Source organism: Toxotes jaculatrix, chromosome 17, assembly GCF_017976425.1.
Source record: "Toxotes jaculatrix isolate fToxJac2 chromosome 17, fToxJac2.pri, whole genome shotgun sequence".
Lineage (NCBI taxonomy): Eukaryota > Metazoa > Chordata > Actinopteri > Toxotidae > Toxotes > Toxotes jaculatrix.
This window is the reverse complement of record NC_054410.1, coordinates 10,835,407-10,891,101: the sequence shown is the minus strand read 5'-3', so window position 1 is coordinate 10,891,101 and position 55,695 is coordinate 10,835,407. Positions and strand designations below refer to the sequence as shown.

The following is a 55,695-nucleotide window of genomic DNA, read 5'->3' as shown; positions in this document are numbered from 1 at the left end:
TTAACAATTTGCTGCAGTAAATAAGCCTACTCAAGAGCAACATAATCCATCCAGGCAGTTTTCTGACACAATAATCTGAACCTTGAACTAATGATTGTTGTTGCACCTTAAGGTGACACATTTTAAAGCAGTATTAATTTGTTTTTCACCTACTTGGGTGCGGAAATTGTCATGGCTAACATGTTGGCAAACCCTTTCCAATGCACCTGTCAAGCAATTAACATGTTTTTGTACCACATAGCTTCACTCCTCTTCTATGTGTTCCCTGCTTGGGAACTTATTTTATTAAGTTTACACTTAATTTCTTCTCATTAAAAGGAAAAAAAGTGTTAATCACTGAGGCATAAATATAGCTTACCTTCATCCTGCGGTTGGTCTGAGGTCAAGGTCACTGTCTTAATATAAAATATGACACCAGTACTCTACACTTGTGGTCAGAAACTCCAAACAGCATCTCTAACTTTCTCTAACCAAAATTTCCAAAACTGACATTTTAAGAAAGAAGTAAGGAACTTAACTGAACAACAGGAATGAACTCCTCACTCACAAAATGATCTCTGATCTTTTCTTCATTGGTACGGTCACTTAAACTGGGTAAAACCTCCTGAGAAAAAAGCCTCCTACAGCCTCCTGAGAAAAAAATTTAGCCATCATCATAAACATTGAAGCACTGAAAGAAACTACACTACATCAACACTGACTCTGTGTACAACACAAGACCTAATTTCCAACAGGTAAATTAAACTGAAAATGACATGTTTGTTGGTAGGGTCTGATTGCTTGGCCTGCGCAGTTTGCAGCTTTCTTTAGAGCATCATCCAAACAGCTTCACACTGGACACTGCACTTTCTCGGGTCATCAGCAAAACGTGTGCAAAATTTGAAGAGAAGAGAGGTTGTTAAAAAATAAATAAATAAATAAATAAATCAAACATCAATATTTAGATGAATCCACAGAATTTGGACTGCTGCGTCTTTTTTTTTTACGCTTTGCATATGCTGTATAATCAAACCTGACCATTCCTGTTTATGACCCTGACCCAAATCCTTCAGGATTACGGTCAGGGTCAGGTAGCGGTCAAGCTTAAGTTAAAGATTTTAGGTTCACAGTGAGGATTAAGAGGAAATTTGACAGTCAGCCCTCAGTGTTATTATTAAGTTAAAGTCTAAAATAAGTTGACACTAATGCAACATCACTGTAGAATTTCAGCATCATTTATGCATAAAAGCAGCCTAATCTTGTAGCTGAGTCTTGTATATTAATAATGTATTTTTAGCTTCACTATATATTCATGAGTCACTTTGATATTTTTCCCAAGATAAACAAATCCTTGTCCATCTCAGCCAAGCTTTCACTCAGACAAGCTTGACCTTCTCCCAGTGGCTGATGACTTGAATCATTGTCCAATTAGAGAGGTCAGTTTAAATTATGCAACAGAGGGAAAGTGGTACTTGCCATCTGTCAGAAGGGGTTATTTCATTAGGGACGGAGCCAGGGTGTCTCCGGCTGGCAGAGTCTGCCACAGCAAAAGACACCTCTGCTGTTACATCCATCATTTGTAACTATTACAGTAAGTTATGTATGTGTGAATATGAAGTATTGCTGCCTTTACACTGTCATTGTTTCACGTAATGTTTTAATCTAGAACACATTTTGCATAAATAATTGTCCAGTTTTATATAAAATACAATTAATGTAACATCTGCTTTCTCAGTCTCTAAATGTCAGTTACTAACACTATAAAAGAATTGTGTCCCAGAAGTTGAACCACACAAATTCGAGCTGCCCAACAAAAAAGGTAGCAAGTAGCAGTTGCTGCCGCCTCTGCTTTTGGCTCTTATGGAATTCCTTCAATTCATTGTGGTTAAGGCACAATTAAGTCACATATGTATTTGCATTCAGTTGTTTTTGGCATTTGGTTGGCATTTGGTTGCATTATTATTATTATTATTATTATTATTATCATTATGCAGAGTGCAAAATGAAGGCATTGCATCCCTATTTCTCTGTACAGTCCGCAGTCTGGATAACTCAGCAGTAACACTGAGAAACAATTTTTCTCAGTGTTACTGCTTCTGTAGTTACTGCCTTTGTTGAGGGATGAGGCACAGGAAAATCTCAAAAGGTATAAAATACAACACATAAAAACCTGTGTAATTCATTTCCAGTGAGGTCCAGTGAGGCTTTTAACCTTTGCTGTGGAGAGGGGAGAAATACGAGTGCCTGCGGGCTAAAAGTCTAATATTAGAGTCATGTTTGTCGTAACACTCCTCTTTGGGAAAATCCACTCTGGGCTGATTATCAGTGTGATCCACTCTACTAGACCTGCAGCAGTGAAAGTGCAATTGCCATTGTGGACTGTTAGAGCCTGTGCCAACATCAACTCTGTGACCTGACACTGGAGTTCATACGTGAGGGTGTTCTTAGTCCTCCATAATCTGTGATGAAGATGTGTTCATAAGTATAGCAGCCTTTAGATAAGTGCCACTTAAATTTTGAAGCCCTTGAGCCTGTTAACAACCATGTAGAGACATATTAACTTCTATGTGGACAGTGAATGCTAAAGGTCAGTTCTGTATCCATCAGGGTGTTCAGTATGTGCACTGGCAGTGACACAAATGAAGTGTAGAACTAGAAATATTATTCTTTATGCATTTGAAGGCTTATAAAAGCAGGAATGAAAAGAATGTTATGCTGTCTTCTTCAAGTTCTAAGGTCAAGGTCGAGCAGAGCAAGGTCAGTGCTTTGGTGAAGGACACTTGACATAAACACCATGTATGTTAAGTGTCATGTGTGAACAAGTGTTTGCTGACACATTAATCATGTGTTTAAATCCTCCTATTCAGGGCCATAGCTGCTATTAAGGCCACTACAGCCTGTATGATTTTGTTTTCTGGGAATCTTAGGGCTCTAACAACCTGGGGGCAGTTTGTAGTTTAATACTAAATCTTCATGTGGTGGGTTTTGTTTTTTTTTTTTTTTTTTTTTCTTTATTGGTCCATATTCGTATGTTCAGTTTACTTGAATCTGACTACTTTTAGGCCAACAAAAATACTGAAATAAGGAGTTTGGCATTTTTGAGAAGGCACTGAAACAGCATTTAGACCTTCATTTACAGATTATGTATGTACATTATTCATTACATGTAACTAAACAGTTAACTAAATAATATATAAAGCATCAGAATAAGGAAGGGGCGTGGAGGATGCATTGGGGGGGACTTGGACTCATGACCTCAGTATTTCTAACATCCTGTCTACGCCCCTGCTAATAATGAAAGTATAAACCTGACAAGTCTCTGCAGTACTTACCATTCATGATGCCATGCTCCAGTGTGTCCCAATTTATGAAACCTCCAACAGAGGGCAGCATGTTGAACTGTCCTGTCAGGAGGCAAAAACACAACTACTTGTCAGTCAGTGAGAAGAAGTCTGTTCCGGCTCTGCAGACACACAAATAATTCAATACAAATACAAATAAACCTCTTTTTTCCCCTAAACTACTTCTGCCTAAAACTCTTGTTGATTTTTTTAGAGAATAAATTAATTTTTTGAGTGGATGGATTAGGTGAAGTTAATAAAAAATCTGAATACTGAACTATACAGCTGATTTATTCTGGAATTATTCTGGTGATTAATGAACTAAACTTCTGAAAGTAAACCACGGTTTTCTTACTTTTTTTTACCTCAGGCCTCAGTTCTACACACACATACAGACTGATTTCAAACAGCGATTAAATATTGAAAGACGCTGCAGTTCTCAAAAGACGGTGATGATATTAACACATACACTAGGGGACCTCTTTCCTGAACAAGCAATGATTGAGTCATCTGCATATAATACACGTGACAAAATATCTGATTGAGAAGGCTTTAAGATCAGTGAAGAAAAGGATCTTAAAGATGTCATATGCAGAGCTGAAAAAAAGGCTCTTGGCTTTTGTTAGGGATTCTACACAATGTTCTCTATAGTTGACAGGTGAAAGTCTAGAGATTAATCACTCCTGTCTTTGTTCTGCACAAGAGGTGCCCGTGTAGATGCCCAAGAGGCTTTCCCCCAGCTGTCCGAGCTGAAGAGGAGTTAACAGGCCGCGTTCCCATGCTGACAGGAGGAAGATGGAACCATGACTCCCGGTATCCAATGAAATGGAGCCGGTTTATCATGTTCCCGGTGGGCAGAGTTCATTTTTATCTGGTAGGGAACAGTGTAAAGAAGCAGGAAAAGGCAGTGATAGAGGACGGGTGGGAGGGAGACATGACATAAGGAAAATGAAGGAAAAGTGGGGAATGGATGAGGGGAAGACACAGGAGAGAAAGACAGGACGAGGAGGAAAAGAGTAAGGCCCGATGGAGGGCAGGCAGGGTGAGAGGCAGACTTTGGAGGGAGGAGAAGATGGAAACATAGTGGGATGAAGCTGGAGGAACAGCGCAGTATGGCAGAGGAACAAAGAGGGGGAAAGAGTGAGAAGCGGAGAAGGAGGTCAGGTCAATTGACAGCCCATCAGGGATGCATTTCTGTCCTGACATATTAATCTGCACCTGCTTACAGCCCACTGCAGCACTACAGACACAGCACAGGAAGCATGAATCCACTGCAGAATATAAACCTGTCAAAAGTGCATCAGCCGCAGACCAACACATGTATCACTGAGGTGCTGCTGTGGTTTATGATAGGGTTAATTACTGCATAGTTAAGCATGAAAAGACTTGGAGAAAAAAAAAATGAAACAAATTTAGAGACTGATTTGAGGCTCTCACATTTTTACGCCACTCAGAGCAGACAATACAGCAGCGTATGACGGATCGAAGGTTGTCTTTGCTCTTGTTCGTGTGTGCTTTTGCTCATTTGCGTGCGTTTTTGTGTGTTTGCTTTGAGATTAAGTGGATCAGACATTTTTAATCATGTCAGCTTGGCTTTACTTAGAGTAGAGAGCTCTTGTTTTGTCTGAAAATGCTCAGCTTTCTCTATGCATTTGAGTTCTGAACAGTGAAATGGCCAAGATGGTGTTCCTCGTTTATGGAAATTTTCAGATTACTAAGAAAAAATGAGTATCTGTCAGGATGCAGAAATATAGATGCCCTAAATCTTTACCTCTCACTGAGCTTTTTCACTACACCACAGCATGCTGATTATACACAAAGAGACTCGAGCTTTGTGTCGACCTTTTGATCTTGTTTCTGTATATTTTTGGTTGTCGAAGCTGTTTCTTTACAGGTCAATTTTTGACCTCTTAGTCATGAAGTTTGGATAATGTCCAGAACCATTCACTCAGGTGTCACAGAGGAGGAAACATGTTCTATTCAAACTGTGAAGGCATGAACAACTTTGCCTCCAACACATTTTAAATCCCTTTTTCCATTTGCCTACATGTTCCTCCTTTAATCATGACAAATCAGTTACCTTCTTGCCAGTTATAGTCAGGAAATATATTTGGCCAGTGCCACCTCAAACACCACCTCTGCAGGTAAAAGGGGCTGAAATGAGTTTTCTCTGTATGATGGCTGGCCTCACTCTAATCAAGCAGCACATGCACCTCCAAACTGAGACACCCAATTTAGGATGGTTTGGCATCTGGAAAGGACAAACATGTGGACCTCGGGAATGGGAGGAAGTTGACCCGGATAAGCAGCTGCAGATGGATGGATGATAGGACTGATGCTAAATAGACCACATTGCATTCATCCACACCCTCCACCCGCTGTATGTTTGCTCTTGTGTGTGGTGTGGGTTGGCTGTGAAGTGTCTGGTCCAGGCACAGTCACCCCGGTTTGAATTCCATATTTAAAAGTGGTTTGAGTCCCTGCACTTTGCCTCAGTATATGCAGTTTGCCCATATGATCTCACACTGACAGATATAACATGCTTCATTTAATGATTTCCCAAGTGTTGATTCCATTTTTATGGCATTGCTGGAGGAAACCAGTGTAACTTAATTCATATAATTTGATTTGATAAGGAAACTGAATGTACCAGTCAGCAAAGTGTCAAAATTACAACTTCCTACTACCACTACTACTGCTGCTCCAATGTAAACATAACATTTTTTTCGTTACATTAATTTTATGTTATTGATGTTATTTTTATATCATATTTTTGTATCCATTAATCAGCTCCAATACATTATTAATTTGTATGTGACATGGAGTCAGGATTATGCCAGTGCATCAAAAGATGTGTGGTAGACTTCTAAAATTTCATATATTGATAACTGATTTACAGGCTGATTTTAGCAGGTTTGAAAAACTTTTATGAGCAGAGGTTTTCTCTGTCCCACTCTTGTCCTTTTAGGGGATTAAGTAATAAACTAAAAGATAAGTGGTAGATGTTTAAGGTTAATATAAGCTTTTTGAGGTAAATGACGATTAATGCAGAATTTAAAAACTAAACCTGTGTTAAACTGTCTGACATGAGCAGGAAGCTCATTTTAAAGCGAGGTTGGGGGCTGTGGGTGGGGAAGTGTGAGGAGAAAGTTGTTTGTTGGAGTGACAGGAAGCTTGGGGGTTTGTAGACGAGGAAAAGGGCTGAATTAGGTTGTGTCAGGCAAATTTCATGCTAATAGCTTCAGTGACATTTTGTGGTGTTATTGCTTGTGAAAATGGGAAATTACAAACATGCTAGTCAAGTTTCCATCTCAATGCACCTTCTCATGGTTAATATCAAAAGGTTAATAAACAATATGTAAATTATCCCCTAGGTGCGGGAAAACCCTCATTTATATTCTTCAAGGCTCTTCATGAAACAGAAATCCATCTGTGTGTTTTTATTCACTATTATATTGCTTTATTGTTCCACAAATTACACTTCTGATAATGTTGCATCCAAATAGTTATAAGACAAAAAAATGTATGTGTGTAGCTGTTTGCCAAATCCTGTAGTCAGGATTTTGAATGTTTTCAAGAATGATCATCACTTAGAAAACACCTTTCAAACCAAACCTAACTAAATCACCAGATCTAAATATATTTGAGACACAGTGCTGGAGGGAGAGAAGGAGAAAGATACATAGGAATAAATTGACCTCATGTCGAACTGCCATCTTTTCTGTTGTAGCGGTCTCTGCTCTCTGCCTTTTAACGAGGGCTGAATAAAGTTTAGTGTGTTTGACCTCAAGGGCATGGGCATCTCAAGTTCAACACAGATGTCAGCCAAGAACAAGACACCCACTCCCACCAGCTCCTTATTAGACAGCAGCTTAATCTACCGTCTCTAGACTTTTAATTTTGTGTGCCCTAAAAGTTACAGTAAGCAATGGAAACAGGTTAGTTGAAGGTAGTTAATGAAGCTCAGTAAACTGCTGATGTACAGTGGAAATCACACACATTAGACCTAATTATGGGATGCACTGTTTCTTTAAGGAATTAATTTGTCTTTGTTCATCCTCTGGGCTGTGAAAACATCAGATTTCCAAAGTCAGAGACACTAAAATTTGGTGTCATGTTCGCAGTGAGTGAGCTCACAAAATGCAAGAAAAACTCAACTCATTGACTTTTAGGAGACTAGACTAGCACTTCCCTCTTGTTTCCAGTATTTATGCTATGCTAAGCTAATCACCTTCAAGCACAGACATGAAACAATCTGCTCATCTAACTTTCTGAAAGAAATTGAGTAACCAAATATACACACTTAATCTGTGCCAGGTGAAAATACTGCATCTCCAAAATGAAAACTTTTTAGGAAATACTGGAAGAAACTCAGTTACCAGATCGGTTTTAGTGGGGTTTCACAAATTCAGCTGATCTAGGTTTCTCAGCCCTCAGAGGACTATTTAACCAATCAATTCAAAGAAACCATAACATATTGTATGAGGTTTTTGCATTACAAACATGCAGGTAAACAGAGGACACCCTTGTCTCTCACAATAGTAATTGAGTGCCCATTACCAGTGATGCACAAACAGTATGGATGGATGGATCATATCCTCAACAGCATGCACACCTCCTCTACCACCACTACATAACTGCCTAATTTGGTGACAGATTGCTTGCAAGGCCCGAGTGGATGTTAAATGTGATGGATTCACCGAGCCCCAGTGCTGACAGTCCCACAAGTGTAAACACAGCCAGTCAATCGGATCACCAGTGTCCTGACATTATTTTACTATATTACTATGATTTTCTAGCTAAAGGTGGCCAAACAGAGTGTGTCTTCTAATTTGTACTGCAGAGGAACCCCATTTAATGAAAGGCAGAGAAACATATTATTAGACACGCAGTATACGTGAGCTGGAGGAGGAACTATAATGCAAAGTGCTGCGAGCCCTTAAACTAACCCACTTTGTTGAAAGGCAGAGAAACTGTTTGTGGCAGTGGATCTGCTGCGAAGCATGGAGAGAACATGCATGACTGACGGCTGTGATTTAACGCACACATACTTTGCAGGGAAGCCTTCATCCATACATGGAGCTGAGGTGTGTTTGTGGACATAAATGAGGCAATGAATTGCTCTACCTTTGACTCCACTGTCTCATTTTATCTCCATATCACCAGGCACTGGTGAAAGTAGAACACAGATTTATAGTTATGCAAACAGGTACTGATAACAAATATTTTTATTGGATGAATTTCCGCATGTTGTAGGCTGTGGCTATTATGGGGTTAACCATCCTGAAAGAGCTAGAAAATACAACATTTAGTGACAACATTTGAAAAACACTCATAGTATGTGAAACTACTGTATATGCAAGCAGATGAATCTCAATAGGTACATTTTTACAAGTAAACTATTCTGGCACTAGTATGTCACCTTCTTAAGACCAGGTCCATATAAAATGGTTACCAGTGGCGTCAGAATGAGGATTGCGGAAAACTAATATCAGAACCCGCCTCTAATTGTTATCCACCCTCAATCTCTTTACCTTCCCGTGTATGACTTGCTGACTCGTTTTCCTTCCTGTCAAGGTCAATTGTTATCACCTTGGTGAGGTAATTTATTAATAGCAGATGGGCCCTCGTGCCTCCGTTTCTTAAGTGATGAATGCAGCGAACCTTCTTCGACCAGAGAGGGTGAAACAATTAAGCTGCTGACCAAAACTACATTCAGCGGAAGAATATTTTATAGGTTCATTATCCATGTGTTCAGCCTCACGAGCTGTTATATCGGTAACGTCCTTCATTTCACAGCAGACCTGTGGCAGAGCAGTAATGCAGCACATTCAGCTAATAATAATGAAAAAAAAAAAAAGAGGTTGCATAATGAATGTTTTTGCTTGCACGAGGCAACCATCCCGTGTCAACAATAAGATAATATACCTCTCTGCAGCTGAAGGTACAGTGGAGTCACCTATGTGAGTCATGCAATAATAGTTCGGCAACATAAAATGTTTGTGAAACATTAACTGTCTTCCTGCATGAAGGATTTTTCTGGTCCATTATGGATCAGCTCTGTTCTACACCATCCTCTCCCTGCACTCAGAGGGACTGTGTGACACTATGAGGCCCTGTGCTACACTACCCTGAATGTGTAATGACATAGAAAAAAATATTCAAGCTCTGGAATTTTTAAAGGGGAACTCCACCAATTTTACATATCAAATTCTGTTCAAGTTCTGGGAAGTACTACTGCGTTTATGCAAAACAAACAGAAGCATAAAAATAGCTACACTATAATGTAACTTTAGACAGTCATATATATAAGTATTTATTCATGTATTTGTCAACAATCACATATGTCCTCTATTGGCTACAGTCTTTTTCTTGGGGACATTATATGTTTTGGGTCCATGGGCCTGTATTCTTGTTCATATGGATGCCTGACGTAGACTCAGTATGTCAAAACACTGTTTTAAAATTTGGCTGACAAATTTCAGTGTGCAAACAACTTCTCATTTTCCTATTTTATGTTGTTTTTGTTCAACACCTAGACATACAATCTCTCACCTTCTTTGCATTAAAAAGATATTTCCTTTTTGTGAATAGTGCCAGCCTTGTTCAGAGACCCCCTCCCCACAGATGTCTCAGAGAGTTTTTGCATAGATATAACTTTATCTCTGCAAAAAATCTATATTTATATTTTCTATGTTGTTTAATGTTTTCCTATCACGGTTATGTGGTGTGGTTGAGGTAAAAAGAAAACTTTTTTTTTTTAACTGAGCCTTTTTGCTAAAGGTTTGTTTTGGCTGATGATAAAACCAAAATTCTTGTTTATATACGAGGGGTGATTGATAAGGTTGCTGCCTAAGGAAGGAGATGAGTTACACAGTTCTGGTTACATGCATGTGCAGTTCATCACTTTGTGTGTTTACGCTAAAGATTTATTTATTTGAAGTCAGCACTGTCACCTCTCTCTCAAGGAGGTCCTTGACCTGACTTGCCCCCCCCAGACTACCACCTCTTCCCCAATACGAAGAAGGAGCTCAGCGGTCGCCATTTTGACAGTGATGATGACAACATCATCGCTGCTGTGGACGACTTTCTGGAGTCCAAGACACCGACTTCTACAAAGAAGGGATCTCTGTGAGACATGACTGCTGGACTAAGTGTGCAAATGCAGGAAATTCACTCCTTCTACCTGTCCAAACCTACTCCTGAGGGAACATATGTGTGATAGAAACACCTAAATGAACATCAACTATATGTGTATAGTCTTTTTAGGTGTATATTATATATCATAAGATGCACATGCTGTCACATGTTGTCAATCCTTCGACATAGTGTGACACAGAAAACTCCTGGAAAATGCTTTGAACATCTGCCTGCTCAGGTGCACTCATCTTTCATGCATGATGAGCCATATGAAAATTCATAAACGGAAAGCCAAAGGGCGTACGTGTTTGTATGTGCACTGATGATATTGTAAGTGAAGTACACTAGAAAAGCGTCATCCACTGTCACTCGCGTGGCTTATTGAACTGTGACAGTCATTGACTGCACAGCTCATGTCCTCCTCTGCCTGCAGGAGGGCGGCAGAGGGAGGAAAGATCAAAGCTGCGGATGTGAAATGACGCACAGTCTTCTAAACCGATCCGTATCGTTTAATGCTCTGCCACGTCTGCAAGAGCCTCAAGAGATTGCTGGATTTCATTTTCACATCATCATGATCTGCTGGGGTCACTACTCTAATCTCTCATTAGATTTCAAGGTAAGACAAAAAGTGACAAAACTGCACATCATATGTCAGATGCTGTGTGCTGCATTAAACCCCATCCTCCCCCAAAACAGAAACAATTTCTATTTACTGCCAATCACAGATCACCTTGACTTAAACTTACATTAAAATGCTCACTCGTAGAACAGTTGTGCCAAACAAATATTTGAAAGCCTTTATTGCACAGCATTTCTGAATGTGAACAGATCAATTCCTGAAACCACATAGCTTTTATTTCACATAATGCTGACATTAAAAAAGAAGACAAAAAAAAAATCTGCATTAGTTCTGCAGCTCTGAAGGCCTGACTCAATAATTCAAAGCAGCAAATCAGTCTCTATAAGCCATGAGGTGACAAACCATTGCACACATGAACATACTGTAGATACAGATTTAATGTAGCAGCAAACAAACCCACACACACAGTAAAACAAGGTGATGTTTGTTCAGCAAAATTGAACTTATCATCAGTGTCCAGCTCTGCTGGGTAAATAGCAGCTACAGTTTCTTTGTTTGACACTGATATTGTATGAATCTTTTCTCTTTACCTGGTACAACAAGCAGACTTCTATGTGTTTTTTTTTCTTTTTTAAGCTGTGTGAGTGTGCCTTTCTAAATAAATAAGATAACCATACAGGGCAGCAGCGAGCAGTCCATCACCATAATCAAAATTTATGTTATCATTTCTCAGAATACACAGAAACAGTCTGAGTTTTAAAAATAAAACTACTTGTACACACAATGCAAAAATGGATTCTGGGTCATTTAGCCATGTCTTTTTATATATGACTAGTAAAATCACGTCAGATGTTTATGGTCTCTGCTGCTTACTCTCATTAATGGGTCAGTCCTCGCATGGGAACAACGCGCTGTACCATCCAAACGGGAATCCATACACAACACTAAGATCCCATCACTCAGTGTTCTCTCGCACAACAAAGCACGTACACCTATTAAAAGGAGCTTGTATGACATGTTCAAGTGTCACTGCAAAAAATGTCCGTCCTCACAAGCAAGTTTTTTTTTAAAGACTCAGGCCCATCAGAGGTATACGCTAATTTCATATCACTGACACCATCACTGGAGAAAATGTGTTGGTTTTAAGTCTTGAAAGCAGATTTAAATTCATGGAAATCATATGAAACAGTTTTACTCCACATTTTCTTTTTTGTTTGATGAAGTTATATTTTAAATTTCCACAAAAAAAGGAAAACATGACTGGTTGTTCCATTTCATGCACAACTTAGCCTATAATGGCTCACTGTGAGTCTCCAAAATGTTATTCATGGCTAATCTACTATTCTATATTCTCTGATATATATATATATTTTTTATAACTCTTATGCATCCAAAAATAGATCAATCTTATCGGCAACTGAAGGAACGTGTGCTCACGACCTGCAGCATTTGAAGCGCACAAGTTTGTGGAAAGCTTTCTTGAAGTCCTCATTGGACATGGTGTATATGATCGGGTTGATGAGGGAGTTCAGATATCCCAACCAGGTGAAAAAGTCGAATAACTTGGGATTTAAACATGTGTCACACGTGGCCGCCACGAGTGTGTAAATGAAAAACGGCAGCCAGCAAACAATGTAAGCGCCGAGGATTATCCCCAGAGTCTTCGTCGCTTTCCTCTCTCTGGCGGCTGAAATCCGCTTTTTCTCCAAAAGCGCGTCCGACACCGTCACTTTCACCTGGTTCTCGCTCGTCGAAGACCCGGTGTCGCTGGACGGGGTGTCGTGCCTCCCGCACTGCAGAGAGGTCGTGGACGCCACGGAACCGGGGGAGTTGGTGACCAGGTGCGCAGAGGTGAGTCTCTTCCCTACCTTCTTGGGGGACTGCTTCAGGATCCGTTTCCGAGCCTCGACGTAAATCCGTCCGTAGAGGACAATGAGCAGCAAGGTGGGGATATAAAAAGCACCAAATGTGGAGTAGATGGTGTAGAATATGTGATCCGTGTTGACGCTGCAGCTGGTCAGCTCCTCCGCCTTCACCTGCCTCCAGAAGAGAGGCGGCAGGGAGATGGAGATGGCGATGACCCAGGCTGTGGCCACCATCCCGGCTGCGCGTCCTGGCGTGCGCTTTTTGGAATACTCCACTGCGTCCGTGATGGCCCAGTACCTATCCAAAGCGATTACGCACAGGTGGAGGATAGACGCAGTGCAACACGTTATGTCCGACGAGAGCCAGATGTCACACACCACTTGCCCCAGCGTCCAGGTGTGGATGACCGTGTACAGGACGCAGATGGGCATCACCAGAATAGACACCAGGAGGTCGGTAATGGCCAGAGAGGCGATCAGAAAGTTGGCAGGAGTTTGCAGTTTCTTTGACTGGGAGATTGTTGCGATGACAAACGCGTTGGATAAAGTGGTGGCCAGTGTGATGACAGAGAGAACCACCGCCAGGGTGATCTGATAGGCGAGACTCTCCGTGCTCTCATCCACGGTGGATGAAGCTGTGATAAAACTGTCGTTTGTGGTGTTCACCGGCTGAGTGGTCTCGACTAGACCGGAGCGCTCCATAACTTTTAGTCACTTCTTGTCATATTTCATGTCACCCTCTGAGATGTCTGTCATTGAAGGTGCCCTATCTCTTGGTCAGTGTCGCCTTATTCGTGCCCATCCGGTTAGATTAAATGGCACAGTCAGTTTGAAAAATGAAAATGGATTTATTTCTTCCTCATTTTTTTTTTTTACCCCTGACACATCTGGTTTTTAATAAGCAGATGCCAAAATGTGGAAGCAAATATCCATTCCCAGCAGGAATTCACACTTTTCCGTTTTTTAGCCATAAAAGAAAAGTTCCTAACTGTAGCTGGACAAAACCAATGAGACAAAAAAGGTTTGTGTGTAAATGATGAGCGGTGCGTCCTGATGTCCCAACATCTGGGAAGATGTCACAGATAATCCGCATGTAGGGCACAAGTTCTCCAGAGGTGTGTCTCCTCAGGCCCCCTGTGGCTGAATGGAGAGCCAACCCCAAGTCTCGGTTTTATACAGACTCTGACATCAAACAAGCAGCACTAATCACAGCCTTGTTTTTCCTCTCTCTCTCTCTCTCTCTCTCTCTCTCTCTCTCTCTCTCTCTCTCTCTCTCTCTCTCTCTCTCTATGAAGAGTAGGCTATCTGCTGGGTCATAGTGCCCAGTGTTTCTCATTTGTCACATATTCATTTGTCACCTTTAGGTTATGATTTGATATGTGGGGGAAACCTGCCTTCTATTCCCGCACAGCCTAAAACATATGAATGAATTTAAAATGGAACATTCGATCACACAGATTCCTTGATGAAAGATGCTATTTGACCATGTACCCGTGCCAACCGACAGTTGATATCTATTGTATTTTGAAGGGTGATAAGTGTCTTGAGTTTTACCTTCTTACAGGAGGTCAGAGGTCAAGCCATCTCTCCAGGGGTCTGCGTGATGAACTAATGAGCTAAAGGAAAAGAAAAAAAAGACAAATCAGATCTGATGCCAGAGGAACATAAATGCCAGCAACAACCTGGCTACACAAAACTTGCTCTTATTAATGTTTTATAACTGGTCTAAAGAATTTGTAAATGATGAATTAATAAAGCCATTAGTTACAACTTTTAAACCCTGTATAAAGGGCGCCTTACACCCAAACACCAGAGCATCATTTTAAATAGAAATTATATAACACAATGTTTCTTTTGACATTTCATGGATGGAAGCTTTCGGATGAGGAGTTCACAGGCTCCCAATCCTGCCACTTTTGTCACTTCTGATGTGTGAAAACGTCTGTCATCGATATTGACATTGGGTCAGTGCCAGTTACATACAAGGCTGTGAACCTCTCACTCTCATTCAGTGCATGATGTATGCTCTCAGGGTCACTCACTGCCTTCTCTGAGGCTGCAGTGGACCAATCATCCACTCAAGATGACAATCTACTCAAGATGTTTTTTTTTTTTTTTTTGTGAAATGAATTTGTGAAAGTCTGGTCAGGAAATATATAAATTATGCAATCAGTCTCTGAGTCCCCTCCACACACACACACACACACAGATTTACACGTACACCGGGGCTACGTCCATTTTCCAAACTGAAGAACTGAAATTAATCTGCTGTTATATATTCTTCCCCCCACCCCCATCTCAAGCGGCTGTAGCAATCACATCTCCCCTTCTACTTTTATTCATTTCCTCATCAGAAACTTATAATTGAAATTGACTTGTCATTCACATTCTTCAGAATCACACTTGACTGTCTGCAGCTGCAGCGCTGAGCTGGATTTGTTAGGAGCTGAAATTTGTTATTTTTATATATTTATTTATTTTAAATATATTAATCCCATGCATTTTTTCCTATTAGTGGGCCTTGACATCTCAGTTGTAAAATCCTATTTAAGTTTCCTTAGGTTGAAAAGTTAAATATTGTTGGTTTTGTGTAGAATAACTTTTGTAAATCAGTGTAAGGATTCAAACAGTTTTAAACACAACACAAGTGACCACAGTTTAATGCAACAAAGCTAGTGAGTGAAGCTAGTCAGTCAGTCTGCAGCCGGGCCTAAGGTCAGTAGGTCATGATTTTGAGGTCTTCCACCCCACATGTCCAGGCCACATGTGTAGCTCTCTGACAGGACAACGCAAAAGGCTGGGGTCTTTGACGCTGACACTATGCTTCCTTAGCTATGGCTCTGCTTTCTAGTTGAAGGTATTCAGCAGTTATTTGGCTCAGTTTTATGTATATAGCTCCAAATTATTAACATACATTATCTCAAGGCACTTTACAGAGAAAAGTCAAGACCTTACAGTTTTACAGAGAAACTTAAAAGTTTACACCATTAACAAGCACTCTGTGACTGGAGAGGAAAAACTCCCTTTTAACAGGAAGAAACCTCAGACAGATCCAAACTCAGGGTGGGTGGCCGTCTGCCTAGACTGTCAAAGTCAAATCTGCCTTTGTCATGAAAAAAAAACCCAAACAAGCAAGAGCATTTGTGTCAGGCAATTGAGGGTCCTTTAGAGTTTGATGTAGCATGAAGGTATCTCACAGAGGTGCAAATTAATGACGCATTCATCTGATCTCACTGGAGGTTTAACAAATAATCAATGGCAGGAAACGGGGAACGGATCAACAAAGTCTCTCAGAGACATTTGCTGCTAGGCGGGGAGTTTCCACAGTGGGTAGATGTTGTGAACGTTGCTCCAGAGAAGCTAGATCAAACTTTTTTCTTTTCTTTTTTTTTTGACTGAATTCCAATGCTTATTTGGCTAATGTCTGTATCAGTGCATTCATGTGAGCTTGAGTTTCTGAAGTTCAAGTTTCCTGCATATAATCTTCAGTCTGGACCATCTTTCATCTGCATTTATGCATAAGAATTGACATTCACAAGGTTGAAAGCATTTCACATTTAAATCTGCGAGAGATGTCAGGTCAGTGATACTTTCCCAGGAAGAGTGAACATGGCCATATTTATTTTACCGACTAAGACCCCAAAATAATCCATAAAGGCGTACATGTCAATGACAGCTTTGAAAATTACATCCCAGATGATTGCTTTTGGTGTTAATGAATTCTGTCTGAGGAGACTGCATCTGTTGCAGAAGGTTTGCATTGATTTTGTTATAACACTTGATGATAACGAATATTTTTCACCAGTTGGGTATCTAATATTGTCAGCTTTTCAATGACGTCAACATATACAGTATATTGTGAAAGTCATTCTATGGTCTCACTCAACTTCCCTTGCAGGCAGAGACAAACAATAGTCATTCTTCTGTATCCAGGCTCAGCAGAGAGCATTGTCAATCAGGACTCTGTGAAACAGAGGAGGGTCTTTGTGGCACAGCGCAGCCACCGTTACCAGTATTTACACAAAAGAACTTGCTCTTTACTGTTTTCACATCCACTTTCTCACTCAGAAAATATGGGGACACACAACAACAGACAGAGATGAGGTTAAATCAACACACCATCCTCCATCCAACACACCATCCAACACACCATCCAACACACCATCCAACAAACCATGCACGGCCAAACTAGAAGAAAACACACAGTGTCTGAGTCTGAAAATGATGTTTTCTTTTGTTTCTGAGTTGTAGTTTTCTGTGTGAAAAAGCTTCAGTGTAAGTGACCCAGTTCAGCAGCAGCATGGGGCGATTTCTGTGATTCTGCTTCTGTTATCTCCCATCATCTCTAAACCCACTGCAGCACCGTGGACTAGCTGGCTACATCCAGTCTCACACTGGCCCTGAACGTCCTATTTTTTTGTCAGATAATAAGGTATCCAGCAAGCTTTAAAGTCAACATGCCACTGCGGCTAATATGCCACATGCAGGCACAGAGGAGATGTGGATTTTGAGATTTAAAAAAAAAAAATCCTTATGTGGGAAATGTTACGTGAATATTAAAACTTTTCCTTCATTATTTTTGTATTTTAATTCATTCATTTGGGATGATACAAAATTCTAACTCATAGTTGCTCTTTTTATCTGTACATTTTTTAATCTTGATGCCTAGCAGAAAAAAGTCAGCATGTAATCAGGTTGAGTTCATCATTGTTACAGTTTCCCTAGACACTTTGACAAATCCTCAGCAGGTTGTTTGGTAAATGAAGTTTTTGCTAGGAAGCTTTCACAGGCAACAAATTCCGACTGTGAGAGGCCTGCAGTAGAAGATGTCCGAGATTTGTATAGTACATTGTGTTAAAACACTTAAAGACTTTTTTTCAAACAGGAAAAAAAATCAAACTTGAACCTGCATTAATTTGAGATTAATCTTTTTAGCTCTTTTTGGTCTCCGCTAACTCCTGACAAAAATAACATATCCTGGCTCTTCGGCTTCTAAATGCTAAAAGCTGTCGGCCATTTGGTGCTGGACAGCTAGCATGCAGTGTTAAGGTGTGTTAAGATACACAGGCAAAGGTGGAACCAAACACGCACACACAGGCTGAAGTTACTTAAAATCAAAAGACTTACTGGCAGGGGAGATGGTAAAATGGCAGGTAGGTATCCAGGAAAAAAGCAGGCAACATGGAAATAAACACAGGTAGCAGGTACACAGGTAAACTCAGGAACTAATACAGAACCAAGCACCTGAGGAACATGAGGGATAATGAACAGGCAAACTGAACAAGAGCAAGGGGAAAACAGAGACTAAATAGACAAGGAGGGCAAGGGTAATAGGGCACAGGTGACACCAATTGGGCCGGGGCAGCCAATCAGAGGGCAGGAAGTAAAACAACCAACAGACACACAAGGTAGGCAATTTCAACATAAAACAGGAAATGAAATAGTAGTGTTTAGCGCTGTTTTTGGTGTCTACCAATCAGTCTGTGGGCTGTGAAACCAAAACCATGAGCTGAAATATGCTGAACACACATTCTTTGTGAGTTTGTCCCTTACTGAGAGATGCATTACACACAGTCATTTGACTCTTTCAGTTTAATCTAAGAAAAAGTCATTATTGCAGCTTTAAAGTGACAAAGATACTCGTAAAAATAAATAATTACAGTAGCCAGTAATTAAGAGTAGACTGTGTTTCTGAAAACACTGTTACACTTTCATAAAGTGCAGAGCACTTTTAATGTTTTTGTGCATTTTAGTTATTGTGGTTGTCTCTTTCTATCCTCGATAACTGACAGCTTTAGCAACTGAGACCAAATAGGGCAAACCCAAACCAGGGCAGATCCCTGGTTGTCATGAAATTCAACACCCCCCCACTCCACCTACCCAAAACCATCGCTGTAGGGAATGGCCCCCTCTTATCCAAATGTTTATGAGATGAGACATGGGAGAAATGACCAAGCTGAGCAGCTAGGTCAGTCATGTTTAGAATCTGGATCCTAAAAGTACCTCATATCTGTATACAGCTGTGTGACTGTAGGAGATCTGGATTCAGTGAGGTAGCATTGGGTTTGTATTTGCATCCCAAGCAGGATCTGTTTTATGTCTAGAATGGTAAAACACACTTTCACTTCATTGCCATCATGTCAAACATACATCCATGGGTCAATTCTACTTAGTTATGTTAATTATGTCTCAGTTCATTTGCAGTACAGTACAACTATTACCTGTAATTTCTTGTTGTAGGACAACCATGAATATTTCATTGCAAATGAGAAGCTTAACTGCTTGAGATTAAATGAAAAATGCTAATATATTGTGTGGTAACTTTACAGTATATGAATCATATAAATAATACAGTATATGATTAATGTGTGTGAAATGACTCGTCCTTGTGTATGTGTACGTATGGTCAGTAATAGAAAGTACATTTGCTCAAGTATTGTACTGTAAGTACAGTTTTAAGGGATTTGTGCATTTTTCATTTTATGCTACTTTGTAGATTTACTCCACAACATTACTGGAGGTAATGTTCTACGGGAGGTAACTTTCTGCTCTAAAAGTATTTTTATTTTTGATCGTTTATGTACATTTTCTGTAAACACTTTTACAGAGTAAAATTTTTACAGTGTAGCATGTTGTTGCTACTTTAACTTCAGTACAGGATGACCTTTCCACCACTGTGTATAATCTGAAAGCTTCACTGAAGTACAATGAGAGAATCAGAATGTAGGACACATGTTGAGCTGCAGAACCCGTCCCACTGCAGTGTGTCCCAGCCTGGTCGGATGGCATATGGTGCCTTCTGCTCCGCCAATCAGCTCTCGAAGGTCCCCTGCTAAAAATGTATTGGGGAGAGACAGGGGCTTCTATTTACAACTGGAAGCTGTTTGGGTTCAAACTTTCCAAAGCTGGTGACCATATGAAAGAGTTTGTGCCACCATGCAGGGGATTGTGCCACTTTTCGCCAGGCATGTGCCCCATTTTTGGGAGACCCTCACTGTGAATATTGAATAAGTTACTCAAGCAAAGGGCTGCTTGCGTAAAGAGCATGTCAGCACACAGCCATCAGGACAAAGAGGGGAGGAGATGCACATTAAATGTACTGTATAGGGCAGGTAAAATCATGTGACAGGAAATAAGCTAAGTGGCGGAGATGTCTGCTGACCAATAACAGGCTGGTGCTGCTGAGGTCAGGCTCATTTTGACTAGAGCAGAAGTGGCCGAGTCCATTTAGAGACTGAATGGTCAGATGGGAAACTGACTGCAGGCATTTATGAGGTTTATCAGCACTTTTAAGAGTGATTTATGCTGATGTGATAAGTCGATTCCACACAGTGATATCACTGTGTCAATCACTGAGGTTTTGTTGTGTAATGCACATTCCCGTCTAAACATTCACAGCATGCAACATCACAGATGGCCTTATTTAACAATTAAATTAAGATTACCCAGTGGTATATAGATTGCAAACATTGTAATTGACATGGTGCTTGGAGATATGAGGAGTTAGGACTCGATTATGTGAGCGTGTGAGAAGAGACTTGATTTACTGCCTCCTGGAGGTACAAGCTGCCTGGTTTTGTGTGTGTGTGTGTGTGTATGTTTGCTTACATACTGGATGTGCGAGGTTTGTGTGCTGAAAGAGACAAGGTGATAGTGAGAGGAGGCGACCAGCCTAATCCTCAGTGGCCAGACAAGTGCTAACAGCTCACATCAGGGCTGGTGTGGGTGATGGCTCGTGGAGTGTGAAGAGGAAAGGTTATTGAGCAAGACGGCCACAGAGTTGATGTTAGGAACAAGCACCACTTAAATTCATCACCTTGTCAGAAAATCAAGGCTTAGGTGTAATCCTGGAGAAATATTATATCATTATGAAATGTATTGTAAATTCAGTTCCTATGGCCACAGAAAGTCTCTTGCTGTAATATTCAAACTTACACACTTGTACTTACACTTTATATATTTTCAATATATTTTTATACTATTTTAATATTTGGATGCCTTTTAAAATAATCTTCTTTCTTTATTTTACTTAATATGAAATGAACAAATAGGTGACAGAAAATGTTATTTTCTGTCATCTTTTCTCATTGTTAGCAAGGAAATAATGATTAAACAACATTGTTGGGTTTTAAATCTGCAGAGTATCTCAAAAATGTCAAATAATAAAGTGTCTTCAAAGGCCAATGTCATTTTTTTCTTTTCAAAAATGTTGCTGAGTTTTTCAGTGACATTGCAATTCTTTTGTTTACAAGGCTTTCTCACTATTCACTATGATGTTGAGTTCACAGTGGTGGGACTGATGAGGACTTAACCATTACTGTATTAGCAGCCTTTTCTATTAGGTTAGATCTTCATTAAAAGCCTATTTAATTTATGAGGAAAAATAATTAGGAGGCCCAATGCTTCTCTTTGAGTAACATCTGATTAACTGTCTTAGTGTTTTTGTCCTTTTCTGTCCACTAAGGGGAGCTGCTGGGTGAAGGGCATTGTATTCACCAGAGCAGATAAATCAGTGCTGTCACTTTTCACTAACACAAACTGTAGGGTGCAGTGATCCATTTATTCGTGAAACAAAAGAGGATAGGAAACTAATAAGTGCTATAAACAGAAGCTATTCTTTGTTTATAGTTCCCTTGTTCTGGAAAAGAGAGGTCAGATGTGTGTGGATGCATATTCCTTTTAAAAAAAAACTCAAGATTCAAAGTGAATATTTCTGAGTGACTGAGTCAAAACTCTGAGATTTCATAGCCATAATTATAATAATTATTATTGTTATTATTAAATTTTATTTGTCAGGGACTAAGTACAAAAAACATTACTCTCAGCCAAAGACAAGAGACAGTGTTTACCAGATTTAGTTACCAGCTGCTCTCCATCTGAAGTCCCTGGTCTGGTGGAACCACAACACAATAAGTACTAAATGCAATTTACACACTGACTCCCACAATATAAAATACACTTTTCAACATCTCTGAATAAGTTACCAGATACTACTAAGCCAAATTGTGACTCAGATTGATCACTGGCCATTGAAAAGAATTATTTTTTTTTTAAATCTTTTCACTGGTGTTTATCTTTTGTCTTTAGTGTGAAAAGTACTCTAACTTCTCGTCTCTTTATCTAATTTTCCAATCCTAAATTTAAACTTGTTGTGACTCACACATCCCACTTCAGCCGAAAAGCTCACGCCTTTTGCTGTCCGCCATATATTCTTGGTCACTAGTGCGTTTTTACGCACAGCGGCACAATGAGTGTGTGGACGCCTCGGCGCGTTCTCTTGATCTCGCTCTGCCTCTTTCTGTTTTTAAATTGTTTGGGCACAGTGTTCACTTTCGAGCTGACACTGCTTCACACCAACGACAACCATGCACGGATCGAGGAGACCAGCGAGGACTCCGGGAAATGTTCACCCAGGGGTCCATGCTTCGGTGGGGTCGCCAGGCGGTTCACTAAAGTATCGGAGATCCGGAAAATGGAGAAGAACGTGTTGTTTCTGGATGCCGGAGACCAGTTTCAGGGAACTGTCTGGTTCAACTACTACAAAGGCAGGGAAGCAGCGCACTTCATGAACAAACTCGGTTATGATGTCATGGTAAATAACTCTCACTCCTCCATATAGTTAATTATTTAGCACTTTTCAGAAGTTACTGTAGCAGTAACATTGAAGAGTTAGTTTTTGATGAGATGAAATCTCTGGAGTCCACCATTTAACGAAAGCCACGGTGTTTTGTGTCATACAGGCGATTGGAAACCATGAGTTTGACAATGGAGTGGAAGGTTTGTTGAAGCCCTTCCTCCAGATGGTAAACTGCTCTGTGGTGAGTGCCAACATAAAACCTGACCAGACTCTGGCCGCAGAGCTCAGTGGCTACTACAAACCCTCCACAGTCATCACTGTGGGTTCAGAGAAAGTGGCTGTGGTTGGCTACACCACTGCAGAGACTCCCTTCTTATCCATGCCAGGTGAAAACCTTTTGTTGCATGCAGCACTACAGTAAGATAAAACGTTGTCATTCTAAGCTCAGCTGCAACACGATGGAGACACTTTTGTGTCCACGTGAAATAACCCTGTCTCTCTTCTTCTGTGTTCTGTGTGTTAGGCCAGCACCTAAAGTTTGAGGATGAGGTGGAAGCTCTTCAGGTTCAAGTCAATAAGCTCAAAAGCTTGGGCTGTAATAAAATCATTGCTCTGGGCCACTCTGGCTTTGATGTGGATCAAGACATTGCCAAGAAAGTGAGAGGAGTTGATGTTGTTATTGGAGGACACACCAACACATTCCTCTATACTGGTACTTTTATACTATTTTATTCCCCAGGCAGGTCTATTCTAGTGGATGAGGTTTATAGAAGGTTTGCTATCTTGTATCTTGTAATTGCTTGTTTCTTGTATTGTTTTTATTTCATTCAGCTGCTTAAATCTGCCCTTTCTTTTTGACTCAGCCACTTAAACTGTGTGCCACAGATGAAACAAAAGAGTTAGAAAGTGCAAGTGCAAATGCATCTTTTCCTTTAACTGTAACAGGAAGTGTGAAGTAGTGCACTGCACACCACGCAATTTATTTCTGTGTAGGAAAGCCCCCATCCACAGAGGTTCCAGCAGGCCTATACCCCTTTATGGTGAAGTCTGACGATGGGAGAAACGTGCCAGTGGTCCAGGCTTATGCCTTTGGGAAATACCTCGGATACCTGAAAGTTACTTTTGATGAGGCTGGGAATGTCATAAAAGCTGCTGGAAACCCTATCCTGATGGACAGCAGCATTCCTCAAGGTAGACTGCAGTAACAGCCAGTACTCCAGTAATTAGACGTTTTCTTCAGTCGTTTTCAGTTGGTGCTTCACTGGTTGAAAAGCTGAAACAGCTCATTGAACTAAATAAGATTTTATCGTGTTCAAATGGCTCGATATGACATCAAATGGCATGAATCTCCACGTCTCTGTTATTCACGCCCAAGTAAATAAATAATTAGTCTACATCTTGAAATACTTTTGGTAATAACAGTGCTATGTTTACACAGCCGTTGAAACAAATGATGCTAAAACAAAGGTTGGGACTACGTGGTTACATCTGATTTTTTTCAGAAACAGCTTAATGCATGGTCCATTTGTTAAAACAACATAACACAAATCCATTTTCCTTTCTTGAACATTCAGTGACACTACAATAAACTGGCATCATGTTTTCTTAAATCCCTCCTTTCCAAAAGCATGACTTTTTTTGTAACTCTCTCAGACCCAGGTGTCCTCGCTGACATAGAGGAGTGGAAGAAAGACTTGGCTCAGTACTCCTCACAGTATGTCGGACAGACATTGGTCTACCTCAATGGGACGTTTGAGGAGTGTCGATTTCGGGAGTGTAACCTCGGAAACCTGATCTGTGATGCCATGGTAAAAATGACAGACAACTTTCACTTCATTTATTAATTTACAGTTTATTCAGAAAGCCTTAGTTGCTCCTTCACACTGCCGTTGAGTTTATCAGCCACTGAGACAAAGGAGAAACACACACAAGGACATTTTCCTCCAAAAAGGACCCCAACTTCACACTGGTTGTAATATCAGTTCCTGCCTGTGCATGTTCAGTGTTTAGCACTAAGTGGGAATTTGTGGAATTGAAAGGGCTGCAGGGGTCTTGAGGAAGCTGACAAAAATACCACATAGCAGATCTTTTGAGACCGCTCTCATTGTCAAAAGGTCAGTCTCCACAACTGTAAACGAGCAGCTATTTCTGAGAAGAATTTAACTTCTTTATTTTTGTGTTTTGTGTTGCCAGATTTATCACAATATAAGGTACTCAGATGAGCTGCAGTGGAATCATGTTGGTATATGTATGCTGAATAGTGGGGCTATACGAACATCTATAGATGAGCGCTACAAAAACGGTAATGTTGCTGGTTTCTACTTGTTTTTCCACAGATTTTCTAAGTGTGTCATTACAGGCTGTGTGTGTGTGTGTGTATGTATGTATGTATGTATATATAAACACACTGGTATTTGCCCTTATACTTTTAGGTTCCATAACTATGGAGGACATCCTCACTGTATTACCATTTGGAGGAACCTTTGACTTGGTCCAGATAAAAGGATCAACAGTGAAAAAGGCTTTTGAACACTCGGTTCACAGATATGGAACAAAGTCTGGAGAATTTCTTCAAGTCTCAGGTCTGTCCTCAGGCACAAGTGTCCCTTAGAATAATATTAACCTTTCTTTCTTACTTTCTCTGGTCAGGTTTTGGGTTAAAGGAATAATTTGACATTTTACTCTTTTTTATTATCTCGCCGAGAGCAGAATAATAATTAGTTACTCCTTACAACAACAACCGACCCTATTATGGTTTATCAAGCAGCCAGTCAATTGTGTGTAGGGACTGACCATCAGGTCCATCAGGCTAGCCATTTCCCCTGTTTCCTGTATTCCTGCAAAGCTAACCATTTCCTGCTGTAGCTTTATACAGGCGGATAGTGATGCTGATCTTCTCGCCTCCATCTCTGCAAGAAATAGGCATATTTCCCAGAATGTCAAAGTATTCTTTTTGTGAACAAGTAATTCTCCAGCGGTCATGTCTTGATTATGCAGTCTTGTCAGCTGTGGATAATGACAACATAATCAAGAAACCATAACATTCCCTATGTTTTTTCACACCCATTTCCAGGCATTCAGGTAGAGTACGACCTCTCCAGGTCAGTGAACCAGCGTGTAGTGTCTCTGTCCATGCTCTGCACTGAGTGCCGCGTGCCCAAGTATGAACCGTTAGAACTTGGTAAGACATACACGGTGGTCATGCCTTCATACATGGTGAGCGGAGGTGACAGCTTTACCATGATCAAGGATGAGTTGCTAAAGCATAACACAGGTGAGCAGCAGAGGTATTTACCTAAAATGATTTTTTTTCTCTTGTCAGTATGATAAATTTGTTTATTTTGATGTGCAAAGAGCCAGAAAGAAGGGTTTGCTTGAAAGTTTCAGGACTTCACACTCACATAAAGGTACAACATTTACCTACCAGTGTTTCTGATTAAGATCATTCCTGAGAGTTTGCACGTTGTTAAAAAGCTTGCTCCAGGACTCTGATGTCTTTAAAGTGCCCGCCCCCCCACCCCACACACCCCACCACACACCTCCAGTTTTTCCTTCCTCCTGTTGGACTGTAACTAAAGAGAGCCCTGGGCTTTAATGTTTTTTAATGGTAAATCATTGAAGGACTGGACTGTGCTTTTCATTGATTACATTTACACAGTCATTCAGGGTGGTGCTCACCAGCAACCTTTTAAATCTCTCTGAATGGACTCCAGAAGACTGTTTGGAAGAGAAGGTCACATTCACACTTAGTGTGTGTTAGAGATTATGTTCAAACCTTTCCTTGTGAGTGGGAAATGTTTTAGGAGAAAGTGAGTTTCAGGTTTGGATCAAGAAATAATTCTTCACTTTCAGTTGCCCATGAAACATCAAAGGATTTGGGAGTGTTAGAGTAAGGAATGTAAGCCATATTTAACCCCTGAGCTCATAGTGTTTTACTAGAAACTGGCTCACATTTCTGTACTATTAGACTTGACACCACCCATCACATTCAAATGTTTATGTAAAAACTGAAAAAAGCTGGTGGTAGGAGCACGGGCAGGGTGGTGTAATGAAGGAACTTGAATAGATGAAGTGATGAGGACCAGGCTTACAGACAGACAGATGGACAGGCAGGCAGGTGCAGACAACAGCTACAATTGCACTCAAGAAGAAGGAACAGGCATCCACAGCATGAGCAGGACAAAGGGAAACACACAGAGACATTAGCTAACAATCTGGTAATCGACTAGGGTCGAACCTGGGTTGGCATAAATACAGGGAAGCAGATGAAGGAAATGAGGAACAGGTGTGTGGGTAGGCGGGAAAGTTCGATGATTGGAAATGGAAAACAGGTGAAGAGGTGGATCTGGAGACAGGAAATAAGTCCAGGGACATCTGGTGGGCGGGTGGAGTATAACACAGCTTACAGGACTGTAGAAATTAAGAACAGGGGGTTTAAAACATGTGCAACATGGAGACAGAATTTTTATTTGGCAAATTTCATAAAATACCAACCAAATCCTAACCAAGCTGTCAATTGTCCCACCTTTTGTAGGTGATATGGACATCTCTGTTTTTTCCAAATACATCTCGGACATAAAGCGTGTGTACCCTGCAGTGGAAGGCCGGATCAGATTCAGGAACTCAGCTGTCTTCACAACCTACAGCCTTGGATTGTTGCTGCTTTGTTTATTTCTGTCCCCAACCCTCTGATTGTCTTTGTGCACTCACGGAAACTGTGATTAACTTAAGGGCAAGTTTGATTGCTTGGAAATACCTACGGGACTTGGTTGGCTGCTTTTCCATCTCACTGCCTTCAAGGATAAATAGAAGACAACACAAATGCAGGCTCAGGGTAGATTCAATATCCGGGTAGGAACTTATTTTATCCCACAAATCAGCTGATATTACCCATACAGCAAGATGAACACATTAAATATGAAAAGAACAAAAATGTATCGGACATTAACAAATACTGTTGTAAAAAGTGCATGTAGTATAATTTTAGTAACATCTCTGCAAGTATGAATGGCATTTTCTTGCGTGTCTAAAGAAAATGGAAAAAGTGCCATATTATATCTAAAATCCAAGACAATGCTTGACTAGAGAGATCTGAAAGAGCCCAAAGACTGCAAGGCACTGTCCGTCCTCTGGGTGAAATAATGAACAAAGGGAAAGCTGTCTGGCAGCTATAACTCTCTCAGGAATGAACAGAGCACTGTGACAGCTCGTCAAACCTAACATTTTTAAAGAATTATATTTCCTTAGCTATTTGATTACATTCAAGTTATTGACATTATTATTAGTATTGCAACAGCAAAAGTGTTGTACATATGATTGGTAAATCTGTAAATTTCTGTTTTCTGTCCAGATTAGAGTTGTCACAGAGCAACTTGATGTTGATGTTGCCCCTCCCTTTACCTCCCCCCTCACCAAAATTCAAAAATGCAACACTGAATTAGCCATTAGAGTCCCCCAGTCCCCCACCTCAGGGGGACATGGGGCTTAGCAGAGTTTGGGAGACTCACTGTGGTGAATATGATTACAAAAAAAGAAAAAAAGCAAGACTTTATTGTGAGGTGGCATTGCTGTAGCAGATGAGGCATTCACATAGGGTGCTTAAGTAAAAATAGAAACACCACAGTGTGCTCTCAGTGTGAAACAGAAAGTGAAAGTCATTCAAGTTTCACTACAGCTATAACCACCTGCAGCTGTCAAACATATCTACACATTTTTTGCTTTATATTAAAAAAACAATCACAAGGAACACTGATCTATCATTTATTTATATAATTTAAAATACAAAGTAAATGAAATATACAGCAAGAGACGCCTTGTGTTTCCAGGTAATATATACACATGCTCTACATGTTAGTTTGGTTAGTCTTTGCAGTAGTGTGGGATGAGTTACGTTAGCTCATGTCCATTGAACTGTTCATTTTACATCCATGGAGCCATCACAGAGGTCTCCTTCTGTACCTGCTAACAAAAGCATAGAGAGAGAAAGAGAGCACAAAAATAGGTGTTCTTTTATATAGAGAGCATAAATTATTACCTATAGTTTCAGATAATACGTAATGACCATAATTATGTAATTATTCACATCTGATTTGAAGATTTAAGTATAGAACAATGCATGCGAGTATTATGCTACTATTCATTACACAATGATTATACTGATTTATGGAAAAAATATATTATGTATGTTATTAATAAAAGTATACGAACAATGAGCATACATCTTGAACTTGAGAACCCTCCACTGACTGCACTATTCTACTTTTTTTTACTCCCTATTCTTCACTGTAACTCAAATCCTGATTACTGCAGATGCAAACTGCTGCTAGCGTGATTATCTGGTAACAGCTGCAATGTTTCACTTAAGGTTGGCATATGCACACAGATTTCAATACTATGGGCCCCACAAACTCATCAGTTTCCTGTAAGGCAAGTTTGTCATTTCTTCACTGAGAAGGCAGAAAAAGCAGAACTGAAGTCTGGCAGATTGGGAAAAAACAAAACAAAAATCCCTTACAGTTTCTAGAGAACATGCAGAGATTTGAACTTTTCTCACTATCTTTATAATAGTATCAGTATAGACAACAGTAGTTTGGCTCTGATAGCTTTAGTCAAACATAACTACTTAGGAAGGAGGACAGGAGGAGTACTATAAAGTGTAAGCTGGTATAGATAATGGGTGTTCAGACGTTATATTTCTTTAGAAACCAAGGGTAGCAGTCGCTTACCTTATTTAGCTCAGGAAAAAGTTCTTGAATGGCGATGTCCAGTAGCACATATGTCAGCTGAGGAAGGCATAGAAACAGGAAGAGGATGAAAACCATTAGGGCCAGTGGTCTTTAAATAAAAACATAACAGGAAACAAATGTTGATAAGTGACGAATTGTAACTGTCACAGTTTCCCTCAGGTCATTTTATTTTTGTCTTGACGTATGTTCCAGCAGTGAGGTACAAACATGCTGGGAAAATGAGGAATGCATTCTACAAGCTCTGTGTGTGTGTGCGTGTGCGTATGTGTATGTGTGTGAATGTCCTTGTACCTGTTTGTTCAGAACTGGCTGTTGCAATCCATCGAAGAGGAGGCGTACTCCTTCATACTTGGCCTCTTCACCGATACATTTTCCCAGAAAGTCTAAAGATAAATGGCTTATGAATTTCCCAACTCGTAAGACTGGCCAGTTGTTCTGGAGAAAACCTTTAAAACTTTAACGAATACCTGGAATGTAGCTCATCATCTCTTCGAACGTCTTCTTTGCCCTCTTCTGCTTGTCTTGGGCCGAGCGGAGTGCACTGCTCTCACAGAACACTGTGTCTAGAAGAGCAAGGAATATTCACCTCATTTAATGAGCCTGTTTAAAGAAATAGTTCATCATTTTACGTAAGATTGATACCACTCTCACGTTTGTGTGTCAAGTATAGAGCTTGATGCGATTAGCTTAGCACAAAGACTAGCCACTGTTTGCTCCTCAGTTCCCCTCGAACCCTGCATCCAGCCCCTGCTAACTTGTCCCAAGCTACGTTCTTGTCTTCATTTCCCCAGAACTTCCACTGTCCATCTGCCCACCAGATATCCCTGCACTTTCTTCCTGTCACGATATCCATCTAGTCACCCCTTTTCTATTTCATACTTTCAATCCCCTGAGCTTCCCTGCCATTATTTAAACCTGCCACTGCCACCAGCTGCTTGTTTTCATATGTGCCTGGTACTTGTGTTTAGTTACCTGTTGTCTGAACCTGCCTTCCTGCTTGTCCACCCATCTGCCTGATCTGATTTCATCCATTAAAAGCTACTTCACTGCATCATCCTGTTTTAGTGCTTGCGTTTGGGTCCTCCTTCCCCATGCTGTTACAAGCAACCCTGACAAGACTGAAGCAGTTGGGGAAACATCTAGTCTGTCATCTAGTCCAGGTTTAAAAGTTTAAAAATACATAACAGCACCTTTAAAATGCACTTAACATGTATCTCCTTTCCTAACACATATGCAAATAGAAATGAAAACTTAATGTTTGTAATGTTGTAATTATGTGTTGTAACTAGTTGTTTTCTTATGATTCCAGTCTTTATGCTAAGCTAGGCTAACTTCCTCCTGGCTCCAAAATTAGTTTCTTTCACTCACCCATAATGTTTTAATTTAGCTATTTTTTATGTTACTCTCACATTCACGTGAATATCTCTTGACTTAACTGCCACGTACCTCTCAGCAGGGTGATGAGTGAGACTAGCCGGTGCTCCTGGACCACCTGGTTCAGTTTGTACTGAAGGTAGTAATCTGTGTAGGCCTCCAGTGTGTTCTTGAACAGGATCCTGCCACCCATTAGCAGGTGGTGCAGCCAGTCAGGGATGTGGAAGACGACTCGGCCTGACAACCGTGAAGAAGGAGGAGGGAAAGAGAGAGAGAGAGAGAGAGAGAGAGGTTGAGTGAATAATGGGACTCTGCGTTAGGGGTCCAGGGGTGGACTTGTCAGGGTCACGGTTCATGAGGGAACACTGATCCTCTACTTCAAGTTCAGCATTTTACAGACAGACAGACACACACCTTTTACATTCTGCTTTTATTTACGTTTCTATGTCTTGTTACTATAAAAGACTTAAGAACTTTATTTCTGAAATGCGCTATATAAATAAAATCCTACAACTAGATTTAATAGGTCTGAATATTATTCAAATAACTGCATTTTTTTCTCATTTACAATTCCAACTTTCATGTGGTGTCCATTAGGGATTTGTAATAATTTGTGATGATGAGTATTTCTGTATGAAATATTAAATTTGACATAACAGCACATATTTCATGTAAGAACACTAATGGAAATGTTTAGATAAAAAAATAAATAAATAAATTCCATGCCAGCTAATAATTCAGCTGGCTAACTGTGAGCTTTTTGTGATTTCTGATAAAACAAGTGCATTCTGAGATAGTAATAATTTTTAAAAATTATTTATCATTTTCCAATTATTTAATTACTTAATTTTTATTTAAGCTGGGAAATTCCTGATAAATAGAATGCGATGGGCAGAACTTACCCACATACATTAAGTAGTCATACACCCCTTCAACAGTGATCATTTCCATGAAGTAGTTCTGATTGTGTCTCTTCTCAGTCATTTCTGATCGGTTGGCATTGTTTTTGAAGAGGTCATTGAAGAGCTATGAGAGAGGGATTTACAAGTTTTTATTAAAGCCCATTTAAGACTAAACAGTGTAAATAACAGAATTAAAAACTTGTTCAAAAATGTTCAAAATTCTATGACAAGATGTTAATGGCAGATATCTCTGCATTTAAAGGCAATGACATTTGTTCTCATACAGTCAAGTGGACATTTGCCACTTGACTGTATGAGAATGAGCCAGACTGTGTTTAAACAGGTGAAGACTTGTAAAACCTTTTGTGATCTCACAAATTCAGCCTTTGGCAAGATGTCAAGTTACATGCTCAAAGCATTTTTTTTGTCCAAATAAGAATCAAGAAAGTCACTACATGTCAGATCGGATAAGAATTTTGTGAACTACTTTATTTAGGAGTAAGACAGAATAAATACATATAAAAAAAACTAATATAAAATACTGTGTGCATTAAGCTCAAGCGGTAAAAAGACTTCCTTTTATTTGAACACAGCTGGACCACGCTGTCTTTGAAAATGCAAACCATGACTTTGCTTTGAAAACTGGATTGGATTGTGTGTTTTTGACCAGAAAGTTGTCCCTGGCAATCCCTCTGTGTATAACTTAAAAAGATAAATCTATGAGTTAGGAAGGACTCCAGCTGTACTCAAAGGATAATATCCCTCAGGCCTAGGCTTGCAGGGAGAGAGTGGAAGAAAGAGAGAGAATGAATAAGACATTTGAAGCTCTACAATATGGATTCCCCACCTTTTTATCATTTTCTGAGGTAGGGCTCAGGATGGTGAGCTCAGGACGGCTGGGTTTGGGTTTGGGAGATTCACAGGAGTTGAAGAAGGACTGGATGAAAGGCTCCAGATGCTGCCCTTTCTGAAAAAAAGAAGCACAGCAGTGCAATCTGTATAACTTACAAGTACTAATATTTTCCTTACAGATGTGTTTGTCCTGTAAAAATGTTCCAATAGACAGTTGAGAACCAGAGAAATACAAAAGAAACTGACTAAGTTTGCACTGATGTGATGGGAAACATTTCTGTTGTAGAAAGATAAGATAGAGAAAAAGTGACAGGCATACACATACCACTAGGAATGCATTTCTTACCTCTTTTATCAGTTTGCTGGGGACAGATTTAATGATTTTCCCTGTGAAACATAAATAAATTATCTCAGTGATGTATGGTTCTGTCACATTTTGCCTCTGTCTGAGACACAAATATCTTTTCACAGCAACCCAAGGTCAGGCTGATCAAACATTTTCACAGTGTGTTTGACATGTTCCGCCGCGCAAACATAATCCATCTCGCTGGTCTTTGTCACAATCTCTACATCCTGTTCAGACAGAATCTGTCTCATACTGTACCCAGGTTCACGTCGGGTAACATCTTGTCCAGAAACTGAGACTCCATACTATGAGGAGACAGGAAGTCAGCCAGGAGCTGACTGTTGCTCAGCTCTGGATGCTGGAGAAGTTTCTGCAAAGAAAGCACATGTAAATACACAGCGTTTTTAAGTTGTGCTCTTTAATAGTGAAACATCATTCAGAGAGCTTTGGAACAAAGATGTGGCTTTATAAAATGTGTCTGACATAAGAAGCAATGCCAAGTCAAAGCAGGTACTCCGGTTGCCATGTGAACACATTCAATCGGAGATAACTAAAAAGATTTTTAAAGAGTAAAATCTATGGTTGTGTATATTTTATAGCCTCACATATATCATATATTATATCAGCAGAGTTTACATAATTTCTGACAATGTTTCACAGACTATTACAGGTTTTTTAATTAATTTCAAGTCTTCAACATAGCCTTTTCAGTCCATTCATTTCAGCATACTAAAAAAAAAAAAAAAATCAACTTGCAAAGTCTTGAAACTTATTTTGGTGTAGGTGATCCATCACTATTTTTACTGTCATCAGATATGATTTTCTGGCAATGCTCTTCCAAGGAGGACCATTTAAAATTCTTCCCTTGGTGGTGTGTTCAAGGACGCCCTGGAAACTCAATGTTGTTGATAAATAAATCTCAGATGGCAAACAATCTTCTGTTGTGAAGAAGTGAATTTGGTCATTATTCTGCTTAAACGTCTGGCAACCAGGTCTCAAATCTCATTCAAGAATCCTTGAATGTGCTGCTAAAAAGAGTCTTCAAAGTGGATTACAACCCCGATTGCGACTTTAGAGTCTGAACTCTGTTACCGCATCTGTGTTTTGAAAGTCTGCAGCTGGCCTCATGATGGCTAAATGACGATGGCTAGACAGAGACGCAGAGATCCTTTCTTAGCCGTTTAGAGCAGTGATCTAACCAGTCCGTTGTTTGGACACACAGTACTCCTCACAGCTGTTCTTCATAGTTTCAAAGAGATTACTTTTAAAAAGGCTGTTTTCTGACAATGGATGTGGAGCACTCCTATCAGGATACGAGAACAAATGCTCAAAAACTGAGACCCTTTCAATTTAATATCAGTGTCTGATCACTTGAGTGCAGTAGAAAGATTTGTGTATGTAGCGCCATGTGTGCTTGTGCGTGTGACCGTGTGTGTGCGCAGTCACAGCTGCTAGCTCATATCCAGGCCCGTCAACATACATTAATTATACCTGTCTAATAATATTCAGAGGCAAAGTCTTAAGTGTTTTTACCTGAAGGTACTCCTGGAACTCCTCCCGCTTCGACGTGAGGAACTCGTAATTCTTGGGACCGATGATTCTCTTTGAGGGCAACTGTGCATCTGGAAATGAGCCTATAGAGGGTGTAAGAGTTCACAGAAAGGAAAAAATATTAACAGAACAACCTTCCTTTTACGGGAGCCCTGAAGACGACCACCATCCTGGAAGGCCAGTCACCATCATCTCACAGGAGACTACATACAAGATCTGTGACATGACCTTGACATATCGACAAATAAGACAACAGTACATTGGCACAGACCTGGGTATCTCCCAGTAATGTCTTCATGCAGTTATCCACAACAAACTCCTTCTACCTTGGGTCAAGAACTTATCAATCACCCTTCTTATAAAGAAAACTTACCATGAAACTCAGTCAGCTTTGATTCAAGCACATAGAATTCCAGATATCTTCTGTATACAGACCAGTGCTCAGTCTCATGTCCCACTGCAGATAAACACAAGAACAAAGAACTGATATAATCTCAGTTAGAATTACTCCCACACAAAGGAATGATGCATGTTGACAGCTTCAAAAGAAATGAAACGTCAGTTCTCACACTGATGTTATGTGATGTCTGGAAGCTGTACACACATTTTCCTCACAGCTTTTTCTGCAGAAGTCATTTTCTGCTTTTTGAGAGAAACTTTAGATTTTACCGTCAGGTTGCACAGTCAACAAGTAGCTATGTTCAGCAGCATAATGTCACTGGGGCAAAATCTATGGCATCTCATTTACTGGCAATAAGATGCTCTTGCCTGTCATGGTCCTACTCTTCAATGACAAAACACTTTTATTTTCACATTAAGATCTTGGCAAGTCTAAGTTCATTCTGATACTTCATGTTGCAAAGCAGAAGGACTCGTCTCTCAGATGAAACAGAAGGACAAGTCCTTTCAGCCTCACCTGCCTTCCTGTCGTTGCGCTCCACGTCAATACAGAACACAGGAATCCTCTCCCTCTTCACATCGTCGTCATAGAAATCGATGTAAGGGATGGTGATGTTCCAGGCTGAGAGGTTTCGAGGGGTGCTGGGGGTAAAGGCCGCCTCCACTGGGGAGTCATCCTCCAGCACCATCATGGCCTCCTCCACCTTGAATGGAAGGAAGTTAGAGAGGTTAACATCACGCAGAGTAAGCCTCCGCCTAAATAAACAGGTCACGGTCAAAACTTCTACTGTTAAGGTGCAAAATGCTGCAGGTAAACACAACGAAGAGAAAGTGAACTCAGCTGAAACGTGTCTCTTTGTAACTTGTTGAACATAGAGTTTACACCTATCATATTTATTATGAAGGAAGCTCATAGTGAATTAAAAAATATGAAAGAAAGTCTGAAAAAAAACTTGAGGCTCACAAATGGAGGAAATGGAAAAGTAAACACAGGATACCCCTTATCACAAAGTGCAGGATGGGCAATTACAATTTCCCCTTTCAGCTAACAGGTCCTGTTTTGCTGCACCATCTACAGAATAGATATCATTCTACAGTACATATGGTTAATTTTCCTGAACATAGTATTTGTCACTAGGCCAGAACTGTTATAACAAAATATACCAGTTGAATTTCTCTCAAGCAAAGATGATGTTTGGCTGTTTTCATGTTTCTTTCTTATGTGTTTTCCCAGGGAAAGACTTGCTCCTCAAACTCCAAACAACCCTCTATCAATTGAGCATTTAAACATATGTTGTGCAGACATAAAAAAGGGACGTTACCGGAAATATTTAAGTTCAGCAAATCCAGAAAAGCACAGTTCCTTCCTGGAATCATGTGAATGTCTTTAGAAGACAAGCAGCAGTAATTACTAGTGATATCATCAAAATGGAAAACCGTGTGGAGGTTACACATGAGAGAGACAGATTTGTTTAACTTTGTGGCTTTCCTTTCTTTACTCACCAACGCCACCAAGTGGTAGCTGTTGTGATAGTGTAAAACAGTGCTTTGGTTTGAGTTTTACTGTTTGCAGTAGCTTGCTTGGTTTAAAAAAAATAAATTTTTTTTTTTTTTTTTTGGATGTGGAATATGAGCAACACCCAGAGAATCATTTGCTTTGTATTTAAATCTAAACTCTATTATCCTGTGAGAGTTATAACAAACACTTTACATCATCTAAAAATGAGTGTTGGGATTATTTTTACATCAGCTTTACCATGTCATCCTCTCCCTCTACCAGCCCGTAGGATGGCAACATGGCTCCCTCCATGGTTGTGCTCTTGAACACTCCTTTGATCTTACTGCCAATGCGGCTGATCCCAAAGGACTCGCCCCTCTTTGACGTGTTTCTGCAGGCCAAACGAACAGGTTATTAGACAATGCACCATGGAGGAGATGTGCATGGCTTCAGCAAAGCGCATGCAGCTTGAGAGAAGTGACACGCAAGGAACCATAGAGGAGAGAAGGAGAAAGAAGGAGCAGCATACTGCACTGGAATGATGATTGTACATGGGAGGAAAAAGCCAAGGTAGCCAAACCCAAAGCCAATATAATATATATCACGTCACAGGCATCTCACAATGAAATGTCTGGGTTGCTGGTTAAGCGCTGCAGGACCAAAATCAAACACAGCACACAGCAGTGAGCAGTGATTCCATGGACAAATGTCTAAAGTGAATGGTATCGCAAATTTGAATGAAAATGATCGGTTACCAGTCAACAAGAAAAGGTGCACAGCATTACAGGTGCTCTGTGTGAGTGCCTGTCAGATTCCGTGAAATAAAAATCATAGTGGTGACAATACTGAAAATACAAGGAGCTGAAAAGTCACTGCACTGTCAAAAACAACAGGGAGTTTTTCCTAAACAAAACAACAGAGTTGGAGGAGAGACACATGATAAATAAAAACAGGATCCCATGCAGCAGTCCCACCATGCAGGCGTCTGGCTGAGACTGGGGTCACGGGGGTGGGGGGTAGCACAACATCACACTGAGCGACCTGTGACACACGGATGGACCCTGACTTACTTTGGTGATGAGTGGCGGTGGGATAGTGAGCCATATGGGAAGGTTGTGAACGTGGACTGGGCATGGAGGGAGTTAAAAGATGCAGGTGAAGAGCTGCCAGAGGCGAACAGTGAGGACGGGGACTCGGGGCTCCAGTCCCAGGAACTATAAGCAGAACAGGGTCATGTCCCCAGGGGCAAAAGGAGGGAGAGGACCATGGATCATACCAGGGCAGGCAGTATGGTGGTTACAGAATCAAGAGTGGACATACAGTCACAGACACAGCACGGTGGTGGCAATACATTGATGGAGTACTAGGCGAATGGACGAGCAGAGTGGAAGGGGGGAGGGTGGTGGGGGGGTTACTGAATCGCAGACATGTAGGGAATTTAGGCTCCTAGTTGGTCAGTATTTACAACTGAAGTGCCAGGGTTAGCCATTCTCTACTATTTCTTCTGTCTCCTCTGAGTGGCATGATTGATGCTGCTTTGAAAACTGCCTTCATAACAACATTGCATAACCAGATGCAAAAACTGAAACATAAAACTAGCCAGCTTCCGTCTCTGAGTTCCCCTGATGTTTTATTCCATAATTCTGGAATCAAGCAAACCTACGTTTGCTAAGAAAAGCATGAAAACTAAAGCCTAAACCATCCAAAAGGAAGATTTTCTTTATTGCATGTGTTCAGCAGCATGACTCTTGTTTTGCTTGACTGAACATATGATTAATGATGGCATGTACTATGATTATCATGATTAACTAATTATTTGCATTTACAGCACAAGCACCAAATAAAACATATTTAGGAGTAAAAATAGATTAGCCAGAAAATTATATATACCATCATATTATCAGCTAGTGCTCAGTGAACTGAAGCCCTGAATGAAGTGTGCCCAGGGTTCAGTGAATTTGTTAAAAAGGCAGTACATCCTCCTCTGTGAGCCAGTCAGGCAAGAATGAGTATCTTTTGTATCTTGCGTGCAGCAGCACTGCTCAGCCAGCCACTGTTCTGATCAGCACACTGATGCCTTATACTCACCGAATGTCATCCAAACTGAGGCTATTTCTGGAACAATATGCACAAGGAGTTAGCAGCAGGGCGCCATGGCCACATACACACCACACCCCGTGACAGAAACATGACATTCGATCCCTGGGCTCAACTCTCAATTTACTTCTAATTTCAGTTTCATTACACTGCAAAGCAAAAAAAAATGTTTGTTAATTTACAGCTTATTTGACCCTGTATTAAGGTGAAGTGTGTGTGTGTGTGTGTGTGGTGTGTGTGTCTATATATGAAGCTATATTCCCTATTCTTTCTTCACACTGCAGTGCACAGTGGCCATTTGGATATAGAGAGCTGCAATGTGGGTGCAAATACTGTAATCGATTTACTATCTAAAAAAAACAAAACTACCAGTGAGGCATTCTCTGCTTTAATTGCTTTCTGTGACAAAAGTCACCAGTGCATCAATATATCGATAAACACTATAAACAAGCTTTTCCTCTGATACACACAATCACAAAAACTGCTGAAGTGAAACCTACCTGCTCATCTTGGAATTTCTGGCAGGGGACTCGGCCCCTCGCAGAAGCTGGCGAAAGTACTGGTGAGTGACATGGAAAGAAAAAAGGACCACACAGTTCAGACCAATCAAACACTGTATACGCAAATTCTGATACACTACTGTAAATAAGAAACATGTTATCTATCGAGCAAGTCCTTTACGTCTTAATAATAATCGTGACTGCACAGTTTATTTTAGAGAAGGAACAGGAGCGGCAACAGAAAAATCAAATAATATCATATTTTCTAGACACTATTCATGCAGGGCAGTGGCCTGCTGTGGACAATGGCTGAGCACTGGTCCACCCAGCTGTATTCAATGAAACGGCCTCTGAGGGGTGAAATTCGGCTTGGCAGCTTGGCATAACGCCAGTGTCGGCTCATTGGCCAGTTGCGCGTCTGGTATTGATGACACGGACGATAGCGGTTGGTGGCTGAGAGATCGGAAGAGGATAGCGCAGGAGAGTCAGTGAATTCCAAATCAGCTCTAATTCCAGCATATGACAGATATAGCTTTGTTATTTCTGACACAATCAAATTTCATTTGCCGGAGGATATTAACATTCAGTCTGTACCAAAACAATATCTTGAAAGGACTGTATTTAGAAATCAGAACAAAACAGATAGATGCGATACAGATACAAATACAAATAAAGTGATCAATAAATTGGCTTGAGCCTCCGGCAGATGTTGTCTGGTTGAGTGATTTATTTCTTGGTAAAGATGCTAACCTCATCACTGTGACAGAACATGGGGGTGAAAACATTCTCCAGGAGGGACAGGACGTGCTCGTAGGCTTCAAACAAACACCTCATGGTCTGCAGCTTCACCACCTCTGCATACGGGCCCTCTGCAACTGGGAAGTGCAATTTAAAAATAAACAAAAAAATAATCATGTTAATTAAAGTACGTCCAATACATATGTGATTCTTAAAGAAACGAAAGTTATCTAAAATGATTCAAAGAGGATCCCTGTCACACACTGTTTTGTATTTCTTCCACAATAAATGGGTCGAAGCGGATCTTGTCGACACTCTCGTCCAAACAGTAGGTCTCATAGATCTTCTTCACCTCCTCATGAAGCATCATCTTCTCTGAGTCTGACAGCTCTGGGCACAGTATCCTGTCATTGAATTCCTCTGAGAAGTTAAGAGAATCAGACACAAACTCAGCGTGTAACAAAGCAAACCTGTTTTTTTTTTGTTAATCATTTTAGATTGGATGAGTGGCTGAGAGAAGCCCTAGAGTAGGGCTCACTTCTGATAAGTACACATATGCAATCTAATTACTTTTAATTAGTCCAAATAACAGCCTGACAGACTGATAGCTAAGTTACTCCTTGCAGGTAAAGGAGGCCTCTTTTGAAATCACCTGAAAGCGACTGGGAAAGACTTACCAACTGCAAGGCAGAACTGGAGCACATGGACAGCCCCCTCTTGCTTCAAGAAGTTCATGAAACGAAAGAGAAGATCTTGCTGTTCTCTGATTTCCTTCAACTCAAGTTTTAGCACCTGATGAGAGAGAGCGACAAGTGGGGAGGAGAGTGAAGAAAAACCCCAGTTGAGTGTCCCTCTAGCCTCTTGCGAGGTGTGTCTTGGTGAGGCCTGATAGAGCTAAAACACACCCTGGGTCTGCATATTGTGATTACAGTATGTGCTGGATGACGTTTAGTAACCAGTGGCTCCTACGTGAAGTAATGCTTAGAGGTTTTGATTTGATCAGAAGTTGTACGAAGCTAAAAACATTGTAGAATTACTTTATCACTACATTCCTCTGGATGTGAGGAAACACTTACTGAGGGCTTTTTGTTGCGAGTATCAGAATACTTTTGCAGGAAAGGAACCAGTGTTGAAGTGGGCTCTGTGGCTTCTTCAGGCTTAATGGACAAAAGCAGATAGAAACCATGTTAATCTTGTTCACCCATAAAGTACATACACCCTGCAGAAATATGTCTAAATACACAGATGTAAATGGACGTGTGCATCAGTTCAAAGTTCAGCAAATACTTACAGGGGAGTTGTCGATGAAAATCAAAATTAAATGATTCACTGTGTCCTGAAAAAAAAAAAAAAGAAAAAAAAAAACAGCAAGTTTACAAAAATCATGCAGAATACTAAGACACACTGCTGTGTACTATTTGCTTGCTCATGATAAATAACATTCTCATTAATCGACGTGCTTACTAAACACAAAACAAACTGAGCCCTTGATGTGTCTACACTCACAGGATCAGCCAAGTAGTCCATTGAAGGAAGGAAGACAGAACCAGCCAAGACTTCTCTTATTAGGAGAGTAAGAGATCTGAGAGGAGCAAAGAGATACGGCAGTAGGAAATAAGAAAGTGAAAGAGTAAAGAATGATCCTTATCTACCTTTGCATATTGTAAATACTATCAGACTGTCACCCAAAATAACAAAGATAATCATTCTTGCCTGACTGGTCTACAGTGTTACAGTACATGTTACAAGTTACCTGCAGTCTGTTGCCTTAGGTGGCAGGATGTAGGGAAAGAGCATCTCAGTCAGCTTCCTAAGGTAGAGAAGCTCATCTCTGCGACTGCGAAGGGCTATGTGAAGGTCAGGACCATATTCATCCAGGGCAGCTTGTTGAAGATACTCTGTGTTCTTTACTACAGGGGAGAGCAAAAAGAGTTAGCCAAATATGGAGAACACAAAGAAGAGGAGTCAGTGCGCTGTGAATGTCAGCAATACCTTTCTGCCTGGCTTTGCTTATTATTTCAATGTGCTTCATGGAAACTTTAAGAAGCTTTTTTGTGATGAGGGATACCACATCCACCTGTGGGAGAAAGTTTTTCATTAAAAATAATTCAATCAGAATCCCAAGATTTTAGACTTCAGAACAGCCAAATTTGTCACCTTCTGGGTTCGGCGAACTAACACGGTTGCAAAGAAACGCAACGTCACTCTCAGCTCATCAACAAACGCCTCATCATCCGTGATGTCTCTGAAAAAGACTTTACAGTCACTTTGGTCTCTCCATATAACACATACCACCTCAATTTGTATTATGGTATAAAATATACAACCAAATGGCTTACCTATACCAAGGATACACAAAATTTTCCAGTACAAGCTCCAGAATCTTGGGGAAAAAAAACACACAGGATTGGATTGAGAAATAACTTGGTCATTTAATTTGAAAATATAAAAAAAAAAAAAAAAAAAAAAAAAAAAAGTTTAATCCAGTCGTGTTACCTCCGAAAGAGAAGCATCAACTTTCGAAGGAACTTTCAAGTCAAGCCATGGCTGATAGTTTTCCAGTAATAGGGTTGGTCTATCAGTAGATTGGACAAAACAAAATAAATCAGTATTGTACACTGAAAAAAAGCATAAGAATCCTGTATGACTGAAGAGAGGTGTAACATCTTCCATAAATTAATCTTAAACCACAATGTATTACTGAGCACTCTGAGTGAGCATGTTGACAAACCAAATGCAAAAAGATTCAAGAAATATAAGAAGAGCTTCACTTCAAAGTGACACTTTTGCCACTTTCTCTTACTGTTTGCTTCCAAACTGATCATTATTTGATTTTCACCTTGTCTTTTACAAGCATAAGTAAACCCAGCATATGCCAACATATGCAGTAGCAGGGCTGAACGATTTTAGGGAAAAGATCTCCACATATCAGTAGTTGTGGTGTAACACTCGACATTTTTCAGCTCAGTTAGCACTTTTTCTTTACACTCCGCATGTAGCAGTGGGATGGCAACCTGGCTGAAGTATCCTCTTATAACTCCTATACGGAGTTACGCTAGCAAAAGATGCTGTAATTTTTCGTCATGCAAATGCCTGTGGTGATAAATTGGTTATACGACAAGCTTTGCACAGTACCTGTTTCTGGTGCACGTTTGCAACCTCAAACCCGAAATGACCGAGGTGCTGTTTTTCTTGGGGATTAAATCCCGTAACTCCGTTTCTGCTCCAGCTGAAGCCATGTCACAAATTAAGGAGCAGGTGGAGCAGGTTACACTGATTGCGTTAGCCTGACCTGTCCACGAGCAGCATGCCGCTTCTGATTGGTGAGCTTGGCAGGTAGGGAGACGGCATGTGTAAAATAGTTGACACAGCAGTTGATCACATGATCGCGTTGTCTGAAATCGCAATTTCGATCAGAAAACGATAAATCAGGGATGTCCAAACTGTCCAAACTGTGCTTGGTTGGAACAAAAACCTGCAGCCACACGGCCCTTTGTGGAACAGTTTTGGACACCTCTGCGATAAATCGTTCAGCCCTATGCAGTAGCATGGTAACACACATAGTCACAGGAATATCTAGGTGTATGGAGTGCTTGAGTTTATCTTTTCAGCTTAACTGCTGTTGACACAAATGACAAGGTCACAATACAGTCACTTTCTCAGGTACCACTGTGCTGTACCAGGTAACTCACCTGTGCCTTTTGCATTTGATTTTTCCACAAACAGCGCAGCTGTGCCCCAGTGGAAACAGCTCCTGCTGATATGACTGCAAGAGAAAGTTCTCAAAGCTTAACAGCAATTATGGGGCCCCTACCCATCATTCACTCCAGCTGTAAAAGTGTCTCATCAGAAATCACTATAAACCTTAAACGTGTTTTGTAAAAGCACTAAAAAGACACCCCCAAATTTTGCCAAATTGTTAATCAAGGCACAGAGTAAATTTATTTGAACTGTGACCTACCTTGGTCTTTGGTTTGATGGAGACTAAGATGTTGGGCAGCAAAGACTCAGGCCCCAAAGAGCAGTAAAAAGTGACAACTCCAGCCAGGAAGGACCAAACCACCATAATAATGTGAATATATCTGTGAAAACGGAATAATACTGCTATTAACTGAGTTAGAAACATTATAGCACTCTTGGAGAATAGCTGGGATGGCCCTGTAGTAGGTCAGGGGTGCCATATAGGGAGTAGCATTGATGAAGTGATATGAACTATTGTGCGCATACCTGTTTAAAAGCAGGGTGGACAGCAGCAGGACCAGCAGCAGAAAGCAGAAGACTGGATACTGTCGGCCCAGCTCTCTGAGCCGGTCCAGCTTTATCCTGCGTCTTATTTTCTGCAGATATACCCTGATGCATCCCATCTTCGCCTATGCATATGTAGCCTAGTGTATATTACTGTAAAATAAAGAACGTGAGCGACCGTCTAAATATGAATAAGGGCGTGTAGCGGCGATTCAGACCACCATCACCGCAAAATCATGTCACTTCGAGCGAATGTTTTTCTTTACATACCGAGCAGGTTGCAGTGATTTTATTCATCGACTCCGGCGCTTACTGAATGAGTATGGTCAATGTTGTGGGCCATTTCTCGCTGTAGTCCAGTAGCGACACCATCATGAATTTGCAGAATAAATACGCAGGCTGCCTGTTTATAGGATTCAGCGTAAGGCAGGCGAGGTGCAGCACACAGCTGTAAGCCACAGCAGGATTTAGCTGTTATTACGCAGCATCAGCTGTGCATAGGCCGTCCTAACACTCCGGTGGGTTCGTGCTCGGCTAATGGCTGCGGTGTTCCAGCTGTCATTTCTGTCCACCGAGGGGCTTACGGCCGCTGCCTGCTTGTCAGCGCTGGGGACGCGTGATGTCACCTCCGCTGCGTTTCCACAAGCAGCTCGGAAAATACTGGCTCCGGTTGTTTGTGGGCAAACTAGTGTCTCGGCGGCGTCTATCCGCAATTGAGTAAGCCATAATATACGACGGGGTGTCCCAAATTTACAGGGACGTGGGTGCGGTGGGAGTGGCGCTCCTCGGTTCCTCCGCCACGTCGATTTTTTTTTTTTTTTTGTGATATATTCTTAAATAACGGACTCGCGGTGTAAATATCACTGTATGGTTAAAAACTAGCAGTGACTATATAAAAAACTACACAGGGAGAGTGAAAAGCGTGATCAATAATTATGTCTTTCTTTTTCTTTTGTTTGCTAACGTTACAACAACCTTCGGGTAAACCGCCAATTAATTAGTTCCGCTATAGTAGCCACGTCGCTGCTGTTTGGTTGCACTCAGATTAATAACTGTGATAAACAACTCCGCTGAGCGTTTGGTGCACTGGGTAAAGAAACTTCAGGGCCATCCCCGCTATTAGTCAGAAACTTATTTCAAGTACTTACGGCTCCTAAGTATAGTTATAGCATAACACTGTTTACAAATTAGTAGGTCAAGACTCCAGTGCGACTAGAGACATGTTAAATTAAAACATCAAAATCCCCGTGCTAACAGTCAACATTTTAGACAGCAACTGCTTACTATAAAGAATTAATAAAGTTTAAGAAATTCATTGAAAGACCAAACTGCTCTCCACCATATGTGTGTATTAAGACAATTACAGAACATCTGAAGGCCCAAGCTGTATTATTTAGGGCAGCCACGCTTGTCCACCCATGGGAGTCAAATAACTGGTCCAAATTGCCTTCGGGTCTAGTTATTACTTAAAATAGAGCCTTTCGATTGGAAATGACAAACCAGAAAAATAAAGGTGTAATGAATAGCGATATTCAATTTTGTTCTTACTGCTTCAAGGGCCCAGTGTTGTACATGATGTCTCACTTGAATGGCTTGCTGGGACACCTAATTGGGAACAAAGACATTAGATCCACCTGTGATTTTCCTGCTTTGACTGCAAATGTTTGCTCTGAGCAAAGTCTGTGATGTTTTCTCTTTTTTTCCCCCTGGCGTTGCTGGCACTGAATAGAAAACAGTTTTTAACCAGAAAGGTTAACATTAATTTGTATTTCTTCACATCAGATGAAGAGGAATTTAAAAATCAATCAAAGCAAATACAAAACAGGTAGTTTCAAAGACAGACTCTATCTCCAAACACCTGCCAATTAACAGCAGAGCATTTACACCTGGTGAGGAATTTATCCAAAGAGTAAGACACAGATAGAAATCAAAAACTTTATTACAAAAATAAGTTACACTCACCTCCATTTTACAGTATAAAACAATTTATTTGCAGGAATGCAAAAAACGTTGTTGGCCACCAACAATAGTTTAAAACTGCTAACATCTTTTTTTCAAAAGGTGGTTGTTATGATTTTATTGAGGGAGTTAACTGTATAGAAAACCGGGATTGAAGAGCACAGTTTCCTTTTTGCTATACCTGGAAATAGAAATCATTCACTGCAGTATCCCTTCTACCACTATGTGACTATGATCCCTCACCAAATCATAGCAGCTAACGTTAGGCACACCTGCTCACTGGCTGGGCAATATGGCAATTCAGTTGTCCATCAAGATTAACTCGAAAGATCTACATGGTTGCTGTCTTGGGAGCTGGGAAGGGATCATTTGAGATTAACATGATCTTACATGATGAAGGATTAGATTAGGTTGTTTAACATTATTCTGAAGTTGTTTGAAAATGTATCGTTATCAATATAAAAAACAAACCCACTGGAATAATACAGTGGCACAAAAGGGACACTGCAGGGCTTTATTTTTGTTTTTTACTTTTTTTTTTTTTTTAATCAAAGGCAGTTGGATGCCTGTGATATTGAAGACTTTAGAAAAGTAACATTTTATCCGAAAAACTATACAACCAGTAACTACATACTCTGAAGAAGCAAGGCGGCTAATTCAGTTCAAAATAGGATAAAAGCAGGGTTTGTTCAGACTCATCATATGAGATTGTTTTGCATGCCCAGTTTGACTGTTTGCAGTGTCAGAGCTGCAGCTAAAATGACTATATTACATTAAGTACATCGTTTTTGCGCTGCAGCTCTTGTGCATATTTTGTATGAAAACAAGCCCTGCTTTCATCAATATAGTTTCCCTATTTACAGTACAGGCCGGGTAGTTTAGTCCTCTGTACTGAGGTAGTCAACCAACCCTTTAAAGACAAGTTCTGAAAAGAACCACTTTCCTGGAATGCCTGACTTATCCATGCCAGGTGGGTACACCCTAAAAACCTGCAAATGTTCTCTTTCAAACATCCAGATCAAACGATTAAGATTAACATGGATATTCCGACAATAAAAATTGCGATTAGCACAAAAATATACAATAGCATCAAGCTCCTTTGAGCCACTTCAAACCTAAGAACTTAAAAAAGTGCAAATTCTTCAATAATTATTTAAAAAATGGCATGTTCAGGGACAGGGAAGGGGTAGATTGTAAGGGCAATACATTGAGCCCTGTATATCAGGGCTGGATACAGGGACTCGGGGCAAAGAGGCTGTGGCGAGTATTCAGAATCCTCCGGTCGTATTTTTAAGGTGGCAGTTTCAGAAAAAAAAAATGAAAAAACAAAAACATGGGGGGGAGGGGCGATGCTTCTTCTGTAAGGCTGGAATATCATTGGACCTTTTTGTCGTGCTCTTTTTTTTGTTTCAACATCCATTGCAGCTTACGGTGTTAACCCCACACATCAAGTCAGTATCCACTGTGACAGGTCAGGACCGCCCTCGGCCCCGTTTCCCTGCTGGACCAATGAGAGCAAAGATAAAATTAGCATGAGGAACCCACGTTGCATGCATTCCCCATCAATCAGCACACTGACAGATGAATGAAATTCCACGAAATTTAGATGGAAGTCAGAGTTCTGCCACTGGGGTTGGACTCAGCTGGCCTTCTTGAAAATATAGTATGTTGTGAATGACCTTTGTCTGCTGGCGGCAACAAGCTGACTGGCTGCTCTGAAAGATGACACCTGTCAGGGATTAGTTATGAGGCCAATAAGCAGGTGTAACTTTTTAAATTTATAGGCAAGGTGTGTGTACTTTTTTGTGCAGCCCTCTGATCATCAGTAGCATAATTTCAAAACCTGCATCATAGAAGTCATTGTCAACATTTCCCCAACTAGAGCTGCGTTCATTTCTGAATGTGCTGCAGCCCTGCCAAACATGCCATACCTCTGAACTTTGCGCTCTGACAAATGAACCTCGGCATCAGAAAATATACTGACACTAAGACTGAGTAGTCATTTTTCAAGACTTCTAAAAATCACTGTCTCAAAATAAAGCGAGCCACATAACAAGTTCTAACAGAACAGTGATTATCTGGAAGAGCAAGGTCGAGCTTTATTAGTCACCACTGTGTGACTAATTCGATTTTACCCACTTTGAAACCAACAGTATTACATTGTGAAATGTTTCATTTACCTCTGCTTGTTCCAGGGCCTCCTCGCTGTGAGAAACCCAGCCGGCCCCTCGGTGTAACAGCACCGCGGCCTCTGGTCTGACTGGCACCGCCACGGACCCCTCCTCTCACTCCTCGTCCTCTCCCAGACCCCTGGAAGTCATCATAGCCGTAGTACGGGTCATCATAGCCGCCCCGGTAGTTGTGGTAGTCATATCCATAGTAATCGTAATAGTCTTCATAGGCATAATAATCAGGAGGGTAAGAATAACCTCCCCGTCCGCCTCGGCCTCGGCCCCTTGTGGGTGGTGGCATGTGGGGAGGCCCATAGTAATAGTATTCATCATACCTGAAAAAGGATAAACAGGCTCAAGATAAATTCTGACTTCCCCCTTCACATCAACATTGAAACATGGTAACTGTGTAGCTAAAAAGTCACAAGTTTGAGCTGCATTGTTCTCTCTTACATTTGTGTTTTAGCGGCTTGTCTCTGGGCTTTGCGCTCTTTCCTCTTCTGGTCAGGGGGCTTGGCAAAGACGATTTCAATGTGCTCTCCTTCAAGGTCTTTCCCATTGAGGTCAGCCAACGCCTGTGACATTGAAAAAGAGAAGATTCTATGATGAATCTCACTGCAATGACAAGTTTAAGTCAGGATGCATATCTTCTGTGTCATTCCAGAGACAGTGTTTTTTTCCCCCTACCCCATACCTTCACAGCACCGTCTCTTTCCTCGAAGTGGATGAAGGCATAGTCTTTCAATTTTTTCACCCGCTCCAACTTTCCAAACTGACTAAAGGCCTTTTCAAGTATCTCCTCTGTAACAGTGCTTGCCAAGTTCCTCACAAACAGCACCTTGACCTAGAACAAGGGAAAAAAAAGGTTAAGGTTTCTAGTGGAAAAGGGAACAAATACAACTGCAGGAGACAGAGAGGAAACAAATTCAGACCATATATACGCTTAACAGCATGATACTGATGACCTTGCGCTGTACCTTACCTTGGCCATGACCTCTGGGTCTGGGTCCTCGATAGGATCAGCCCACTCCACGGTGACCACATTTCCCCACACCTTGACCTTGCCGCTCATCAGCCGGCGACGGGCCTGAGCTGCTGTCTTGTGGTCTTCATACTCCAGGAAGCAAAAGCCTCTATTCTTCTTCTTGTCGTCTGGCTGGTGGTACAATATGACATCGTTTAGACCCTCTGTAGAAACAGAAACAGGAGAAGGGTGGAGAAAAAAAAAATCAGCAGGTGGTTAAGAAGCTTTACTCAATATAGTTTCATTTTAGTGGTAATAAGAGAAATTAAGACTTTATACCAGTGTAGAATAAACTGTCTTTCTGTCACTCAGAGATATTGGACCATGAGACCAAAAAACTAGATTTTCTGTGTTTAGTGTCCAGTCAGCTCTTAGCGGTAAGCAATCATAGTAACATGAGTCACTTCAGTATAGTGATGAGGTCATCATTTGGACACAAACAGGAAATCCTTTAAAAATCTCTACTGTCAAAGCTTCATCCACTGATGCATTACAAATCTTAAACGCAGAGTGAAGCTATTTTAAATTATAGGTATGGAGCGGTTAAACAAATCAGAAATCAAAGGATGGCACTGACTCACCTGTAACTTTAGCAAATTCTTCAACAATCTGCTCTTTTGTTTTACTCTTGGGGATGGAGCCAACAAACAGTCTATTATTGGCCACAGAGATGCACACGCCGATATGTTTACCCGGTCGAATTTCATTGTTGTTGCACTGCAGGAGGATGGAGGATAGTTTAAGTACAGAACCAAAAAGAGTCAACAAATTGGAGCCTATGACAACTTGGTGTGGTTGCCATTTCACATCCTTATCCACAATATTTCACATACCTCTTAATGTTTCAATTATTATTAACATTGTATGCTACAAAAGCTTACTCTGTTCTCTTCACTAAATGCTACTGTCTTGTATTTGGACCCCATCAGACCCTCTCTCTTTTTGGTCACAGTTGTAGTAGAGTAAACGTACCAATTTGACAGCCTGCTGTGCAGCTTCTTTAGTGCAGAAAGTGACAAAGGCGTAGCCTCTGTTCAGGCCACTGAGAGGATCCATCATCAGGCGCAAGTCCCAGATGGGGCCAGCTTTCTCAAACAGCGGAACCAGCTCATCCTCAAAAAGGTCTCTGGGGATTTTGCCTACAAATATCTGTCAGGTTGAGAGGAAAGATTATGGTGCATGAGAGCAACTCTTCAATTTGAAATGTAAAGTGAAGACAAGCTATGGGTAGCATTTAAGTAAAAGGTATCCAGTCAGCTCTTAGCGGTAAACTATCAGCGTAACCATGGTTACTACAGAAGATATTTCCATTTCATCATTTGGACACCATCATTTGTAAAGGATTTACAACAACCAACTTAACATAGAAAGCAAAAAAATGTTTACCATTCTTGCACTGTCATTAAGTGGTGTTACATAAAGGTGAGAAGTTTTCTACCTCTGTACCAATGGTGGGCTGTGCCCCTGAGTGGGCAGACTCTGGTGGGGGACCTCCATACTTCCTCTGGCCTGTTGTCACATCAAGTGTGTAGCCAGTCCTCTCCAGCAAAGCCTGACCGTCAGAAAACAAGGCAAAGTCAAAAGGAAATTGTTTAATCAACAGTCATGAATATGCCTTATCTAATGAAGACGCATCTCAGTTCTAGAGATAACATACTGTTGTTTTCCAAAGGTACTGCACATCCCAAGTGTAAAATCAGTTTTAGTATGATCTTTAAATGTTGTACCAGTACTCACTTTGATTTTGGCTTCATCTGGTCCTTTATTGGTGTCTGACACTTTGGTCCCTTGTTTCTCTCTCTGTCTGTACGTCTTCATCACGCCACAAAGAAAGGCACTTTTGTTCTGAAATAGAAAAAAAAATGTCCACATCATTAGGACAACTTTTGATTGTGTGTTATACAAGACTGTGAGAATTCATCTTGTAGATAAGACAACCAAACGCTATTGTACAATCACAGTTTAACTACATAATACCACTGCACATCACACTGCACAGAGGACAATCACCCACTTTGTATCAGCATCAGAAGTGAACTAAACAACACACCAACAGTTTGACACGTATACCTGAACATGTGAGAGGTCGCTGTCCTTGAATTGCAAAAGGACTTGCAGAGCACCTTCCTCGTTGAATTCTTTCAGAGCCTCAATCGCTCGATCATCTAAGTCACTGTGTGACACCAAACCTGGAGGAAGGGGGACAACATAGAGAGGGAAATGATGAGCTACTAACAAGAAAGACAAGGCTTTTATATCTACCTTGTCATTCAATCACACTAATTACAGTACAACTGAAAAATTAAAATAAAATGATTTAATTGTGAGCCATTTTGCATAACAAATATCTATTCAATAGTGTAATGGATAAATAATGATTATTAGAATTAGGAGAGGAGTGGGACCGCACTAATCTAATGGAGCTGTATTCAGCAGTCAGGCTGCATTTTACTCTCCAACCAGTACGTTTTTTGCAGAACTAATCACAACAGATGTGACATTGCAACTTGATATGCCAGTGCCCCTCTATACTGTGGCTGGGAGATTCTAATGAGCTGGTCTGCATTCTCCTCTATGGAGGGGCCGTCACCTGTCCCAGGCAGCCACACACCAGACAGCTGCTGCCATTGTTTCTGCCTCAGTCCCATCTGGCTGAAAAGGCCAGACCAGTACTTTTCTAGATCTGACCCACCAAACAAGTCCTAAAATGACCCCCCAAATTTTGTCCCTGCAGCTCGCCCCATAAAAACTTATATAGATCTAACCAAAGCAACACATATTTAGCTAAAGATGTAGCTGACATCATAATGACACCTATTCATTCCCCTGCAATGATTTTATGGTATGTGAGGAAATTCTATATACATTAATGGAGAGATTGGACAGGCTCACCAAGACACTCCCCGGAAAGGACAATTCATTCACCCTGACACCAGTGATCATGCAACCATGTTGGGAATGCAAATGCAATCATGTACACATTTTCACACCAGTAATGTGGAATTTAATATTCTGTAGCACTGCAGTACCCATTTTGGTAGGAAACCACAAAAAGTTGCTTCAGGATCCCAATTCCCCCATTCAAAAGGTGATAAAATGACAGTACATGCAAGAAATTGATAAACATAAAAATTTGCATATTTGAATATGCAAGTATATTCATTGTGCCTTACCTGCTATGTAAATTTCATCTAGTTTTTCAGCAACTTTCTGTGGTAAACCAGCTTCTAATAAAGTCTGGAAGTGCTCAGAATGGGTAACTGCAGCAGAGGTGTCCATTGGTTCTTCTGGACCATTTCCATTAATATGTTCTGTGGCCATGTCTCCAGAAATCTGTGTAAATGCAATGAGCCAAATTAATCCTGGGTCAAGGGCAAGACTTGGGATGTGTTCACCAGAGTGCAAAGTCTCAGACATGTCAAGCAAATCATTTGAAAAAAACAAAAAATAATCTGACTATTCACAATTTCAACACAGCATGTCATTTAATTAAGCACAAATTCTCAAAAAATAGGGAATCTTGTAACGTGCAAAATAAGTTACCATGGTTATGTGGTTCTTAGATAGATAGGTAGAAACTTTATTCATCCCCAAGAGAAATTCGCATTCTTTACAGTCTAGAGACTTTTCACTATCCTTACTTAACACTTTCAGCTCTTAGCTTGCATGAGGTAGAAGCCCAGAAACCTTTATATAGGCAGTTGACACAGATGTTTGAACACTGCGCGCAAGACAGACAATACACATACCAACCCCCCCCCCCCCCCCCCCCCCCCCCCACGGAAATAAATTAAATGACATCGTGTAAAAACAGCTGAACTACCAGGTTTGTGTCCATGTGGCAGTATTTTCCACTCTGGTTTGTTCTGGGTTCAAAAGTTTGTGCAAATGGAGCCAAGTTCACTTGCTAACGCCTGAATCTCAGCCCTCTTGATCGCTGCTGGTGCAGAAGCCTTGTTTGCTTTGGTCTCTAAATTACATGTTAGCTTACCTTCTCACTGCTGACTTCAGCACAGGCTAGATAGCTGATACACGTGCTCCATCAGAGAGTGAGCCCCGGTTTCCGGTGGCTGACCAGTGAGCAAGTATGCACTCTTTAGCATTTCTGTTTATTGACACTTTTGCAGCTCAAATTGTGACACTATAGTAGATAATCCAACCATCACGTTAATGACCAACCCAATCGTCGCTTCCCTTCTGTTTGTATTGACAGATATTAGACAAAAAAGCAAACTAACTGCTTTCTAATCACATTACTGCATCCGGCAACGCTGGACTCAGCAAAACGTGGACGGCAAACTTCTGATTTGGCCTAACGGTAACTCAGCTAACGTTACCAATGGCTAATATTAGCTTAAAGATATCGTGCAACCGATATCGTGTAGTGCCTGCTAATCAATCACATTATATCGGTAAACACGTGCTTTCTCTGTGGTTAAAAACATTTCTGCAACGTTAAAAGTAAATATAAATCTGTTGTACAAATCAACCTTGAATTTTTAATCTGTAACGTTAACAAATCACTTGGAATTAATTGTTTTATCCGACGTTTATGACAGCGTTAGATTTAGCGGGGAGGGACAGACTCGCACACGTTGAGGCTAGCTGGCTAGCAAGCGGGCTAGTTTGCACAGCTAATGTTACAGGAGTCATGCTAACTAGGGACCTTCATCGGGACAATAACATGACGCGCTAGTATGCATTTTCTATAAATGCATCTGTGTTAGTGTTTTAGTAGGCAAGAAGAATGTCAGATGGTGAAGTAGTAACGCATGATCGCTAATTCTTGATAATATAACTGGCTTTTGCCACCTAGCTGCTGTTAGCATACAATGACAATGAGCATGTCAATTCTGCGATCTGTCAAAATAGGCTAGCTTCAGCTAGCATGCTAATTCGAACGGAATTTCAGTGAGGCCATTGTTATATCGTCATTTGTCGGTACGAACCTCCCAAACTGACAAAGTACGACTTTTCAATTTAATTAGATTCATCGAGGCCTTGAGAGCTAAAGGTTTAGCCTGCTAGATGCGTGGTTTGTCAACGTGCCGCCACATAGGAAGAGTCCATTTTCAAAAAGCCGGTCTGGAGAACTCGTTCCCAACCACCACCAGTTTCCACATTGTTTGAAACAGCACCGCACGATTCAGACTTTTTAGCAATCAATTAAGCAACAATCACGTGACCAATTAGTAGTATTCGCCCTACCTGCCGCTGGCTCACCAACGTGTATAATGTTGATTATTTAGGAAGATAAATGTGATATTTAAAAGACAGAAAAAGTGTAAAACTCCCGGCACTGGTCCGGCTTCAGTCATTCACTCTTGATGATGTAAAATGGCTGCCACGTTCACGCCTCGAGTTTTGTCTCGTCGATGGGGTTTCTTGGACAGCCTCGCACGGGCTTGCCTTGTATGCATTTTACAGTGGAGCAGCAGGTCATCCACAGCATCCATCACCATTACCAACGATGAGTAGTTTCACCACAACTGCTCTGTTTATGTGATGAATACGACACAATACAAGTGTTAGCTAACAGAACAACGACATGCCTTGTTACAGAAACCAGTACGACTAAAAACCAGGGCTGAACTTACATACAGAAGTACATAATAATGAAATAAAACAATAAATTATAAACGTGAGATAACTCATTATTAATAATTTGCTAATATCCAAATGCTACCGCTAATACACCATAATAATAACAATTATAATAATAACGGCAGATTTTTTGCGATGGTCAGTGTTGTCAAAAAAATGTTATCAAATGTCAGTCCACGTGTTAAATTTAAAACTGCATATGCTGAACCCGATGAGACCAGTACTTGTATTATGTACTTGTATCTTTCAGTATACAGTATGTAGCAGAGTGCTTGACTGGGAAGTGAAGTAGGTCCCACTTTTCACCACACTGTGTCACTCTTATCATGGATTTCACTCACGCACACACACACCACTGCTACTTATGTCAAGAGTGTTTGTGTAGAATATGCTCATTTGCTTGATTCAACAAATACAAGAGCAATGATTTAGTTTTTTTTTTTTTGTGTTGATGTTGATTTTTGATCAGTTTTTACTGATTTTGCAAAAGATTCTCTGCAACTTTATGATAAGAAAGAGCAGTTGAATTTCTCATCATGCATGCATTACAAACAGGATCTCATTAAAAAATTTTCTTCAAAAAATCTGTTAAAACATTATTAGAGATAACATTGTGAACAATGTTGTTTGTTGCATTGCCTTCTATCATTAAAATGATGTGCAATGTTATTTGTCATCAGCACGGGCTGTCATTATGTCAGTTGCAAAGCTCGGTCAAAAAACTGGTAAAATCCAACTTGGTGGTATCTTTCTACATTACAGTTTCTGGGTTTACATATTTGGATAATCAAAGGTTAATGCATGTCAGTCATTATCATTTGTCATTTGTGCTGATTCTTGAGAATTTTATTTGCAATACAGTTATATTGCTGTCACAATTCAATGCAGTAGACTGGAATTTGGTTATCTGCTATCTTCATCACAGCAGTGATCACAGTGAATCATGGGCTTACTGTTTGGCTCAAGGCTGAAATAATAAAACTTTAACAGGTAACTGACTCCAAAACCCCCTGCAGTTATCAAGCATTAACAGCTGGATGATGAGGAGGAGTTTGAGGAAATACTTGCACAGGTGTTGAGGAATAGAGCTACAGAATGATTCCCTTTGGGTTTTGGCACTTTTTCTGAATCGATAAGTATGCTTCATAGACTGAATCCAAGGTGTGTTGCGAGATGTTTCACAAAGACATGCAACTTACTTAACAAT

The 55,695-nt window shown here is 40.6% G+C and overlaps 4 protein-coding genes across 9 annotated transcripts; 1 reads left to right on the top strand and 3 right to left on the bottom strand.

The window, feature by feature from the left end:
• Positions 1–11,607: 11,607 nt before the first annotated feature.
• Positions 11,608–13,973, bottom strand: htr1b (5-hydroxytryptamine (serotonin) receptor 1B). Its single transcript, XM_041060718.1, has one exon. It carries the CDS (start codon positions 13,605–13,607, stop codon positions 12,474–12,476), a length of 1,134 nt encoding a protein of 377 aa, XP_040916652.1. The 5' UTR covers positions 13,608–13,973; the 3' UTR covers positions 11,608–12,473.
• An 8,139-nt stretch (positions 13,974–22,112) lies between these two features.
• On the top strand, positions 22,113–28,695 carry LOC121197353 (snake venom 5'-nucleotidase-like). The gene is made up of 9 exons (XM_041060930.1): positions 22,113–22,497; positions 22,646–22,868; positions 23,006–23,194; positions 23,476–23,673; positions 24,136–24,290; positions 24,676–24,784; positions 24,915–25,064; positions 25,556–25,756; positions 27,017–28,695. The coding sequence occupies exons 1-9, from the start codon at positions 22,153–22,155 to the stop codon at positions 27,172–27,174; spliced, it is 1,728 nt and encodes a 575-aa protein (XP_040916864.1). The 5' UTR covers positions 22,113–22,152; the 3' UTR covers positions 27,175–28,695.
• On the bottom strand, positions 28,230–44,534 carry LOC121197352 (sorting nexin-14-like). 5 transcript variants are annotated; one of them, XM_041060925.1, is made up of 31 exons: positions 44,001–44,530; positions 43,713–43,883; positions 43,447–43,567; positions 43,178–43,251; positions 41,982–42,060; positions 41,825–41,868; positions 41,643–41,730; positions 41,478–41,562; positions 41,239–41,395; positions 40,992–41,067; positions 40,777–40,821; positions 40,562–40,642; positions 40,163–40,277; positions 39,750–39,905; positions 39,498–39,622; positions 38,748–38,806; positions 38,239–38,265; positions 37,221–37,364; positions 36,409–36,541; positions 35,170–35,356; positions 34,627–34,710; positions 34,236–34,336; positions 32,961–33,072; positions 32,703–32,743; positions 32,352–32,471; positions 31,505–31,628; positions 30,675–30,839; positions 29,696–29,791; positions 29,520–29,611; positions 29,208–29,264; positions 28,230–28,443 (listed from the first exon to the last, which is right to left on the bottom strand). In XM_041060925.1, exons 2-31 carry the CDS (start codon positions 43,847–43,849, stop codon positions 28,402–28,404), a joined length of 2,967 nt encoding a protein of 988 aa, XP_040916859.1. In that variant the 5' UTR covers positions 43,850–43,883; positions 44,001–44,530; the 3' UTR covers positions 28,230–28,401. The 5 variants fall into 5 exon arrangements, with proteins under 5 accessions (XP_040916859.1, XP_040916861.1, XP_040916858.1 ...); XM_041060927.1 differs by having other exon boundaries at positions 28,230–28,440; positions 43,713–44,534; XM_041060924.1 differs by having other exon boundaries at positions 43,713–44,530.
• A 1,117-nt stretch (positions 44,535–45,651) lies between these two features.
• Positions 45,652–54,226, bottom strand: LOC121197354 (heterogeneous nuclear ribonucleoprotein Q-like). 2 transcript variants are annotated; one of them, XM_041060931.1, is made up of 12 exons: positions 54,093–54,226; positions 52,058–52,217; positions 50,955–51,073; positions 50,622–50,729; positions 50,323–50,436; positions 49,857–50,033; positions 49,466–49,601; positions 48,843–49,048; positions 48,555–48,704; positions 48,314–48,435; positions 47,870–48,195; positions 45,652–47,190 (listed from the first exon to the last, which is right to left on the bottom strand). In XM_041060931.1, the coding sequence occupies exons 2-12, from the start codon at positions 52,203–52,205 to the stop codon at positions 47,162–47,164; spliced, it is 1,635 nt and encodes a 544-aa protein (XP_040916865.1). In that variant the 5' UTR covers positions 52,206–52,217; positions 54,093–54,226; the 3' UTR covers positions 45,652–47,161. The 2 variants fall into 2 exon arrangements, with proteins under 2 accessions (XP_040916865.1, XP_040916866.1); XM_041060932.1 differs by lacking the exon at positions 52,058–52,217 and having other exon boundaries at positions 54,093–54,205.
• Between the last annotated feature and the right edge of the window lie 1,469 nt (positions 54,227–55,695).

What these genes read in the sequence shown, in the direction of transcription:
- htr1b (XM_041060718.1), bottom strand. Translation starts at nt 13,607, where the DNA reads ATGGAGCGCTCCGGTCTAGTCGAGACCACTCAGCCGGTGAACACCACA.
- LOC121197353 (XM_041060930.1), top strand. Translation starts at nt 22,153, where the DNA reads ATGAGTGTGTGGACGCCTCGGCGCGTTCTCTTGATCTCGCTCTGCCTC. An exon ending in AGAATTTCTTCAAGTCTCAG is followed by an intron (nt 25,065 to 25,555) that starts GTCTGTCCTCAG and finishes ACCCATTTCCAG; the next exon opens with GCATTCAGGTAGAGTACGAC. An exon ending in GTTGCTAAAGCATAACACAG is followed by an intron (nt 25,757 to 27,016) that starts GTGAGCAGCAGA and finishes CACCTTTTGTAG; the next exon opens with GTGATATGGACATCTCTGTT.
- LOC121197352 (XM_041060924.1), bottom strand. Translation starts at nt 43,849, where the DNA reads ATGGGATGCATCAGGGTATATCTGCAGAAAATAAGACGCAGGATAAAG. An exon ending in AAGCAAAGCCAGGCAGAAAG is followed by an intron (nt 41,396 to 41,477) that starts GTATTGCTGACA and finishes TCTCCCCTGTAG; the next exon opens with TAAAGAACACAGAGTATCTT. An exon ending in TGGACTACTTGGCTGATCCT is followed by an intron (nt 40,822 to 40,991) that starts GTGAGTGTAGAC and finishes TTTTTTTTTCAG; the next exon opens with GACACAGTGAATCATTTAAT.
- LOC121197354 (XM_041060931.1), bottom strand. Translation starts at nt 52,205, where the DNA reads ATGGCCACAGAACATATTAATGGAAATGGTCCAGAAGAACCAATGGAC. An exon ending in GCGACCTCTCACATGTTCAG is followed by an intron (nt 50,730 to 50,954) that starts GTATACGTGTCA and finishes TTTCTATTTCAG; the next exon opens with AACAAAAGTGCCTTTCTTTG. An exon ending in AAAGAGACGGTGCTGTGAAG is followed by an intron (nt 48,436 to 48,554) that starts GTATGGGGTAGG and finishes TCAATGTCACAG; the next exon opens with GCGTTGGCTGACCTCAATGG.